This window comes from Telopea speciosissima, chromosome 2 (genome assembly GCF_018873765.1).
Source record: "Telopea speciosissima isolate NSW1024214 ecotype Mountain lineage chromosome 2, Tspe_v1, whole genome shotgun sequence".
Taxonomy (NCBI): Eukaryota; Viridiplantae; Streptophyta; class Magnoliopsida; order Proteales; family Proteaceae; genus Telopea; species Telopea speciosissima.
In genome coordinates, this window is record NC_057917.1 from 70,099,236 (window position 1) to 70,171,324 (window position 72,089).

General features: G+C 40.0%; 3 protein-coding genes across 4 annotated transcripts; 2 read left to right on the forward strand and 1 right to left on the reverse strand.

Annotated features, from left to right (window-relative positions):
- Positions 1 to 2,229: 2,229 nt before the first annotated feature.
- On the forward strand, positions 2,230 to 2,902 carry LOC122651491 (basic leucine zipper 43-like). Of its 2 annotated transcripts, XM_043844887.1 has the most exons (2): positions 2,230 to 2,744; positions 2,775 to 2,902. In XM_043844887.1, the coding sequence occupies exons 1-2, from the start codon at positions 2,271 to 2,273 to the stop codon at positions 2,859 to 2,861; spliced, it is 561 nt and encodes a 186-aa protein (XP_043700822.1). In that variant the 5' UTR covers positions 2,230 to 2,270; the 3' UTR covers positions 2,862 to 2,902. The 2 variants fall into 2 exon arrangements, with proteins under 2 accessions (XP_043700822.1, XP_043700821.1); XM_043844886.1 differs by having other exon boundaries at positions 2,230 to 2,902.
- A 100-nt stretch (positions 2,903 to 3,002) lies between these two features.
- LOC122651490 (delta-aminolevulinic acid dehydratase, chloroplastic-like) lies at positions 3,003 to 25,569 on the reverse strand. Its single transcript, XM_043844885.1, has 13 exons — positions 25,454 to 25,569; positions 24,748 to 25,085; positions 24,350 to 24,461; positions 24,138 to 24,211; positions 23,542 to 23,610; positions 23,342 to 23,425; positions 23,180 to 23,249; positions 17,135 to 17,190; positions 16,911 to 17,032; positions 13,381 to 13,452; positions 13,195 to 13,276; positions 13,031 to 13,108; positions 3,003 to 3,291 (listed from the first exon to the last, which is right to left on the reverse strand). The coding sequence occupies exons 2-13, from the start codon at positions 25,051 to 25,053 to the stop codon at positions 3,127 to 3,129; spliced, it is 1,290 nt and encodes a 429-aa protein (XP_043700820.1). The 5' UTR covers positions 25,054 to 25,085; positions 25,454 to 25,569; the 3' UTR covers positions 3,003 to 3,126.
- A 2,617-nt stretch (positions 25,570 to 28,186) lies between these two features.
- LOC122652921 lies at positions 28,187 to 29,884 on the forward strand. The gene has a single exon (XM_043846806.1). The coding sequence runs from the start codon at positions 28,227 to 28,229 to the stop codon at positions 29,688 to 29,690; it is 1,464 nt and encodes a 487-aa protein (XP_043702741.1). The 5' UTR covers positions 28,187 to 28,226; the 3' UTR covers positions 29,691 to 29,884.
- The last annotated feature ends 42,205 nt before the right edge of the window (positions 29,885 to 72,089 follow it).

Here is a 72,089-nt window from a genome sequence, read left to right on the forward strand (position 1 = left end):
GGATAGCCTTGTTAAATCAAAGTCCCCCTCCGTACACAAATCAAGCCGTCAATTTAGGGCACCATGTCCCTCGCCTCCTCTCTTCCTCTCCATCCCTTAGAAAAGCAAGAATCTTCACTTGTTTCATGTACCCAATTTGCCCTTTTCAATTTGTTTCTACTTTATAATGTGTTTTGATCATAATGTAGGGATATTATAGTCATTTTCATCTTCTTCTTCCCTTGAGAGTTTAGATAATGGAAAATGGATAACATACGTTTGCAAAATCTTTTTGCATCATTACTTCCACATATAAAGAAGCTTACATCTTATTAACTCCAAAAATAATTGGGTTTTTGTACTGTAATTTTTTAAGGTAGTAGTACACTATAGTACTTGGGCTTGAAGCCCAACAAACGATATCGGTGATCGATTACATCGATTACATCGTGACGTCCTTTCGTCCACTCTCGATTAATATGATCTCCACAATGAAAACCATTCGGATAAAATCACCAAGTATGTATTAAAGACAAAATTTTCAATATGATTACGTCGCTAATCACTCACGTATTGCATTTAGATATGTAAATAGATGATTGGGTTGTGGGTCAAATGGTTCGACCCAACTAACTGATGAATGGTTCAAATTTTATAGAGAATTTGGACCACCCAAATGGGCTAGCCTGGAACCAGGGCTACATGTTCCAATCCATTTAGTTGTTCCATTAAATGTAAGTGTGGTTTCACTAATGATTATTGGTTTTGACTCTTGAGTCCCCTCATCACCTGAAGGTAGAAGAAGGATGGCCATATATTGGGAGAGTTCTATAAAAAATAAATAAAGAAATTAGTGGAAGAGGCCCCAAATCAAAGTATATATCTAGCCTACCCAAGACAAGATTTACCATATAGCAGTTAGTGGGTTTTCATGATTAACGATAATCACATACAGTTAAATGCTATGTTTTGGTTCTTAATTAATGCTCAGAAATTATCCATTCTTCTGAGGTAACAACTGCAAAGGGCACAAACTGAAGCTTTACATATGGTGGAGAATCAAACTCTTATATTAAAATATAAAGTAATGTAAGAGAACAGTGAGAAGCTTTTAATCTAAGGAAAGTTAAAGGCTAACCCAAAAAAGGGTAGTTTAGTAAATTGAAACCCCAAAAAAGTTTTTATGAAAAATTCCCACATAAATCTCAATTTTATCTTAAAAAGTATGCCATAAAGTAGCTTTAAGAAATAAATAAATAAATAAACTAGATATGGATAAAGTTAAGCTAATCACTTGAGTGTTTGCTCCATAGGATCTGAGTTTTTATTAAGATATGGGTGAAGAACATTGTTGAATTCTGTTCCTTTCTTTCTCAAAATCAGTGTGGAGGACAGTCTTGGAAGTTCAGAATCCACATGAGGTTATTTTAGGTACATGAAACTAATTATTTGATAATTTAATCTTAATGGGTCCCTTCACAGTGGTCGGTGAGTCACCAATACAATTAATAAGGGTTTGCATTTCTTCTCTAATTGTCCAAAAAAAAAAACAGAAGAAATGGAAACCCTCTCTCATATTGCATTACAGTTTTCCAAAAGTAGGAGTAAGCCAAAAATGTGATTAAAATAATAATTAATAATTAATTATGATAATAATAAAAAACTCTCCTGAGATTGACTTCAACCAAACCCATTCATTTGTTTTCATCTCCTGCATTCCATTTTCCATAACATTTGCCTCTTCAAAAAAAATCATATATACTTCTATCTCTATCTATCTAATCAGAAGTGGCCATTATTTGATCTCAATTGATGCCCTTGAGGGAATGGAAAACCAAGTACAGATGTACATGCATGGATATATATATGCATGCAGTCATATATGATATAACAGCAAGAGACCTCTTTATGGCAAAGCATTATATCTATGTTTAAAGTTACCTAAGTGGTTGCTCTTCTTTACATGGTATGTATGGCTTCATACGTACATGAAAACATTAAGCCATATATACGCATGAGATGTAGGGCCTTCTCATTGTCTGCCCTTTAAGAAACTCTGGGTACTGTTAACTCTAGTTGCGCAAAGTGGGGGGGCCACTTCTCTAACTCAACCTTTTTCAAGCTATAAACACCTTCCACTCCTCATGCATCCCTCCCTCCCTACTACTTCAGGCTTTATCATCAATACTCCTTCAAACTCCCTCTAAACCAAAGCAATTCCTCTCCTCTTTCACTCTCCAGTCCAAGAATCAATCCCTTTGGACTTTTAACACATCAAAATTCAGGGATCAATGGAGCTGTGTGAGGTTGCTGGACTCCGGTACCTTGCACCTGGGAACGAGACCCCCTACCCAGCTCATTTCACTACTATGCAGAACATACCTGCATTCCATTTCAGCAGATTCTTAAGACCAACAACACCCAATCCTCAGATCCCCCCTCCGGTCCATGAGTTCAATCCACAGTCATCATGTTTCAGCAATAACTCAACTTCTGATGAAGCAGATGAGCAGCAGTTGAGCATCATAGATGAAAGGAAGCAGAGGAGAATGATATCTAATAGAGAATCTGCTCGCCGGTCACGGATGCGGAAGCAGAAGCACCTGGATGAACTCTGGTCACAAGTTATGCGGCTCCGAAATGAGAACCGTCAACTCATAGACAAGCTGAATCATGTGTCAGAGTGCCATGACCAGGTCCTCCAGGAAAATGGGCGGCTAAGAGAGGAAGTTTCTGACCTTCGCCAAATGCTCAACAACCTGCAACTTGATAGTTCTTATGCCACGTTGAGGGATCTCGAAGAGATACCCTGCAACACAGCTCACCTCAGAGCTGAATCCTCAAACCAATCCATCACTAGTTCCATGGATTTGCTTCATTGAGATGGGAGCCATGTTTTCTTCTCTTCTCTCTCTTTTTCTTTTAAAATTTTCACTTCTTTTTTTTATTACGTATTAGCTCCTATGTTTTTCTTCTGTCCGTCAGTGTATTGGTCTTTTGTCTTCTTACAAGCCAAATCAGATAAAGAAAAGACCATGCATTGGCAGCTTCAGTACATCTTTTTTCAATCTAAGCTTGCTTATTGACACATACATTTAGATAGAGTTCCGGGTGTTTTGAAAAAGTTTACTCTCTGCAAGTCATTTCTCACCTTTCACCACAGAAACATCTAGCTGCTTGAAGAGCAAAATAAGTGAGTATGATGTCTGCACCAGCCCGCCGGAGACACATCAAAGACTCCATCATGACTTTCTCTTCATCAATCATTTTGAGAACAGCACCAGCTTTGATCATGGAGTACTCTCCAGAAACCTGGATCAGATGAGAAAAACCAAGTTTAGTAGAGGGAAAAGATAAAAGTCGGAAAAATGAAATTAAAATATGATGCTAGAAAAGGAGATAATGACTCCATCAGGTGTACCAAAACAGTGAAAGCATTGAAAATATTTGGAGTGAGTGGGTGCATGCTTTTTAAAGGAAACATTCTCAGTAATTCAAAGGGGAGGTCTCATAGCCTGTCCACTGTTGGACAAAACAACAGGAGCAGATGGTACTGAAAGTAGTGCTGGTTGATGATCAGATTACAATTACTGCATGAAGTAGAAAAAGCAAATGGAAAGTTGTATTAAATTCAATGTAATGCTAAAAAAAGTAACCTCTCCATCAGGTGTATCAAACAGAATAAATGCATGAAATTTAGAGTGGATGGCTCAGTGCATCATAATGGAACATGCTCCATAACTCTAAAGGGAGGTCCCATGGCCTGTACAGGGTTGAACACGATAACAAGAGTTGAGAGGTGCTGGTGGTGGTTGTCGATCATAAAGCGATTACCATAAGAAGTAAAAGTATTTGGAAAATCTATCCATGTAATGTTCAAATACCTTTCCTTGCTTTTATTTATTCTCTTATCCTCATTTTTGGGCTGAGTCAAGCGTAGACTCTGCTCTACCAGTGCTGTTGTTTGCATAGTACACCTCCCCCTTTATGATGCTGGATGTTCCACTAAAACCCATTTAAATTGTCCTTTATTTCCCTTCTCCACTTATTACTACTATGTATTATAAAATGGGAGGTGGCAAAACAGTTTAGTGTTTCCTTTCCAGACAAAACTCAGAAAATGCATATGCCACCAAACAAGCTTCGTTGCAACCCTTCCATAGTTCCACGTGAGCACAAAGGCTATATTATCCAGGTTCTGCTGAGCTAAACTGTTTTCTCAGTTATCGAATGGATCTGACATAGCCAGTGCTTTGGGCATCTCTCTTTCATTGCCTTAGTATGACCTTGCAAAGTGTATTCTTTTCATTCCTTTTAGTTAAAGTGTGTCTCGGTTTGTGTTCCATGGATGTCCATGGACCTTCGTACCATGGGATCATGTCTTGTCTAATAGCTTAGTTAGATGTTATTTCTGTTTTCTATTGTAATTAGAATTATTAGGATTAGATAGTGTTTTAACTTCAACTCTGTAATAGTCTTTTGACCATTAGTAGGCTGCCAACTAAGAATCGGTTAACCTTCTATAAATAAGATGTGGTTGCTTGCGATAGATCAGTTCAATCTATTGCATGGTCTTCTCTCCAGTTCCTCACTTCTTCTCTTCTTCTTCTCCTTGTCTCCTTTGCTGATCATCTAAGCTTGTAATATTATTCCATGCTATCAGATCATAGTTGATCAGTTATTCCTTGATTACCTGGTTTGATTGGCTACCCAAGAATTTCCCTATCTTTTCTATGAAACACTAGTTATGAAGATATAAAACAAACTAGGGTTTCCTTTGAATATGCTATCTACATGAAGGGAGTGCCTGTTATGGAGATATTATGAAGAATTTTTATGCTGGAAATTAATCTACATCAGATTGGTTCTTCTTCTTCAAGTGGCGGTACCCTGTTTTAGGGATCTATTTGATTCCTCCAATCTCTCAGTTGAAGATTCTTTTTTTGCCGTATGTATTAGGGGTTGATATGCCCCATTAGTAAGACATGTCGACCCTCTAATGAGACTGACCAAAGTCTCTAATATTCTGGTTTTTATCTCAGCAGAAGTCCCATGCGACCCTGTTTTTTAAGGGTTTTTTGTGAAGGTCGAATTTGAAATTAATCTGAATCTGTTTGCTAGATTTCAGTAAGATTCTAGGGATTTATTGGCACTCCTGTGAAGGTTATTCGACCTCAATTTGGGGCTGACGCAAGCCTCTGATTTGGAGTAATTGCAATTCTTCCAAAATCAGGGTTGGAATTTCCAGATTCTGGTTTTTTGTTCCTTGGTTCTAATCTAGCCATTGAATCATCATCAATTTGTGGGGCTTTGGTAGTCCACTAATCTACAATCTCCACTTAAAAATTTAGCTCAATCCAAGGAGTTGTTCTCTGTGTTCGATTTGGTTCTATTTGTTTCTGAATTGAAGTATTTGCAATTGAGGCAGCTGCTTATTTTGTCTTTTCATATCGGTTATATTTGATCTCATCATGGGTGACTCAAAACCCCAGCGGACCCCGTTACTGTCCAAATTACTGTTATCAAGCTTAATGGTGCATCCAACTATCTTCTTTGGGCACAGGCAGTTTGGGTTTGTATCATTGCCAAGCGGAAAATGGATTTTCTGGCTAAACCACCACCTGCTACGACTGCCTCTGAGTATCCTGAATGGATAGCTGACAATGCCACTGCATTTTGCTGGCTGTTGAATAATATGGAGCCCTCTGTGGCTGCCAATGTTATGTTTCATACCACAAGCAAAGGTGTTTGAGACAAACTCAAAGAGAGTTTCTTGCAAGACAAAAACATTTCCACGGTATTTGATTAATATGAGAAGTTTTTCTCCTTAAGGTCGGACCTCAGTGCAATCCTAAGGTTGCTCCATTGTAACCTAGTGGTTGCAGGTTAGAGTAGGGAAACAGATTCTCCGCGAGGCGGGGGTAAGGCTGCTTATATTATGACCCTCCCCAGACCCTGTAGTGGTGGGAGCTTCATGCATTGGGTACGCCCTTAGGCATAATGGCAAATCCGTTAGTGATTACCACAGTTCTTTAAAGGGCATGTGGGAGGAACTCAATGAGTATCAACCTTTGTCTACTAATACTGAAAACTTGAAATTTCAACGTGTTCAATTCCTAGTGGATAAATTTGTCTAGTTTGGACTTCGAACTTTAGTTTGTCAAAAGCCAGATACTTGCAGGCGAGAAGATTCCATCCATGAATGAGGCTTTTTTTCAGATTCAGCATAATGTGTCTCCCTCCTTTACCAAATCTGACTCTACTTCCACCAAGGATAATTCTGCTCTTGTTTAAGATAGTGGTGGTCATGGTTGTGGTATAGGTTTTCCTGGTAGAGGTCGTGGTGGTGGTCGAGGCAGAGAACACCCACCAAACCAAGTCACGCGTTAGTGTACACATTGTGGTAAGCAGAATCATACTATTGATACATGTTAGGAAAAGCATGGTAGGCTGGAATAGGCTCCACAGCTCTCTGCCATCACTGCCACCTCTGCTACCCTTTGAGGCTTTGATGCCAATCTTACTTCTATATCTAGTGGTAGTTAGCTTGCCTTAAGAGATGAATTAAATCAGCTACGAGAACGGATTCAGAAACTGAGACATATGCATCTACATTTACTGCAACTATTGCTTACTCAGGTACTAGCACATTCCTTGCCACCTCTTCCTCCACAGCATGGGTCACTGACTCTAGTGCCACTTCTCATATAACTGGCAAATCCTAGGTCCTTTCTTCTCTTCAGAGAATTATAGAATCATGGTCGCTGATGGCTCCTCTACTTAGGTGTCGGCATTTGGTTATGTCTCCTTACCTTCCTTTCATATGTTAAATTCGGTTGTTCCTGTTCCTAATTTTACTTTAAATCTTCTTTCTCTTAGTCAACTGACAAAATCATTGAATTGCTCAATCACCTTTTACCCTACTTGTGTTTTTTGAAGACCTACAGACAAGGAAGACAATTGGTGGATGGCGTGAGAAGGTGGTCTCTATTATTTTGATGACTCCACTCCTACAATTGCTTCTGCTTCGTCTAGTGTGTCTTCTCCTCTTCAGTGGCATTACTGGTTGGGATATCTCTTTTTCCACACTTCAACAAATGGTTCCTAGTTGCAAGAACATCTCTCGTCTCAAGTGTGAACCATATGAGCTTAGAAAGCATCATCGTACACTCGTACCTCATTTCCATCTTATGATGCTCCTCGTAGTTCTTTTTTTTCCTTAGTTCATTCAAATGTATGGGGTGAGGATGTTGAGATGGATGAGTGACAAAACTAGGAAGGATAAAGTAAGGAATGATCATATTAAAGCTGATTTGGGAGTAGCTCCAACACAAGATAAGCTATGAGAAATTTGTTTGAGGTAGTATGGTCATGTTCAATCGAGGCCTTCGGATGCTCCAGTACAGAGGAGTGTTTTGATTCAGGTTGAAGGAACTAAAAGAGCCAAGGAAAGACCTAAAATGACCTTAGGAGAAGTGGTAGAAAAGACATGCATAGCTTAGGCCTTGTATCAAGTATGACCTCAAATAGAGCTGATTGGAGGGTAAGGATCCATGTAGCCGACCCCATTTAGTTGGGGATCAGGCTGAGTTGTTGATTCAGATGTGTGGGGTCTGTGTCGTGTCAAGATTCAATTAGGTTTTCTTTATTTTGTTACCTTCGTTGATGATCATTCTCGGATGACGTGATTATATCTGTCAAAGGATCGTTCTGAATTTTTATCTATCTTTAAATAGTTTTATTTTGAAATATACCCAATGTGAAATATCTAATTTTTGGTGTGTCAATTAAAGTTTTTCATTCAAATAATGCTCTCGAATATACCCAACGTGAAATATCTAAGTTTTGTTTTAATCATGGCATAATACATCAAACTAGTTGCATTTATACTCCCCAACAAAATAGTGTTGTTGAACAGAAAAACCAACACTTGCTAAAGGTCGCCCATTTCTTAATGTTTCATATGCATGTTCCCAAATATTTTTGGAGTGATTCAGTCTTTTTGCTTTCTATTTAATAAATCATATGCCTTCTGTTGTTCTTAATAACCAATCTCCATTTTCTGTGGTTTTTCCAGAAGCTTCTCTGTTTAGTTTGCCTCCACTGGTGTTTGGTTTTATATGTTTTGTTCACAACCTTCGCCTTGGTATTGATAAATTATCTCCGCATGCTACCAAGTGTGTGTTTCTTGAATATGCTCGCACTTAGAAGGGATATAAGTGTTATGATCCTATTACGCATCAACACTTTGTCAGTGTTGATGTCACATCTTTGAAAACGTACCATACTTTCTGTTGAGTCTTCAGATGGATGCTAATGTGCTAGTTTCTCCATCGACACCTGTTTTTATTCCCCTTACTGACTTTCCCGTTACTAGTTCTCCACCTAAGTAATTGCAGGTCTACAAGCGTCGTCCTAAGTCAACTTCAATGGACCAAGCTGATCCTTCGCTACCGCCCTCTACTTCATCAAACCCTTTACCTGGGGATCCCCCTTCTCCTTACTTATTGGTTGCTCTTCATAAAGGTACTCGCAGCGGTACTAAACAATCTCATATTGCTTAACCCTTTTCTTAATTTGTTACTGTGCCTCATCTTCCTCCTTTACTTCGCAACTTCACCTTGTCTTTATCTATTGTGTCTGTACCTACCAAGTATCAGGAGGCTGTGTTACATCCTTGTTAGAAACATGCTATGGATGTTGAGATGGATGCCTAGTTGGATCGTTGGACATGATCTCTTACTGAATTACCCCCAGCAAAGGAGCTTGTGAGGTGTCATTGGGTATATACAGTTAAGTACCTGCTAGATGATTCAGTTGAGTGGCTAAAAGCTCGCTTGGTTGCCAAAGGATTTACTCAGACACATGTGATTTACTATTCTGAGTCCTTCTCTCCAGTGGTGCATCTTAATTTTGTTTGTGTTCTTATCACCTTGGCTATGAATCTTGATTGGCCACTATTTCAGCTAGATAACAAAATTGCATTTTTTATGGTCATTTTGAGGAAGAAGTGTATATGGAGCAACCTCCTAAGTATGTTGCTCAAGGGAAAAATGCATCCAAGGTATGTGGTCTTCACAAGGCTATTTATGGGCTGAAACAGTCTCCTCATACTTGGCTTGATAAGTTCAGTAACGTTATCAGTGGTAGTGGGTTCACCTAGTACTTCTCAGATCACTCTGTATTTGTTCAACATCGTGGAGACAAGGTCGTCATTCTTATTGTGTATGTTGATGACATTCTAATTTCTGGCAATGATTCTTCGTGCATTGAAGATGTACAGGCATATCTCCATCAGTATTTTCAGATGAAGGACTTAAGGATGCTCACGTACTTTTTGGGAGTTGAAGTCATTCATTGCAAGAAGGATTTCAATTTGCCTCGGAGGAAATATGTTCTTTATCTTTTATCTAAAACTAGCATGTTAGGCTGTAAGCCTGTTGATACACCTATGGATCCTAATTTGAAACCTGGGGTATATTATGACAAAGAGTTTGTGGATAAACATCGATACAGAAGATTGGTTGGGAAACTTATTTATTTGACTGTTACTCGTCCCGATATTTCCTTTGCCGTTGGAATTATTAGTCAATTTATGGAGAATCCTAAATGGGCTCATTGGGATGCCGCGTCTCGCATTCTGAGATATCTTAAAGGTGCACTTGGCAAAGGCCTTGTTTATCGTTGTCAGGTTCACATAGATGTTGTGGGTTACTCTGACGCTGATTAGGCTGGTGCTGCCACCGATCACAGATCAACTACTGGATATTGCACATTGTTGGTGGTAATCTTGTGTCTTGGAGAAGAATGAAGCAGAATATTGTGGCTTGGTCGAGTGCAGAGGCTGGGTATAGAGCTACGGACATATCGCAACCATAGTTGTCACGGCGATCCAAGTCGGTGGAAGGGTGTCACGCCGATATATCGACATGTCGCCCGCCATGGCGCTGCCATGGCGAGCATGTCGACCATGTTTAATTTTTTATTTTCTCGTATTTTTAATGTCATTTAGTATGCTATAATATATGTCCTATAACATCAAAAATCAACATGAAAGTGTACTACACTACTACTAATATACTATGCCACTATGGTTTAATTCATGAAAGTGTAACTAATATCCATTAGTGTATATGAAAGTATGAAAATTGAAAATATAGATTAACCTATCAAATAATTGAAAGCAATAGTAAAAATCAAATGATAGGCTAACCTATTTATCAAGCTTGATAGCAATAGTCTTTCTTTAGTGTATGTGATTTGGAGCAAAGCATCTAAGCTATTAAATGGTTTAAAAAAAAAATTTTAATCTAACTTTTATATGTACAAATATCGACCGATATGCCAACATATCGTGGTATGGCGTCCATGGCGACGCCATGGCGCGCCATGGAAGCCATATCGAACGATATATTGACATCCACCATGGCGTAGCTCGATATGCCCCCTCTCCCAACGCCAAGACGCCATGACAACTATGACTGCAACAGTGTTGATGTGGTTAAACTCACTTACACAAGAATTCGCTACACCTATGAAGATGTATTATGACAATTAAACTAGAATTTATATTGCCAATAATCCGGTCTTTCATGAGAGGACTACGCATATCGAGGTCGATTGTCATTTTGTGAGAAATGCAGTCATGCAAAAGCTGATTTCGACTCCATTTGTCAACTTCGACAATCTACTTGGTGATATGTTCACAAAGGCACTGTTCCGACCTGCTTTTTTTAGTGGTTGTTCCAAGCTGGGTATGGGAGATATCTATACTCCAGCTTGAGGGGGAGTGTTAAAGTGTGTCTTGGTTTGTGTTCTATGGGTGTCCATGGACCTTTGTACCATGAGATCGTGTCTTGTCTAATAGCTTAGTTAGATGTTGTTTCAGTTTTCTATTGTAATTAGAATAATTAGGATTGGATAATGTTTTATACTTACTTTAACTCTTATCTACAATAGTCTGACTCTCAGTAGGCTGCCTACTAAGAGTTGGTTGGCCTTTTATAAATAAGATCTGGCTGCTTGCGATAGAACAGTTCAATCTATTGCACAGCCTTCTCTCCTCACTTCTTTTCCTTCTCTTCTTCTTCACCTTGTCTCTTGTGCTGATCATCTAAGCTTGTGAAATTATTACACTTTTCTTGATTTTATTCTGAAATTTGTTATTTTATGGACATTATTCATATATATATATATATATATATATATGGAGCCAGTATAGGAAGGAGGTAACAACATGGCAGTTCCTTCCAGATATAATTCTCTGAAGACAAATATACCATTATTTAAGAGACAAATATCACATTCATTATGGAAAGGACAAGCAAACACATTTACATTGAGACTTGGGGTCATGAATTGTTTCTTTATGGAAAAATTACCAAAACACAATATGCACTTCCATAGCAGTGACACAAATGAATGCATTTGTATGGATGTGTATGTATAGGCATAGTAAGGTAGGCAACTAAACACACATTCATACCTAAGTTCAATCCGATTTTACGTTTCAGAACAAGAAGCTTTGAATGCCAAGTTGCATTCATAATTTTTCAGAGATTTTCAAAATTAATAACTTTAAGAAGCATCACTATGCCTAGTGAAGTATAACGCTTCACTATTTGCCACTTGGTAGTACATGGGTTAGTGGACCCTACATACATCTCAATGGTCAAATTTTAGACCAAATAAGTATAGCAAAGTGGCTTAAACTCTGATATAAAGTTTTAGTAAAATTACAAAAATGCCCTCAGATGGAAATGAATATAAAATACAAAATGAGATCTTTTGTAATTTTAGCTACTTCCCCGACTCATTTTAAGCTGAAATTGTACCAATGAAATGCTTGCCTGGTCCTCACTCCTAAAGATGTACCCATGTACTGCCATGTGGCAAATAGTGAAGCGTTATACTTCACTAACCATAGTGATGAATAGATATTACCTTTTATGGTCCCTTAATTAACTGGGAAAGCCAGACTAGATGAAACACAATGCAAGGAAATAAGATGCGGAAAATAAGAATATATCATTAGAAAACAAAGTGGTAAACAAGACTTCAGTTCAAGTTCAACAAAGCGATTTTAAACAATTAGCCAACAAAGCTTTCAAACAAATCCAAGGTTGCTTAAATCGGATTTATATTGATGGAGTTATGTTCGGACAAACCTTATTTGGTGTATGCGAATGCTCTTTAAAATCGTTCTAAATGAACATATTTTTTTAAATATCAAAACAAATGAATATTTTACCGAACTTTTAGTTTTTAGCAATGTTTTAAATCATATTAAGATTTATGGAGTTTTTAGATCTGAGAAAAACCCCAGCATTCAAAAATTGAAAAATTGCACCTAGCGCCGAATATCCAGTTTTTGTTCTTGAACTTGGGGGGTTCAGTTTTTATCCTTTTGGAATTTTATTTTTTAACTATTTTTATTGGATTCAAATAAGGGGGGGTATTTGCTTTTATGCATAATATCTTAAGTAATAAATATTACTTAAATGATGTTTGGCATAAATAACTGTCACCCTTGACAACTATGATTCTTAACTTGGGTCAATAACCACAAGTACCATTTTGACCCCTTTTTTTTTTTTTTTTTTTTGGGAAAATAGTTCATGCATTGTGTTTAGAATGTAAAAACTTGGCTGTATAGAAAAAACCAAAGCACAAAAAAATATTTCCAGGCCTCGAAACTACCAACTCGAGTTAGCTGGGAAAAAATCCCTGGTTTCGACTACCATATCGCGGTTTCTGGCTGGTCAAACCAGTGTCGAAACCAAGTTTTAGAACTTGATCACAGCTGCACTGGTTTTATTTATATGTTGGACAAATTATGGACAAAAGGGTTACTGAAAATGGATTGCAAATTCAAATGCCTATGTAAATATCATACCCGAGGTACTTTGAAACATATACTATATATCTTTCGAAACTATATTATTTGGCAGAGGAAAACAATGTCAAGAATGAATAATGGAATTCAGAACCTGAGGTAGGAGATGCTTCTCAGAAGATGAATGTGAGAGTTTGTGAGAGTAATGGAGTTTACCTGATAAGCAGCAATTGGCAGAGGGGAGTTGTCTCGAAGAAGTCGTATAATATCCAAGTATGGGAGTCCAGGTTTCACCTGTCAAACCAATAAAATTATCTGTTATAAAGGGTGCTTCAACAAATAAGTTAGGTCGAGTAAAGCTCCCAAAAGCCAATACTTACTAGAAGTATATCAGCTCCCTCTTCAGCATCAGCACAGGCTTCGACCAGAGCTTCTCTGTAGTTTGCGGGGTTCATCTGGTAACTTTTGTTTCCCAATCCAAATTTATATGCAGTAGTAGGTATTAGAAACAAAAGAGTACACATATTCAACAGTGCAAGGAATTTCAGTTCAGTTCAGCTTCATACGTCTTTTTGTCTCCAAAACGGGGATTCGAATCTAAAGCTTCTCGGAATGGACCATAGAATGAACTTGCATACCTGTTCAGAATATAAATTACATTAACATACTGAGAATAGCAAATAGTGTTAAAATACTGTTAAAAGGCTAGAAATAAGGATAAAGAAGATCTAGGCATTGGGTCACATATTTTTCTTCTCTTTTTTTTTTTGGGTGAATGGAAAATAAATTAAAAGAAAATAGCAAAATACAACGCAAAAGGCTAGAAGGCTAACCACTGGGGAATCCCCAACTAACTAAAAGAATACAGGGCAGGGAAAAACAAGAATCAAAAGGATGATACATAAAAAAACAGGGTGGGGAAGAAACAAATATCAGAATGATGATACATCAAAAGCTAGGGATGGGAGAAACAATTTATCAAAAGGATGATACATTAAAAACCCGGGAGAGGGGGAGAAATAAGTGGGAGATCCCAAGAAGAGGCGAGATGCCTGTTTCTAGGAATATCTGGACTCGCAGAACGAATGAGAAGAAGTCTGTTTGTGATCTCAAAAGAAATGGCTTCCCAGATGTGCTCAATAGTATGCGTCAAGGAGGTCCATCGTCTTTTATTTCTTTCCCACCAAACATGATGAATCACAACACCAAAGGCAAGTTTACCTATGGAATCACAGGTAGTTTTGCCACTAAAATTTTTCAAGATCCACTTCCATTCTCTTTGATAGAGAAGGATATTTCTATGATGGGGCCAACACTTATTGAGAACACCTTTCCAAACAGATCTAGAGAAGGAACAAGACAAGAAGAGGTGCTCCACATTTTCTAAGGAACTCCAGCAGAGACAAGAAGTCAACAATTGGATATTGATATGTTTCTTTTGAGAAGAAAATCTTGGGCTGAAAGGGAAGAAGTCATAGCTCTCCAAACAGTAAAACTGTGCCTAGGAATATTAGAGATAAACCAGACTAACTTGCACCAAGAAACTTTTGGAGCTTTGAATATAATCCGATTCCAGGCAGAAGCAAAGGTCGGTGAATTTCATAGAAGAGTTGGGAAGCCATTGGACTAAACCATCTCTACCAGTGGGTCTCAAAGGGGAAGAAGAGAGATGAGACCGGACCTCTATGAGTTGAGAGGAGAAAGGAGATATTTAGACCAAGAGTCCACATACCATCTCGGATAATGGTAGAGACCTTAACCATTCTATCAGAGCCAGAGTCACATCTTATACGATCCCTATATCTGGAAAGGACTCCCTTAGATGCCAATTGTCAAGTCAGAGAAAAGTATCACAATTAATACTTGAATGAATGGCATCAGCGGCAAGATATCTATATTTAAGGATCTTCCTCCAAGCCCAAGAGGAGTCCGTAGGGCATAAGGTAGTCCAAATGGAGTCCGACTTAACATATCTAGAATAGACTCAAACCATCCAAATACTTTCATTTTTAGATGCAATTTTCCAGATAAGCTTAATAATGCCAACATGATTGGAATCCTTTACTCTCCGAACCCTAAGACCACCCTCAGCCTTCGGAAGGAAAACTTTTTACCAATTCATAGAGTGAAGAAAATTTGGGCTTTTCTGTCTTCCAAAGAAAAGAGGACATGATGAATTCAACATTGGAGATGGTAATGTTGGGAGACCAAAATTGCTAGACCAGTAGATATAGGAATTCTGCATAACTGATCTAACGAGTTTGAGACAACCAGCAAAAGAGAAGTTTGCTTTTCTATAATTGCAGCTCCATACGAAGCCTGTCCAAAATAGGGGAACAATGACGGGCAGAGAGCTTAGAAAAGATCAGAGGGAGACCCAAATAAGTAAAAGGTAAATGACACTTATAATAACCCAAAAAATCACCAAGTTGAGCTTTAATATAATCAGAAATGCCTGCATAGAAGGCCAAGGATTTGTGCAGATTAATGGAAAGACCTGACATATCCAAGAAGATACCTAACACTTCCTTAATTGCTGGCACAGAAGGGATAGAAGCTTGGCAAAGATCATTATGTCATTAGCGAAAGCTAGGTGAGTGATCCTCAAAGCCTTGAATTTTGGAATTGGCTGAATTTTATTTTGCAAGGTACGAAGGTGTACACATTGAAAGAGGCCCTCCATTGCAATAGAGAACGGGGAAATTAGACAGCCTTGACAGATACCTACTTTAGACTCAAAAAATCCCTGAGGAGACCCATTTACAAGAACCGAGAAATGGGCAGATGACATGCAAGTATGCAACAATGAATCCAATGCATGAAATTTGGAGGGAAATCCATTTTGTATAGAATTTGATTGATGTATTCCCATCTGAGAGAGTCGAAAGCTTTATGAATATCCAATTTGAGAAGGATAGCAGGAGAATGGTTTTGTTTCCCAAAACCCCAAATGACTTCATGACAAAGAAGAATATTGTCAGCAATATTCCGAGTAGGGATAAAAGCCGCTTGTTTATGGCTCACCAAAGCATCAATGACCAACTTAAGTCTATTAACAATAATTTTTGCTATAAACTTATAAAGAAAGTTCGCAAGAGAGGTAGGGCGAAAAGATGTGACATTTTCAGTGTCCTCATGTTTAGGAACCAAGCAAACAAAGTTTGATTTATGCTTTTAATCTTTAATGGCTGATAGAAGAAACTACGCACTGCTTGGACAAGATCATCTTTTATAATTTCCCACACAGCAATAAAAAAAAGCCATAACTGAAGCCATCCGAGCCAGGGGCTTTCTGAGCCTTATAGATTTGATTGCACTCAGCATCTCCTCCTCAGACAGAAAAGAGGCAAGAATCCTTTGAAGGTCAAGTGGGACCTTTTTAAAGGAAAGCTCCTCAGGGATTTCCGTAACATGGTTAAGGACAGAAGGACAAAACTGCTTTGAAAAGTGAGTACAAAAGCAGCTTTGATCCCCTCAGGGTCAGAGATGATAGAATCATCAGACTTTTTTAGTCTAAATATGGAGTCATCCTCAGGATCACTTCTGTTTACAAATATTATGATGGTCAAACTGTTCCATTGAAAGAGGAACGATAGACATGTGATTTTGAAGAAAGTAATTCCATGAGTAGATGTACGATAACTTTTTTCTCTGTATCAACATCAATTTAAGATATTGTGTCATATGAAATAGTTTACAAGAAAATATTTGAGGGAATTGAAGCCCATTAACTTTACTTAGAGGGACAAGAAACTGAAAATACTTTTAGAAAAAAGTAACCAATTAATTTCAATAATCTTGGAGTGATAAAAGCCTGTTAGTCTATAGAAATTTAAACGTGATAAGTGACTGAAATGGTTTTAGAAAACAGTAAGCCATTGGTTTCATTTGGGACTGAACAAAGATATAGCAGAAACCATAAAAGATGAAACACTGTTTTTTAACCTTTTCAGAATTGCTTTCAGTTAGTCCTTATACTATACCTGACTGGCTGACTCTATCTATAAGTTATATTAAATCTTTTGTTAAAATCCAGAGTGTCAACATAAAACACAAGGAGATGTATGAGGACAGTGGTAAAAGAGAAGCAAATTACTTTGCTGTATATGACATGATAGACACATTTTGAAAACCCTCAGCATCCAGAGCTGCCCGAATGGCTCCTACACGACCATCCATCATGTCACTTGGACTGACAACGTCAGCTCCTGCTCGGGCCTATTCACAAAACAAGATGACTCAATTAATAACAAATTTGAAGAAAAAACTCAAAAGCATGTAGATTCACCTGCGATTTTATATAGAATTTTCTGAGGTTACCTGTGCAACAGCCTGTTTACATAACTGATGAACTGTTTCATCATTCATTATAACTCCTGCAAGATATTGAGAACATAGCATCTGTCGGTAACTCTACCCATTAATGCACGACAAACAAAATTTTAGATTAAAAAAAAACTTGAAATATTGGTTGTCCTGCTTTGGCAGCCTAGCACACCATCCAACCTCTGCATCTGCCAGCTCTCAACAAAATCTGGAGTCCTAACAAAATCCAGAGTGGAAGAAGGAGACATACTCACCTATAATATCAGTTCATACTTCGTAGGCAATAGGGAAAACAGGCGGGGTAATCTGTCACATATAGGTTTCTTAAGCAACTAAACATCATCCAGAACCAAATTCTGTTTGTATTGCCAATGCTCAACGTTCTTTAATGTCTGTCAACTAAGAGGATCATGATCTAAACCCAATCAAAATTGGATTTAGTTATAGCAGACCTGGATATATGTAAATTTGATCTGATCTAACCTTTGAATTGAGATAGATCTGCTCCTTACTAGATCTATTACAAATATACCGAGTTCAGTCTGATTAGTAATATTGATGTTGTTGTGTAATTATTGGCTGATGAATTATATTATACTGTTATCATTGTAAACATTATTTTTAAGTTACTATTTCATAATTATTGTTATTGTTATTTGATTGACCTTCTTGTGCTACAACTTTCCTTTAATACATCTTTTATCAATGTAAATAGTAACAGTTCACATGTTCTCATCATCTGGTGAGAACATCTTTTAATGTTATTCCTTTACTATCTTAAAGTTTTGGACTACCAAATTAGGGAATTAAAGTTTGGATGTGAAGAACTAGGTAAAGGGAGGAAAGAGTTTTAATCATAAGGCAAAGGAAAAGATTGATAAGGGGAAAAAGAGGTTTTGTAGTGAAAAAGAGCAGAATTGAAAACCCAGAAAAACATTTGGGAGTAATAAAGAGCAAAAACGAGAGTTCAGGAAGAATTTAACTAAATGGGCAACAAGGATTATAGAAATATTTAATTAAAAACAGTGCTAGGAAGATGATTCCATTCTCTTCAACTCTTGAGTGCCAAGTTCAATTACACCTGGTCATAAGGTCAAGATTTGGTTATAGTGGATATGGTCTTTTTAAGGATTCTGATCCAGGGCTTGAAAAAACATCATTGCTTCAAGGTTTTGAAATGTTTTAATATAAAACAGTAGAAAAGGGGGCGAGAGAGAGAGAAAGAGACCTAAGAGAATACATATCATACTTACTGCGATTCCTTGCACCTGTTCAAATGTGAAAAAGCTTATTTTATTGGTATATCTAACCTCTATTGAAGTCTCATAGTGTGCAGAATGGTTTGTGTTGCATTGGTTCCTTGGTCAAGTCTCTAATGAGTTTGGCCCATAGTTCGAGAACTCGCGAGATCTCGCCGAGTTTCTCGGTATTTCGAAAAGCCGAGAAGAGACCATAGGCGATATTAAAAAGTCCAATATCTCGTCGAGATCTCGGCGAGATATCGGATGTACGTTCGGATCTCGGTTTCGGTTCACTTTTTTACTCACCTAACAGTTAAAAAGCCCACCTAATTCAACAGAACTCGCTATATCTCGGCGAGTTCTGTCCAAAACCCCCCAAAATCCTCTCTTCTTCCCAACTGGAGTACATTCGCATCCGGAAGCATGAGTATAGATACTAGAAGTGAGCATCAATCATGGCATTCATCTCAGCCTCATCATGACTATGATTATGGCCAAGAGAGCACCGGTTCTGAATATAGTGTCTATGGTCAGTTTGGCCAGTCAACACATGAGTTTGACAATCAAAGCACTGGGTCTAGTTTTAGACCCATATTCCCAGTCCCATACATGCCTCAATATGACAGTAGCAGTGGATCTCACGCTTCATGGCAACCGTCTCACGCCTCATGGCAACAACTATACCCTAGGATAGGGGACTTGGCATATGCTGATGACAACTCTTATATGAATGTTGTGGAGCACTATATGCAACAGTGCATCAACATTATGTCATGGGAAGACTATGTGGCACGAGTGGAGACTGAATACGTGATTCAATCTCAGTTTATGTGATGATAGTTGTAACATTGTTAAACAATTTGATGTATTATTTTAACATTTCTAATGCTTATCAAGTTGTTTTACTATTAATTGAATGTTTTGCTAGCTTTCTATTACTAAATTATGTCATTTATGTGTAGAGTAGGGTATCTTAGTACGTCGTCGCCTACCAACTTAGGGTCTGATGTAAAAGTCCTATTTGGACTTTGTTTTTGCAAAATCTGATAATGTCATTGTGTTTAAATGGCCTAAAATAGGCTGAATACCAAGTTTCAGACCCAAAATAGGTCTAAAACCCACCGAGTTGAGGCTTTGAGTCGGAAAAAAAAAAATGCACCAACTCGCCAAGATCTCGACTTAACTCGGTTTTTTGAGGGACCGAGATGGCACCCAGACCCGAGTTTTAGTACCTTGGTTTGGCCTTCCTATGTGCGGTGGCAAGTGACATCTTCAGAGGATATCATGAGCCTTGCCTAAGTCCAGCCTAGTGGCATGACGATGGAGTTTTTCTGAAGTCTTTGGGCACTTATTGGAACACCCTTTGGGTGATATTTTGGAAGACAATGAAGGTCAAGCTTTGAGGATCTCAAGAACACATATGAGCCTATCTTGGAGAAATCATACAAGGGAGCTTGAGGAGAAGAACCAACTCATGTGAGCTTCAATGGAAGATACACCTTCAAGAGGTAAATTGTTTGTGCTTAATTTGTTCATCTCCCTACAAAGAGGGATTGTCATAAGACTGTATTTGTATATTTGCCTACTAGAGGCTTTGTATGGTTGAGTTGAAAACTAATTAATGAAGTTTGTTAAGGTTAGGAGTGAAATTTAAAACAACCATGTTTGGTGTGAACGTGAAATAGCACGGGTTTGATGGTGAAACCAAAAAACCATTGGTTAGTTGTGAGCCTGAAAAACAACAAGTGGTTGCATAGTAAGCCAAATAAAACTACCTAGTAAGGGTTTGATTGCTACCCATTGAAACAACTGAGTAAGTGGAAAGCAAGGAGTGAGGAAGGAGCTTCTTGGACTGGATGGAGGCAAGGTTATTGAACCACTATAAATGCTTGTGTCTCTCTTTCTCTCCAGCTCTTATTTATTCCCTTACATTGTATTAAATGGGTGTTGAGTTCTAACTAGTTATATAGCTTTCATTAGGAAGTTTATCTTTATTAAAACTCAAAATTAATTGGGCCGATTATTCTTAAATGGTCAATATGTTCTGTAATACCCAATTCACCCCCTCTTGGGTTGCCACCCGGTCCTACAGATCACACCTCGTTTTCTGAAGTGATCACACTTCAGGGGAATATGGGATGAGAGAAATCTAATGGTTACTGAAAAAAATTATTTCATTAGCTTTGAAGGGAGAAAATTACCAGCGTATATAGATTAAGGGGGTAAATTGGTTCGGTTCAAGGTATAAATGAACGTAAACTGAAACCGAACCAATTATTAATCTGTAAATTGGTTCCAATTTTCCAAATCAAAACTGATTAGTAATTGATTCCTAATCAGTTTCCCTTTTACAGCCCCTATCCACCGCAATTGCAGAATAACTCCACGATAGCCCCCCACATACAAAGGAATCGGTGCTGAAAAATCTGCAAATTCTGACATTGAAAGAGTGTGGAAGTCCATTAAATTCAACAGAAACAAAATGGTGACAAAAGATGAGAGAGTGAGAACAAGAGATAGAAAGAGAGAGATTCCAAATTCTCCCTCTCTCTCTCACTCTCAGTCACTCCCTATCAATTTCCCTCTCCATGTCTTGAAGCTTCTTTCTTGATAAGGAATATTATAATATTTAATAGGTTTACAGGTTTAATTGTTTTGCAACCGATGGTTTCTCGGTTAAAATTGATTATTACACTTTACAAACCAAAACCAAACCAATTATTAATCGATTGGTTCGATTCAGTTATAAACGGCCAGTTTTTGTTCGGTCTATTGTTTCTGGTTTATATTGGACACTCTTAACATAGACAACCCTTCTTGGATGACTGAATTAAACAAACTGACTAATGCAGTGCTAATCTCAAACCAGTGAGATCCAGTGGGAGATTAGCTTGCAACAGGATCACAGGTAAGGAATGAAAACAGATTTCCAAAGAATTTTGAAAACAGGGAATCAAGGGGTCAGATTCAGCCAAAATTCTAGTCAAAGGCTCTAATTGGATGGAAGAATATAATATCAGAAAATCAAGCTTGATCCAATGGTCAGATTCTTAAAATCTAAAGATTTCTTCATGAAGAAGGAATTCCCAAATCTGAGAATTGGGGGAGATTACAGAAAATCCAATTTAGAAATCAGTTTCAGCACAACATAACAGTTCTAGTGATAACCAGAAATATGAAAGCAGAGTTTTCAAAATCAAGTTGACAAAGTCAAACTTGAAATAGGAAAACCAAGAGTCTGTCAAAAGATGGAATTTTGAAACCATAGAAAAGCAAGAGTCTGTCAACAGAACTGATTACCTTGTGTCAAATCTACTGGGAATTACCAGAACCACTTGGTCAAAAGCATACTATTCCTCTCTTTCAGACACAGTACATAAAGCCCTGTCCTTCCTAGCTCTACAAATTGGTTTCCAACCAATCAAATGGTCTCGGCCTAAGTGCCATGTCATTGAAACATACCATGACAATTGACAGGGAAATCTATAAGATGGCAGCAACAAAAACGATGCTATATGAATCATAGAATGAGTAAAGGCAAAAATCATGAATGAAATGGAATGTAGGAATAGAATCGGTAGAATCAACTGGTGAGAAGGTGAGGCAAAGTCAATTGAGATGCTACAATCATGTGCAAGGAGCCTATCACCGCACAATTGAGAACAAATGATATGGTTCAACTTGAAAGCAGCAAAGAGTAAGGGTAAGGCCGACAGAATTTAGGTCGAGATAGTGATTACGTTATCAAGGTTTATGATTAAACATAAAACATGGCCCTCAACAAAGTAGAATAGAAACATAGGATTTGTGTAGCTGAACCAAAGTAACTGGGATAAGACTTTGTTGATACGAGGTAAATTTAAATACGATAACTGTTCAATCAAGAGTCTCACATTTTAATTCCTTCACACTGTTTAAAATGTATATTGGAGTCATTTGTATATGAGAATGAGATGGACCCCAAATAAAAGGTGTGTGTCTATAAAATGGAATCGTATAACAAAGACCAAAAACACAATCAGATTAAACTGACACTTGGATGTCTAAAGAATGATGACTTCTTCCAGGGAAAGAAAGATATATCTAATACTGATCTTAAAGTACCTAAGCATTTTCTGCATAGACTATTTTTGTTTCCTTGTCCATACCTAAGAAAATCTAATGGTTTACACTTGTAAGAAAATGAATCAAATAACACAAGTCCCTAAAAACGTTTGCATCTAAGACAATGACACTAATTTGGAAACTACTTTTGTCTCCAGAATACGAGCATGGCAACAAAATGCAAAGTTTTATGCTTAACCGTAGCGATGGTTAGTGGCTGGGGTGAATGCATGACGCATCCAGCGTTGCACCACTCCTGATGGGGCATGTTTGGCGAGGGTTACACAATTTTTCGGTGAGGCTCCAATTTCATCATTTGGTAGGCCCATTTTGCATTCATGATCCAATTTCTCTGCATCTTCTACCATGCCCCAACCTGGTTTGTTTCTTACCTGGCCCATCATATTTGCAGTTCTGGTCAGGTTAGGGTTGAGGCTAGGTCAATCAGGTCGTATTCAGGATAGTCTTGAATCATACCAGATCCGCCCAAGTACAACGAGTAGAAACTAATTTTGTTTACTAATAAATAGGTTCAAGGTACTCATGCAATATTGTGGTTATTCATTATAAAAAAAAAAAAAGAGTACTCTCTTAATACTCAATGGTATACATCAAATTAAGTTCAGAGGCTAAAACTCAATAACTAAGATGCATGAAGAAATTCAGATGGGTGAAATTTGAGAATCCATCTTACCATCTTCTCGAACAATCCCATCATGTCCATCAGAGGAATAAGGATCCAATGCAACATCAGTGTAGATGACCTAAAGAGAGACATTGAAACACCTACTACATAACTGTCAAAATTCCACACCAAGAGTAAAACATAAAAGATGGGGCATAAATATTTACTTACAATGTCAGGGTACTTGTCTTTGAGAAGCCTTATTGCTCGAGGCACTAGACCATTGTCATTGTATGCTTCATCTCCAGTGGGAGACTTTGTGACAAAGAGAAAAATATCCATACATCATTCTATGTCATTGGGAAGATATATAGAGAGAGAGAGAGAGATTTTTTTTGTGTGGTAAATATAGATAGATAGATAATAGAAACCTTCAGAGCTTCTGGGACTTTGGGGAAAAGCACAATACTATTAATACCAACATCCCTGGCCTTGTAAACCTGCAACAAGCAAATTCTTACTTATTCATGGTTATGCGGCCCCAGAGCATGGGCAAAGGGGAAGAGGGAGAATTAGGAATAGTGTCACAACCATCATGCTGTATAAAAACAATACTACAATTTGTAGGCAAACTTCTGTTTACCTGTGGTATAATAAATTTAACAAATGCAATAGACATAATAACAAAAACAGTAGATATCTCCATGTTCAAAGTGAACAAAGGTTGACAATGCTTCCACCCATTCCACCCATAGGGTCCCAATGATTCCACACAGCTATTCTAAGCTCAAGCGCTTGTTCATAGAAACTAACATGGTACAACCCACAGGAACAGAACTATTTCACTGGCTTTGCTCAGATATGATAATGTACAGTGCTTCTGTATAGTGGTACACTTTGAGTTTTTCTTTATTTCCCCCTTTTGTGTGTGTGTGGGGGGGGGGGGGGAGGGGGAGAAAAGAAAGGGGAAAAAAAAGAGAGTACTGGTTACTTATTGCAGCATTAGAACTAGCATAAGTTTCGTCACCTCTTCTACAAGTCCATGTCTCCATCCCAGCCTATAACATCCAGGCATAGCTCCAATTGGGTTGTCCTCTTCGCCTGAAATTTTTGCAGGATTAGACAGGCAAATATATGCATACCCAAATATACAAGTATAATGTCAAACAAATTACAAACAAACTTCTGAATCTGAGAAGAAAAGTGGAATGAAGATATAAAACATCTGTCACTACGAACCTTCATGAATAAAAAGTGGATAAACAAAATTTGCAGGAGATATAGATGTCTCCTGGAAAGCTGATCTCAGTGCAGGTGACTTCCGATTACGACGAGGACGCCTACTGAGTGGCTGAAACAAAATAGCACTTCTTTCTCTAAAATGGTAGTATTAACATATAATTTTACATATAAAAGTAAATCCTTCCATCAAATCAGAAGGAAAAAATACCAGAAACTTATTTAAATCAAAGTCATTTACCAAGGAGCTGTTGTTTGAAGGTTTGATAAGTCCTTCTAACCTATTAACTCCATTAAATTCACAAACGGGGCTCCCTTTGGAAACTATCAGAGTAATATAATTTATGAAATCCAAACAACATAACTAGCAGTCAATGTAAGGAATGAGAAATTCATACAAGTGGAGAGATAACAGGAGTTCCAGCTGGTGCAGTAGCTTTAGGAGGAACTGGTGGTGCTTCAGGAACATTTCCAGCCACAACAGTAGCTTCACATTCCTCATCACTTAATCCCAACTTCTCCGGTGACCGTTCCCGCTCTTCGCTTGCTCTGATTACCAGCAGAGGTCGGTTTCGTGTCTTAATTGCTCGCCCAGCATTAATAAACTTGGCATTGTTTGAGGGTCTCAAGCCAACGTGGTTTCGACCATCCAAAGGTCTAATTATTCCAACATTAGTTGTAGAAATGGAGAAAGCGGAAGCCATGCCTTCAATCTGACACCTTATTCAATCGGTGTCTGCAATGGAGCATTTTCAGTGTCAGCAATCCCGCACCAAAGAAAACTAAAATTTCATGGTCTGATAACAAAAACTTTCATCAAACTACAGGGGAAAAAATCAATTTGAAGCTAATAATCAGAAAGGAGCAAGAGACCCAATTTAGATGAGATGGGCAGGCAAGAAAAAAACTGAAAACTCCAAGAAGAAATGGAATCTCAGAAACCAAGCTCATTTGAAGTTGAAGAAATTGACCTCTTCAAGGCAATTAGATAGGGTACCCAGTTGAGGTGAGCAAGAGATTATATCATCCAAACGCAATAAAATCATACATTGAATCGGGAATTCAAGGTGAAGCAGTAAAGGCTGATTGAGTCATGAATCTTACCTGGTGAGCCCAGAGACGAAGATGGGAGTTAAGCTGAAAGCGAGGCGGGAGGCCTTATCTCCTCAGATAATCAAAGTTTTTTGGACAATTGGATCAATTAGCATAGGAAGAGGGACATCTATGATCGTCTCTACCAAACCACCACAGTTTCGGTTTGACCGTTTGATTTGCTGATGATTCCGTTGGCACCAAGTAAAGACTCATCATAATGTGTGACAGTACAGATATTTACCTTTTTGACCATTTTTCCCCGCATCACTGTCGTCAACCTAACTCAACTAAAAGCCCGTGGTATCAGAAAATGGGTCGGATCGGTAGAATAATTCCACCGATTTGAAACAGAAATCGGCGATTCTGATTAATGCTAATTTTTGCAATTTATTTTGGAATCTGCAATTCTCTTGATCTTATTTTTTGTCTTTTTTTTTTTTCGTTCATTAATTCCAGTGGTTTCCTCATTACCTGAATCCGAAATTAAGTCTATTCCTTGAAAATTTCAACAGCAATAGTTCTATATAATCAATATTTATCATCAATTGTTTGGAAGATCTCTCATTGCTTCAAGGAAATAAATACATCGGTTTATTTAATTGCATAAAAAATATTGCTTCAAGAGTTTCTAAGTCTTGGCCATTGTATTATACATTTTCTGAAGTGATAAAATTTGGGATTATTAGACCCATATTTCGGTTTGAATCTTGTTAAAGATGAACCCTTAATTCAAAGTTGATGCGGTTTTGCTTTTTATTGATGGTAATATCGGAGGTAGGACAGTTTGACTTATTCCAGTACAACCAATAATTCTGATAATTTTAATTGTATCATTACAATGCTTTTATCTTTTATGAAACTAGATAAAAGCCATGAATGAGGCACATGATACCAGGTAGTTGGGTATTGTTTTTTATTACAGAGAAATAAAGAATCAATTTAAGTTGCACTGTTACATAGACTTCCCATAATTCAAATACTTAGCTTAAAAAAACATTAACAACCCTCTAAATCTAACCATCTTGCATGTAAATGAAGATGCAAACAAGTCATAGGGCAATAGAAGTTAATGTTGTAGTATAAATTAGTAAGCTCAAAAGTATTCAAGATGATATAAGGAACACATGAGTATTTCAGTAATAATAGCAATTAACTAAGACATTTTAGCTCAAAAGGAGATAAAATCAATGGGTGAAAACGTGATAGTGAACAGTCTTGGGGAGAAGGGAGGGGGGGGGGGGGGGAGAAGCAATGAAACTCGATGGTTTCTTGGCTTCCAAAGATCACCCTTAACTTGATGGGAAAATTATCTCCTCCAGTTTTCTGTCCGGCCCAGTTTTCCAGTGTTCCTCTAATAGGGGGTGGTGGACCCCACTCGAGTAGAGTGTTTGGGCAGGGGTAGGGTGGTCATTTCTAATCCCCTCTTGTTAGAGGAACTAGGGAACTGGACCGGGCAAGGAACTGGAGGTGATAAAGATCCAACCTGATGTGGGGGTAGAATTTAGATTCCAAAATTTTGAAAAACCCCAAAATTTGACATCGAATGGACTCTATTCGACAACAAAAGCATCCTCAGTCCTCACCTTGATGTCCAACCGCGTCAAAGAAGACAAACTCGACGTCAACTCGTGGTCATTGGCGTCGAACAAGGTGAGGTATGTAGACACCAGACCTTGAGAAACTCAACTTGGATCGAGTTCTACTCGATGAGTGATAAAGCTCTTTTGATGTCGAGCATGCATACATGTCTAGTGTCGACTCAAGCTTATTCCAAGTGAATTTGCCCACTTTGTGTTGAATCTCAACAGCTGTTGTGAGGCACTTAATCGAATTAGACTTTGAATTTTGACACGTGACTAATTTAGATCATGTTCTCTCTAACCAATCATCAAAATGAATGTATGTATCATCTGTGCACATAGCCCTTTTTTGACAATAAATAATTAATTTTGACTAATGACTCATGAGTAAGAAAGTTGTTTGCATGGTTTTAGTGCACAATATTGGAACCGGTATCAATCAACTTGGAAATTGATACGGTACCAGCATTGATCGGCTGATCAGACAAATTTGCCCATGATTTTCCTTTAAAAATAGATTTTTGATCATTTTACCCCTTGTCCATACCATATCACCGAACAATATCGGCATGATGTCGAAATCAGTCACTTGCAAAACCTGAATGTATTGCCTGACACCGGTGATACGATATCAATACATCAAACCATGGTTGTTTGTCCTCCCAATTTAGCATGGTTATAGGGATCAGTAGCGGATTGGTAGAATCGCCTGATGTGGATCGATTTCGGCAATCCCCAATCCTCTACTCTTGGTCGACCTCGTATTGGTGGATTGTATGGATGAAGGGTAAAAATGTTTAAAAAAAAACCATTTTTTAAATAGAAGACAGGGATAAATCTGTCCGATCCAAACTTAATATAGGGCGATCCGGATCGATATTAGATCAAATATCGGCTAAAACCGTTCTCCCATGGATTGGCTTATTTTTATTTTATTTTTGGTAAATGTTTAAAAAAAAAACTAATAATAATAATAATAATACTAATAGTAAGCGCCACAAAAGTTGCAACGTGGTAGATATATTGTCTCTTCATCCATGTGGCAGCCCATGATTGGCATTTATGGCGTATCAGTACTCAAAGAACTATGGGTATTTTTGTAACTTCCTTACATTTTCCAACCGACATATGAAACGTCAAAGACACCCTAGTCTGAACGGGAAAGAAAGTCATTCTCAAAGCTTTTCCAATTTTGCTCTCCCATGGCGGAGGTTTCAAACATTCGCCTCCCCCAGGAAGAAGACGATGGAGAAGTAGTAGAGGAAGTAGAAATCTCAGAATCCTCTTCCGTTCCTTTCTGGTTGAACAGAAATTTCGATGATGAAGACTTCTACCCCTCTGATTCATTCTCTCCACAGCTCTCTGATTTCATATCCTCAGATCACTCCCTCCGTTCTCACATTTTCTCCGATGATCGAGACATCGACGAGATTCATGACCACGAACCCTGCCTTTATTTTGCAGATGTTGATGGTTCCTACACTGATTCCGTCACCGACGTCAATTACTTCAACAACGAAGATCAGGTGAATTTCATCATGGATTTGTGTCAACGACGCGTAGAGCAATCGCATGTTGCTGATAATAACAATAGTTATGCAACTAATTCGTTCTCTGAAAATCTAGTAATCGAATCGGGTTTTGGGGTTGTTGAGGCTGGGAATCGTGAATTGAACACCGATTACGTGGAGCTAGGATTAGGTTGGGGTTTCACTGCACATGGCGAGGGGGAGGATGAAAATGAAGGCTTTATGATTGACGAGTGCGGGGGCGAGTTCTTTGTGAGCAATCGGGGTTCTGTCTCTGAATCGGGCGAGTCTTCCACTCCTCATGCTGCGGAACCGTTTGTGGAAGGTCTCCGACCGATTGAGATTGAATCCGATTCGGATGAGGAGGAGGGAGGAGGTTTGGAGGTTGATGTGCATTCCGGTGATGACGACGAGCTCGATCGGGTACCGGACGATCTGGGTCTTCCTCTTTGCTGGGATTGTCTCCGTTTGGAGGATCGGAGGGAGGCAAACGAGGATTTTGAGTGGGAGGAAGTCGACGAGGGGGTCGATGAGAGGGAGGTTCTGAGCATGGTTATTGATGTCGATGAGGAGCGATCGGTTTTGACGGATGTCCGAACCAGAGAAGAAGAATTAAGAGAAGGCAGGGAAGAAAACATTAGAAATCTGGAGTGGGAAGTTCTTTTGGCCGTCAACAATCTGGAGAGGAACACAGAATTGGATCATGAGATTGAATCCTATCATGATACTGAATCCTTTCTTGCTGATGATTATATTTACCCTGCTGAGTATGAGATGCTTTTTGGGCAGTTCACAGGGACCGAAAGTGCACTGAGAGGGAGTCCTCCAGCTGCCAAATCAGTTGTTGAGAATCTACCATCCATATTCTTAACCCAAGATGATGTAAAGAACAACAATGTCCTATGTGCTGTTTGTAAGGACGATATCTCCACAGAGGAAGAAGCCAAACGGCTTCCTTGTTCCCACCATTACCATGGGGATTGCATTATTCCATGGCTCAACATCCGGAACACGTGCCCTGTTTGCCGGTTTGAGTTACCTACGGATGATCCTGACCATGAACGGAGGAGAACCCGAAGGGCTGGTCTGGTGGATTCTCAGGTCAGGCGTGGTATTGAAAATTTTTCTGAGCAGTAGGATGTGCGAATGTTGATACAGTTTTTCTCTTTTCATTGCTGTTGTTTATGTTTGTTCTGAGTGAAGTGATATAACTGTGCTGTTTTAGCTTGTTATTTTAGGGTTTTTTTTTAATTATCTGTATTGTCCTCTTATACATGGCTAGTTGTACACCAAGATCCCTTTCAAATCAAAGTATAGATTTTGAAGCTGTTTTAATATTGAATTTTAGTTGCCAGTGGTTGGTATAATACATATTTTATCTGATGTGCCTTTTCATTCAAGTGTTTTTGTTGTCTGGAAAAAATGTGGCAATGTTTCAGTTGAACTTGGTAGTTGCTGGACGATGCAACTATTTGCAAGAAAATTAAAATTTATTCAAAGCCTTAGAAGTGATATACTTCATTGTGTGTAGAAAAGAAAATTGCGGATGAAAATGGTTTTCTACTTTGGAAAGTTTGTCCTCACTCAGTCCCAGCAAACTGTGTCCAACTTGTAACCTTATGATGTATTGAGCTTATAGGATAACTATCTTCAAGTGCATGTTTTGAAATACTATCTCAATAAATCAGAGGTCTAAAATCCTACTACTTATGGTTGTCAATAAATAATTTTATGGAAGTAGTTTAGCTGTTGTCTTTTAATTGAATTGGACTATGAAGCATGTCCCTATCATGGAGAAATAGGTATCCAAATTATTGCCCAATAGAAGGGACTAAAAGAACAAGAAAAGGGATGTATAGGGTATTACTAGATTTTAGATAATCATATCCACAATGTTTGATACATTTTATTATATCCCAAGGTGTTTGAAAGTAGACTGGACTGCATGGTCCAAATGTTAGGACTGTGAACCAGTCCTTTTTATGGCTGTATCAAACCGTATAGCCATTAGTTATAGTTTACCCCTAAGGTCCACTAATACACCTCTGACATGATATGAGAATGGCAACAGCTAGATGAATGGTTTACCGTCTGGTTCCGTCATGAAACACTATCCTATATAGTACATCTAACAATATTAACAGTATATAACTATGGGGTTGATTTACCATACTACTTACTAGGTGATTTTAGATAAGAATTATAACCCTTATTATAGCAATGCAAGTGAATGTCCTACAGAGTAACGATGTATATTAGTCTACTTCTTGGTTCCATTCATCACGCAACAGAAGGAGCTTTAACTTAAATTTTGGTTTTTGTATGGAAGTTTCTCAGTGAGACCGTGGCTTAAATTCATGTTTAAGTGATTGTTCAATCGAACTGTGTAATGTGGTAGATTAGAAATGGTTGGTGGGAAAACCTGAGACTTTTCATTCTAAACAATTTAAATGACCACTGAAACTGCAACTCTGTCTCAAGAAATTTTCCCTCTCCATTTTCAAGGCACAATTCCTTAGGTTGAATTCTTCTTTGAATCACTAAATTTGTGTTTAAAATCCAGTTTTAGTGGAAGTAAAATAGAATTATCTTTTCTGTGTGGTGAGAAAGCAGCGTCCCTCTATACAAGGAAAATAGGTTCGTTGCAACTTTGGTTCTTCTTGTGCCTAAGTCATCAATTATGGAAGAGTTGTCCCTGCTAGCGATCAGACATCTATAGGCCAAGGTGTTGTGTGTGCTGATGCTGGATGCTCTAGTGCTCAAGTACCTCAACCACCCCCTATAGATGCCTCATCCCACAATTTTTTCTGGCTATTCAACCAAAAGGTTGTGGTTGGCAATGAAGATAGAGACTTAAGCAATGGGTAGAAGGATTTAATTGGATTATTATGTGGTGGTTGTGTATCATATATTGCAAATGATGAATCTTAGTGGTGGTGTGATGACGGTATATGATTTGGTGGTAGACAGTTTGTTGGGAGTCGAGAGTCACAGTAAGAGTCTGGTTGTTTTTGTGGTAGATTCTGTGGGTTAGGGGTTTTCCTCTTTTCCATCTTATCAATCTTGTTCTATGCTGTCATCTGGGATTCTGCTGTTGCATTCTCAATAACAATTTGATATATTATTTGTTCTTAATCCCAGCTCAATCTCCCCCCTCACCCCACCCTACCCCATCCCCAAGAAGAAAACAGAAGCTGTTTGTCAACTTTCTGTTTCTTTGCAATGATGTCCCACCCAGCAGGGTTTAAAAACTTGGAATCGTCCTGGATCGGTTTGAATCGACCGGCCTGTAGATCCATTAGGGCAGTTTCTTTACAATGATCAGTCTGATCCGGATCTGCCAGAATCGGGACAGTCTCTACTGATTACAATCTGGATCAGCAGCCCAAATCCCAAATCGGCTGATCAGATCTGACTTTTTAATCATTGTCTACCATCTTAACCCGAATCAGCCGATCATCCCTGCCCACCATCTTAGCATCAGTTACTTTTAAAGTCAATGCTATGGACAAAATGCCTTCACAACTGCAAAAATCCCAGGAAAAGTGATGTTGGCCATGAAATTTGAAATTTGAAATTTGAAATGGCCAAAGCATGAAGATACCTATTTATCAGTGGTTGGATTGGCAAATCAACTTGGCAAGTGGTTCAAATTAGATAGACCGTCAAGGAAAAGTTTCCTGGAAAGGCCATTAAACACTTTTCATTATTTATTGGACTGTGCAAACAACTGTTTGAATATGTTAGCCATTCAGATACATGATTGGATTAAGTTTCTCTTTATAGTGGTCCATAGACAGGTGATCCTCTTGAAGTCAAGAACTCAAAATTGACTATGGTCCCTTTGCTTGAAAGGGAAGTTAGTGATAGGTGAATTAAAATCAACCAACTACTTTGATTTTTTCATAAGAGGATTTATATTACGATCCCAACCAACGGGGAGAACAAGTATTACAGCTATCATATAACTAGATATTAGATACAAAAGGGGGTTGGGGGTGGGGATTAGACTCCTTAATTCAAAAATAAGGTGTGAAGATGCAAGAGAAGCAAGAGCATCTGCCACAGCATTATCCTGCCTAGGCGCTATGCCTATGTACAAAACTGATAGAATAAAAAAGAGAGTTAAGTCTTCTGCCATCTTCCAGGGAGAATCAGAGATAGGACCAACCAGTAAGTATGTTACAAGCTGAGAATCCCCTTCCAACATAATATTCCTCTGATGATGATTGAGAGCCAGTTGAAGAGCTTTATGAGCTGCTAAGGCTTCAGCCACAAAGGCATAAGAAAAGCCAACTGTTAACAAAATAGGAATTTCGTGAATGGCTTGAATGATCAATAAGATCAGTCAAGCTCTCTATTTATAATAATAATAATAATAAAAGAGATTACAAAGGGAAACACTGTTTACGACACTGTTCACGATACAGTTCACGTGAACAGTATCACAGTCCAAATTACAATTCTACCTTTGTTCAAAAGTACATAAATAAAATACCAAAAATACCCTTATAATATCGAGTAACACATCTCAACACTCCCCCTCAAGTTGGGGCATAGATATCACATATGCCCAACTTGACTAGACTATGATAAAACCACTTCCCACTCAACCCTTTGGTGAAGACATCAGCCAATTGATCTCCAGACTTCACAAAAGGGATACAAATCTGCCCACTCTCTAACTTCTCCTTGATGAAGTGTCTGTTAATCTCCACATGTTTGGTACGGTCATGCTGCACTGGATTGTGGGCAATGCAAATTGCTGCTTTGTTGTCACAGTACAGCATCATTGGAAGATGAATAGAATCACGGATATCAAGGAGTAAACTCTGAAGCCACAGTAACTCACATATGCCCTGGGTCATAGCACGTAATTCAGCTTCAACACTAGATCTTGCCACAACATTTTGCTTTTTACTCCGCCATGTGGCCAGATTTCCTCCAACAAAAGTACAATAGCCGGAGGTAGATTTCTGTTAGGGTTACCACCCGTCGAAAGATCTGTGTAAGCCTCAATGCGAAGATGGTCATGAGGAGACAAAAGGATCCCCTTTCCTGGAGCTGACTTCAAGTAATGGAGAATACGAAGAACAATAGCCATGTGAGTGGAATAAGGATCATGCATGAACTGGCTCACAAGACTCACAACAATGGCAATATCTGGTCTGGTGTGGGAGAGATAAATCAGCTTGCCCACCAATCGTTGATATCTGCCCTTATCAACAGGTTCACCATCCTTCTCTTGCAGACGGGTAGTAGCTTCCAAGGGAGTGTCACAAGGATGATAACCAAGCAAACCAGTCTCTGATAGTAAATCTAGAACATACTTTCTCTGGGAGAGAAAGATGCCTTTTGGAGAACGGGCAACTTCAATCCCAAGAAAATATCTTAGCTGTCCTAGATCTTTTATGTCAAATTCCTGTCCCAAGAAAGCCTTCAGGTGAGAAACTTCATCTGTATCATTACCAGTCACAACTATGCCATCAACATAAACTATGAGAAGAGTGACCTTTTCTCCCTTTCGCTTGATGAACAGAGTGTGATCAGCATTACTCTGTTTGTATCCACAGGAGACCATGGCTTTATGAAACCTACCAAACCATGCCCGTGGAGATTGCTTCAACCCATAGAGTGCCCTTTTGAGCCTACAAACTTTCCCATGGGTCTTGTCAGAGGAAAAACCCGGAGGAACATCCATATAAACGTCCTTTTCCAACTCCCCATGAAGAAATGCATTTTTTACATCCAACTGCTGTAGGTCCCAGCCAAAGTTGATAGCACAAGACAGTAAGACCCGGACAGTGTTCAATTTCGCAATAGGGGCAAATGTCTCCTGGTAGTCGATCCATAAGTCTGAGTGAAGCCTCTGGCCACAAGCATGGCTTTATATCTATCCACTGTTCCATTTGGCTTCTGCTTGACAACAAATACCCATTTGCACCCGATTGGTTTCTTACCCGAAGGAAGAACAACTAGCTCCCATGTCTCATTTTTAAGTAAGGCTATCATTTCTTCCATCATGGCTGCTTTCCACTTTGGATCTGCAATCGCCTCCTGCCATTTCTGAGGAATAGAAACAGAGGAAAGAGAATAAACAAATGCATGATAGGAAGGAGATAAAGCATCATAGGAAACAACATTGGAGATGGGGTGTTGGGTGCATGACCTAACGCCTTTACGAACAGCGATAGGTAAGTCAAGGGAAGGATCCTTACCAGATGATGTAGCAGGGTCTGGATCTAGATCAAGTGCAGACGATTGTAGAGGTGGTATGGTGGTGGTGGTAGTCTCAACTTGTCCTGTGCGCTCCCAGGTATATACCTTATCAACAGGGATTTAACTGACTGGTCTACGCTCCCCCTGAATAGGAGCCACTGTAGGAGCTGAAGTTACAGAAGGCTCCCCCTGAATAGAAGCCGGAAGAATAGCAGACACATCTTCAAAACCCTGATCCTGCTCCCCCTGAAGAGGTGTCTGGGAATAATGTGACAAGGACTCATGGAAGACAATATCCATGGAGACAAAAGTACGACGAGAAGGTGGATGGTAACACTTGTATCCTTTCTGGGTCGCAGAATAGCCCAGAAAAATACACCGAATGCTCCATGGATCAAATTTCCCATGAGGATGATGATTGCGGACATAGCAAACACAACCAAAAACTTTGGGGGGAACCACAAAAGAGGAGGAACCCTGGAGGAGATCAACGGGGGAACGACCATCAAGGACATAGGTAGGCACACAGTTGATGAGATAAGCAGCGGTAAGAATGGCATCACCCCAGTAGTAAGAAGGAACCTGCCGTGCAAACATAATGGCCTAGGCTACCTCAAGGAGATTTCTATTTTTCCTTTCAGCAACCCCATTCTGGGCAGGTGTGTCAACACAGCTGGTCTGATGGACAATACCATGTGCAGCCAAATAAAGTTGGAACTGACCCTCCATGTACTCTCTGCCATTATCACTGCGTAAAATGCGCAAGGTGGCATTGAATTGGGTCTGAACCATACGATGAAATAATCGAAAACAGGAAGACCTCACTTTTATGGCTCATCATGTACACCCAAGTGGCACGAGTATAACAATCAATAAACGAGACAAACCATCGATGACCAGAAAGGGAAGTACAACGGGCAGGGCCCCACACATCAGAATGAACCAAAGCAAAAGGAGACTCACTTCTTTTATTTAATGAAGAATAACTGGAACGAATCTGTTTGGCCAAAACATAAGCCTCACATAAAAACTCATTCCTATTATAATGCTTAATCAAGCGCGGAAACAAAAGAGACAAAGTACTAAGGGATGGATGACCAAGTCGACAGTGCCAGAGATGAAGGTCAGGGGATGAGGTGGATTGTAAATGATGAGCTGTAGAGGAAGCCGAATGCAAAGTAGAAGGCTGACCTGGGTCAAGTAAGTAGAGACCACCCTGCATCTTACCACCCCCAATCGTGTGCCCTGTCTCCAGATCCTGTATGATACAATGAGAAGGAAAAAAAGTCAGTTGGCAGTTCAGATCTCTAGTTAGACTACTAATAGAGAGAAGGTTCATAGAAAAGGACAGAATATACAAAACAGATTTTAATGAAAGGGTAGAGGAGCAGTGTATGGAACCCTTCCCATTAATAGGAGAAAGGGAACCATTAGCTACTCGAACACTGTCTTTGCCAGAAGATGGAGAATAAAGATGAAATACATGGGAGGAGCCAGTCATGTGGTCAGTGGCACCGAAATCTATAATCCAAGGATTGGATACAGCCGATGCACACAGACTCATCGATGGAGTACCGAGGCAAAATTAGAACCGGGAGGGGCAGAAGTGCGATGCGTAGTGGAGGGCAAGAGCTGTAGCATGCAATGAAAGCTAGGAGCTCATCCCGAGTAAGCCCAATGTCGATGAAGGGCAAAGCAGCAGCAGTAGTAGGAGAATCAGCTATATGAGCCTTGAGCTTAAACTTCCCACGGGCTTTCTTTTCCTCAAAATCAGCAGGCTTCCCATGGAGCTTCCAGCATTGAGCCTTAGTATGATAGAGCCTGTTGCAGTGTTTACACTTGACAGGACCTTTAGGGACAGCAGTACCACCATCAGTAGTGGTAAGAGAAGGAGTACTGGAAGCAACTTGCAAGGCGGATCGATCAACAGTAGAGGAATGCAACATAGCAGCCCGACGAAATTCCTCATTATGAACTAAGGCAAAGGCCTGCTCTAGGGATGGAAAAGGGGACTGCCCAAGTACTTGCACCCGAATAGGATCAAACTCCATATTTAGTCCAGCCAAAAAATCATAGACACGTATTTTGTCAACGTGTTTGCGATAGGCGACGGATCGATGTGAGAGGGCCGATAGTCGAATAATGATCCAATTGCCGCCACATGGTCTTGAGGGCAGCATAGTATTTAGAGACAGAGAGCTCCTGTTGGGTAGTGGCATTAGCCTTCTTTCTAATCTCAATGACCTGTGCATCATTCTCCGTGCGACCATAAGTCTCTTTGGCACCATTCCAGATAGTATGGGCTGTGTCCAGTAGAAGAAAATTGTCTGAGATATCCCCTTGCATAGAATGGATCAAGTAGGACATCACCATCGCATCATTAGATAACCACTTGTTGAGCTGAGAACCCTCTTCCACTGGTTTAGTCGTTGTCCCAAGAAGATGGCCAGTGAGGCCACGGCCAGCTACTGTCAAATAGGTAGACCGAGACCACTTTAGGTAGTTAGAGCCATCAAGTTTGATTGGGGTAGCAAGGGGAAGAAAATCAGTCCGGGGCTGGCCATCAATGCCAGAAGAGGCCGAAGAAGAATCTGAACCAGTCATTGCAGCAGGTAACCAATCTTCAATGAAGCAACAAACAGCCAAAAAATATCCCAAAAAATTTCTGGAATCGACCCCCAGTAGAAGAGGGCTGTATTGGAGCAAAAAATCTCAGATATGTAGGTCGGGAATGATGTCGAATGAAGGCAGAAGGGTGCCAATCGGATGCAACAGAACCAAGTGCCCAACCCCAAGATCGATTAATGTCAGGGTTTTGAAAAAAACCCTGAGAAGAGAGATCGATAAGGGGCTGGGGTCTTCAACCAATCTGATGAAGTGAATAGGGGCTGAGAACAATATCAAATAAAGATCCCACAATAGAAGATGCAACCGAAACAGATGTAGAGGCCTGATCTCCAAAAAAAAAAAGGAATCTTCAAATCGCGGATAGTTCTTCAGCTCCACTCGATCCAAAAAAGAGGCATAAAAAGGAGGTATGTTGGGGCAGCAGCTAGATCATTACGATCACCTCAGTAGTGCTGCCCTGATGGGAGAAGAAGAACCAAAAGAAAGGAAGAAAGAAAAAGGGAAGAAGCTCGATGGAGGGAAGGAGAAAAAAAATCGAAGGGAGGGAGGTGGGTTTTGAAAACCTAGATCAGAGTGTATTTGGCTCTGATACCATGTTAACAAAACAAGAATTTCGTGAATGGCTTGAATGATCAATAAGATCAGTCAAGCTCTCTATTTATAATAATAATAAGGGAAATTTACGAAACACCCCCTGAAAATGGGTCGAAACTCGGATTACCCCCTGAAATTTGAAAATACTCAGATCACCCCCTCTACACTAATGGTGTTAGTCTGCTGTTAGTTATTGGTGTAAAAGGACTAATTTACCCTTGTAATAAATCATTAGAATTAAATTTACAATACTACCCTTTTCTATTCTTCTCATCTTGTGTTTCTTCGAACCCTAACCGACGCCCGACAGTGATACCCCTGCCCCGTTGCTCAACAGGAAAAAGCCATGAAGATTGTCTTCAACCTTCAGCCAGGAACAAAGCCAGCGGAAGGAGAAGAACTCCAATCGCATAAAACTCCTTCAGCAAGGCACAGTTGGATTTGAGATTTTGAGACAATTGTCGAAATTTCAAGCTCTCTTGAATGCAACCATCAATCAACTCAATTAATATGTGAAAAGGGACATTCAACTCCTGCAACCCTAACCTGATGGTGAATACAATTTCAAGCTTGGTTATGGTGCAAAATCTCACAGCAGAGAATGATTCTGGGGAAAAAAACTCCTAGGGCTTGGGTCTCCGTCTCCGTTCATGGTGGCGGCCACCGGGTGGCCAGGGGGTGATTGTAGGTCCAAACCTTCACCCTTCACAGCTTCACCCCTACCCTAACTGCTGCGTTTGCCGCCCCTTCTTCTTCTCGGCTGTAGATTTTTGTTTGTTTTTGGGTAGATGGATTGGAAGAGAAGAAATTGATAAGACGTCAAATAAGGCAACAAATTGCTGTAAGAAATATCTTCGTTTGCAAAAGAGAGAAGCTCTTCGAGTCCTTTTAGTGGAATCGAACCCAACCCCTGAAGCGAACTTTTAGAAACTCTTTGAGTACTGTTCCGATTGCAAGAAAAACACAGAGGTGGTCGTCGACCACTCTGTCGGCGACTCTCTCTAGCCCTAAATCGACCAATTTGAAAATACTGCATGTTGGGTTTTAAGATTTGAAAATACTTAATGGGTCGTCGACCAATTTGAAAATACTAAGATTTCTCACCGTCTCTGATTTTTCTCACTCTCTTTCCCTGATTTTTTTTTCTTCTGAAATCCCTCCCCCGAAATCTCTCTTTCTGTTTGGGGTTCTCGGTTAGTGGAATCGAACCCAACCCCTGAAATGAACTTTTAGAAACTCTTCGAGTACTGTTTCGGTTGCAAGAAAAACACAGAGGTGGTCGTCGACCACTCTGCCGACGACTCTAACTCCATTCGGTTTAGCAATTTGGGGAAGAAGGAGAGGGAATATTCCCTCTCCGATTCCTTAGACCCATTAAGAAAAAAAAAAAGACTACATGTTGGGTTTTAAGATTTAAGGGTAAAATAGTAATTATATTCTTCTCAAGGGTAGTTTAGGGTTTTCAAAAAATTTAACCAGCTGACTTTCATCAATTAACTAACGGTAGGGTCTAATTTGAGTATAGGGTTCTAATGCAGGGGGTGATCTGAGTATTTTCAAATTTGAGGGGGTGATCCGAGTTTCGACCCATTTTCAGGGGGTGTTTCGTAAATTTCCCTAATAATAATAATAAAAGAAATTACAAAGGGAAACACTGTTCATGACACTGTTCATGTGAACAGTGTCACAACCCAAATTACAATTCTACCCTTGTTCAAAAGTACATAAAGAAGCATAAATAAAATACCAAATATACCCTTATAATATCGGGTAACACATCTCAACACCAACATAAGAGGCGAACCCAAAAATAAAATTACCAGAGCTGTCTCAACAAAAACCACCAGTCATGACTAGGGGAACCCTAGCATGAACCTTCAAAATTAAGCTTGAAAATAGTACTGGAAGGGGGAAGGGGGTGGAGAATCCAAGCAATACGAATGCATATCTTAAGAGGAAATTTTGAAGTTGGAATCAGAGAAGTATTTAGTAGCTAATTTTGTGCTCCTAAAAATAACTTCAGCAGAGGTGGGATGCTCATCATTATATAATGCAATGTTAAAAGAGAACCAGATGTTCCAAATAATAGAGGTTGAGCATGCGTATATCCAATCCCTCTCTCTATTGTCAATTCTTAGACTATTTAAGCCAGTGAACCAATTCTTAGTCTATAGATGGGAAACATTTTGATTTCATTAACCTCTCCCACAATGATTGCTAAGGAAAAAGAAGAGACCACACAAGTTTTGCCGGAAGAGCTAAATTCATATTATTAGCTAACTTCAAATTGAGGCCTCTAGATTTCTTAGATTTGCAAATAGTTCTCCATCTAATAATAGTGGGAATGTGAGACCTATCTCCATTTGACCAAAAGAAATTAACACTAGAAAAGTCCAATTTTTTTAGGGTATCTGCCATAGAGAAAAACATGGCATATAATGTTTGGGAAGAGCCGAGAGAGTTGATTGAATGAACACTTGTTTCCTTGCTTGACTTAATAATTTAGATTTTTAAGTATTGAGTATGAGATTAACTCCAGACAGCAAATCAGAGCACTTAGATTTGCGAAGTTTTCCGTGGAAATAAGGAATGCCCAGATAGATAGATGTAGCTGATGTTTTGATTGAATATTAAAGGTCTCATAGAAAAGCATCTTCATTGAAGTTGAGACATTGTGGCTGAAGTGAGCTTTAGTCTTGAGGAGATTGAAAGATTGACCAGATTTATACAGAAGTCCTCCAAGGTAGATTGCAATGTTCGAGCCTCTTGAGGAGTTGCATGACCAAATAAAATAAACTCATCCATAGAAAAAATTTTAGTGGTGAAACCATTAAGAAGAATGGCAACTTGGATAGTTTGGATACAAAACATAACCATATCAACCCAAGATGGATGGCAACTTGGGTAGTTTGGACACAAAACATAACCATATCAACCAATTTCTTTAGAACTATTCAGCTTGAAGTACACTGACGGCCCCCACTTACTACCTCTAATGTTATGGATCCAACCGAGCCTTAGTATGCTGAATCACTCTTTTTGTAGTTTCCTTCGGTTAAGGAAAGCAACTGTAGAACATGTTTTCGCTTTCCAAATGTTGAAAATTTTCAAAATATTGATGTGGACTTTTAGTCCCACATCGGCTATGAAAGGAAAGCTCTTTGGGTTTATATGTGTTAGTAGTTAGTAGTTATTATTATCACATGTAATGCTAGAAGAGATTGTACGGTGCACTTGCGAGCAAGGACGGTAACCGTCCGAGCGCGTATGCACAATGTGGCTCTTTGATGGCGCACTTTGCACTTCGCACGTCACAATATGGGCCTATAAATGAGTCACGAATTCTCTCAGTCCAGATATCAAAAAATCTCTGATAGCTTCACCATGTTACTGTCTCTGCAACCAGTAACAGTCTGCCTGATTTATCTTGGGAGGCAGGTTTGCTGCAACCCTTTGCAGGATTTGGAGGGTGCAAATACTGTCTTAAGGACAGAACGATTTCGTTCGACTCAGGCCATCTTTCTGTCCTCTCCTTTTTGTTCAGATTTCTTACACCAAATCACAACAGAGAAAAACTCACATGCAAAAGAACCAGTAGTCCATCGATTCTCTTCTCCCAACAGCTAAGAAACACACATTGCTTGCTTTAATGAATCAAACCCCTGGAGCCACTCCCTTTTCTTGAGCCTTTCCATACGAAAGAAAGAAAAAGTATTTAAATAAAAGGCGAGTGGATGTACATTCATACAAACCTCATACCTCCAATTAACCCATGCTTCCTTAGCAGTAGCCCCTACCACACCTACAATAAAATTAGGGCGAGATAATGCTGCCTGGGCTGGGCCTCTAGAGTCTACATGTGTATGTTGACCAATGGGAGCATACAGTCAAGTATCGATCTGGGCGGGATTTCCGTCTTTTAATGGGCAAGGCGTTACTTTCTTTAGGGATAAGGCAGTACTGTGTCAAGACGCAGGAGCCACACTGGCCACGCGATCAGATAGCTATTTTTTTTTCCATAAAATTATTACAATGCCTCAAAGTAAAATTCTCCAATCTAGTACAACCCAAATGGATATCAAGGTCACCTAACATTCTTCTCTGTCGGACATAACAGCAGCGGCTTCTCTGAGGTAGTCAGTCCATGCTTCTATTGAGCTGAATACTAACTTGCCTCGATCCCTTGAAGTAAGTCTTCGGCACTTGCTTGGACCTCATCTCCTGCCACACCAAAATCAATCTCCAAAAACGTAAACTTGTTTTTATACACAATAATAGAGGCTCATCCAACCATTTTACTCGAACCATCAAAGCTACCGGTGGAAATAACCACCGGAGAATCCCTGGATGGAATGTTGTGTGTCTAGTACTTCAATAGAGAAACTGGGACTAGACGCATACTTCTAGGATTGACAAGAGAAAGGAGATATGTTCAGAAATCCATTTAGAAACATTTTGTAAAATAGCAGCAGAGGGTGGACTCAGCGCGACAGTAAGATTGTTCCATTGTGATCATTTGAAATGACTCCCTTACCCTTCAAGGGAGGAAGAGAGAGAGACACACACACATAGGGTGCTAGTATAATATATACCACTAGTATACCCAGACTTTTCCCTTTATTCTTTACTGATTTATAACCCATAAAAAAAAAAAAAAAGAAAAAAAAAAAGAAAAAAAAAAGAAGTAAAAAGTAAAAAAGGGTCAATCATAAGATGATTTTCCATGTTTACTTGTAAGATTGAGCAGACTTGGAGGAGAGGAGAGGGGAAAGGGGGAGTGAGTACAAAAAATGAAACATCAGGGGACAGCTATGAAGCTAGGGTGAGTACCCAGTTGAAACCCGCAAGTGCAGCCACCCACAACAGAATTGCAGCAGACACTGATATGGAGAAAACAGCAAACCGCCGGCAGAAAGTCAGAGTCTTTGGGTAATCATCTCCGATAATGGCAGAAGTCGCAGCAGAGAAAGCAAACATTAAGGATATAAGGAAAGCGTGGTAGATAGAAGGTTGGCCATTGAACAAGATTGTAGGGACTCGGCTCCCATGGATTTCCTCAGAGGGCAACTGAATCAGAGTTACTATCGTCATGTAACACACAGCGAATATCAGGTCTTCGGGCAGCTCTCGAATCGCTAGTGGACTCGTTCTGTGCTTCGTTACGGGTAGGAGACACTTCACCTGCACCCTCCTCCATAGCTTTATCTTCATCTTTATCTACTCTCCAAACTCACTGATGAGACTGATCAGAATCCTTCACGGTGGATGCTTAAAGACCTCTTCCAACTGCTATTTATTATATGTATCGAATTTTCTTTCGCGAGGATTCAAAGAAAACAGAGGTTTAATAGGAGAACTTACGAACTGGGAAGGAAGTCAGTTAGTAGTTTCCACGAAGGTCTCTTGCAGTTTCTTAGAATTGTAAACAAACCAAAAATGAATAAAATGTAAAGCAGGGCCACTATCGTAATAAATTTCGGTTGTTTTTGACCACCACTGCAAAGTTTCCACGAAAGGGGCTTAGCATTTAGCAACTTTGTACTTTGGTTTAACCCCCATGGTTAATTGAAATGTTAACATGGACATTTCTGGGTTCCAGGGATCGTCGTGGTCATTTTGTATGCCCTTGTGTCAGGAGTCAAGATGCAGGGGTGGCATGCTTAGTGCAACCAGTTGGCATTCTTTCTCAAAAAAAAAAAAAAAAAATTGTTCTGAAGAGTGTGTTTGAAATGGTTTAAAAACTTAACGAGACCATAAAGAAATGCAATCAAACTTTTTTAGAACGGCAACAAAATGAGCGCGACAGTCATTTTGTATGCCCTTGTATTAGGAGTCAAGACGCATGGGTGATGTGTTTGGCGCAACCAATTGGCATTCTTTCTCCCCTCCCCCCAAAAGAAAAAAATTTGTTTTGAACAATGTGATTGAAATGGTTTAAAAACTTTACGAGACCATAAAGAAATGCAGTCCAACTTTTTTAGAACGGCAACAAAATGAGCGCGACAGTCATTTTGTACGCCCTTGTGTTAGGAGTCAAGACGCATGGACGACGTTTTTGGCGCAACTAATTGGCATTCTTTCTCTCCCTACCTCCCCCCAAAAATAAAAAGAAGGGTTTTTTACAATTACCATCCCAAAATCTTTACTATCTATGATTAATTATCCCTTCCAAAAAAAAACTTTTAAACAACTGTTACCCCCCTCTGATGCATACTAACCACTAACTAACCCCCATTGTTACATTTCCGTAACGGTGGGGGTTAGTCACGAATTTTCTAGGATCAAAATGCCCTTTGGGGTGGTAATTGTAAAAAAAAAAAAAAAAAAAAACCATCACCAAAATATGGCTGCCATCAAACCAAAATCAAAAACTAGCTGCCATCAAACCAAAATCAAAAACCAGATCTAGATCCGAGTACATCACGTACAGTCAATAAGAACAGTCTCCCTGTCACAAAAAGAGACAAGGCAAAAGGTACTACTGCCTAGACTAGGATGAGTTCAAAGTTCAAACAAAAAGAAAAAAGTTTGTGGAAACAAATAGAAAGATACCATGTCTTCCGTCTTACGACTTCCGATATAACTTCAATTTGGGACACCAAGCTCACTAACCGAGTCCTTTACAGAACCAGAAGAAGAAACAGAGACAGAAGATGATAACTATACCCTAGATCAACCGCAGAATTCCTTCTCCCAAGCTCTCAAAGGTACCAAACTCTATTTTCAGGTAATCAGCTTCCATTATTTCAAGTCCGAACTCTAAAACAGTTTCTTCACAGAATGTCAGAACAGGCGACTCAAATCTGATGCTACTACAGCTGTCAAAAGGTCAGGTAGGCGAAGACTCTCTGTTTCACTTGATTTGAAAAATGGGGCAAGCGATGTCACCAGCTCTTCGCCGCGATTGGAAGGCATGAAGAAGAGCACTGTTTCTTCTCGCAAAACTGGTATCTTCCCCAGTCCAGGAACACCGAATTACCGGCACGGAAGTATAGGGATGCAGAAGGGATGGAGCTCAGAACGGGTTCCATTGCCAGTGAACGGCAGCCGGAGGTACGCTACTGCTGCCCTCTTGCCTTTTAACAGTGGAAGGACTTTACCCTCCAAATGGGAGGATGCAGGAAGGTGGATTTGCAGCCCGGTTTTTTATTATGGTTTGATGGCAGCACATTTTGGGGTTGCAGAGGAGGAAGAAAAAGGAGGAGGAGGAGAAGGAAGGTGACGGGTTTTTTTTTTTTTTTTAACAATTACCACCCCAAAAGGGCATTTTGGTCATAGAAAATTCATGATAATGGCACACTGTCACGACTATTTCCTCACCGTTACGGAAATGTAATGGTGGGGGTCGGTTAGTGGTTAGTATGCATCAGAAGGGATAACAATTGTTTGAAAATTTTTGAGGGGTAATAATAGATAGTAAAAATTTTGGGATGGTAATTATAAAAAACCCAAAAAAAAATTGTTTCGAACAATGTGTTCAAAAATTTAACGAGGCCATAAAGAAATGCAGTCAAACTTTTTTAGAATGGCAACAAAATGAAAACATGGTCATGTCCAGGGTTCTGGGGCTGCAGTAGTCATTTTGTACGCCCTTGTATCAAGAGTCAGGACTCGGGCGGTGTGCCTATCGCAGCCAATTGGTGTTCTTTCTCCCCAAATTTTTTTTTTTTGGCCATCAAGATGGAATCCACCTCCATGTGGGTCCACATGGACGTGGATTCCATCTTGATGGTTGTCAGCCGTTCTTGTACGCTCATGTACGTGAACGTGAGCCCAACTCTTCCCCCTTCCCCCCCTCTCTCACTCTGCATCATCGGCTCCCCTTGCCCTCCATCTCCAATTCTCCCTTGAATTCTTCAAGAAAGAATGTTGAGAACCGGGTTGAATTAGAATTGGTATCAGCCGATTTATATTGTGAGCATCTCTAATCCCCATTACCCCCCCCCCTGAATTTTTATCACCTCTAATTTGCTGTCTGCTCCAATTCCCTCCAATCCCTCACATAGGAACAGAAATGACCACCCTACCCCACCTTGGACAGTGTGTTCGACAGAGGATAAGGTGGTCCTTTCCCCTCCTATGTGAGGAATTGGAGGTGATAACGATTCATCCCCCCCCCCTCCCCCTCCCCCTCCCCTCCCCCTCCAAAACCCTCCCTTCTGTCACCCCTTCACATGTGAATAAGTTTATATATATTCGGAAAATCTAGAAATAAGAATGAAACAAACATTCCGATCAGGAAGAGAGAAGTAATGACTAATTCTCGAATTATTCTTTTCGAATTCAAAACAAGGACCATCATCACAAACAGGAAAAAGAAAAGGGGGTTTCAAATTTTATTCTACAATGTTTGAACAGTTAATCCAACTTCAACCAAGCAAGCAAGCCCCCTATTCAATTGTGGACGATGATGGCTTCGGTTGCTGCTTCTTTATCATCGCACACCCAAACGCACTTTCGATCAAAACAACCTGCCAAGCGGCACCCAGGAGGAGGAGGACCTGGGCAGTCCTTATCGCTTTGGCAATTCACTCCTCCATCTGCTTCCACTACGGACTCTACCTTGTCAAACACACCCACCCACCAATGTAACCATTTCGTATTACCACCATATAATTGAGAGAGAAGAGAGAGAGAGAGAGAGAGTACTAACCGGATGCCATCACCAAGAGTAGGACCAAGAAAATCACCATCTTCATGACTGTCTTGAGGGGGAAAACTGCAAGAGGTTCTGGTCTTAAAAACGTGAGATTTGTGAGTGTGGGCTGGCCTCATTTAATGAGATGCCTCATGCCTAGTGAGTGAAGGAAAGTAAATTTCCATTGACACTTGCCAAAATTCATCCAGAATTGAAAAAAAATTAGGATAAGCATGAAACAGGGGTAGTCTCTGTACTAACATGGACAGAGATCCTTTACAGTGCGCCAACCCCTCCGGCGCACATCGCTGGGCACCCCGGCACACTCCAATTGAGTGCCGTCGGATGCGCGCTGGAGCTTGGATTTTACCCTTCGATTATTTTCTACGGAAGGGTGGAATTATAAAAAATAAAAAATCAAATTATTCCTAAAATTTAAATAATTTTATTATTATGATTTTGATATATTACCATTTTTTTATTTTTATGAATTATTTTTAATTATTAATTATTATTTTTTTAAATATCCTTTTAAAAATTTTATTTATTTAATTACCATTTTTTTTTTTTTAATTTTCCATTTTTTTTTTTTAAATTTTATTTTATATTAAAATTAAAAAATTTAAAATCTCCCCCCCCCCCCCCTTTTTTTTTTTCTTTTTTTTTTTTTTTTTTTTTTTTTTTTTTTTTTTTTTATTTTAAAATAAAAAAAAAAAAAAAAAAAAAAAAAAAAAAAAACCAATTATAACTTATAAAAATAAAAAAAAAAAAAAAAAAAAAAAAAACCATTTTTTTTATTTATATTCCTCAACAACCCATGATTATGAGAAAATTTGTCACTCCCCTGAACAAAATACTCTATTTACTCAAACCCCTTATCAGAAGTTTCATCTCTGATTCCCTCAAACAAGTGAACTTTTACCTCTTCCTCTCGACTGCTATTTTAAAATGTCCAAATTAGGCTTTCTATTAACCTATTAACTGTTAACTATGCTTCCATCCATCGTTTATTGACTGTAAGGACAGAGCAGAACTGTGTATAGGCACAGGAGCCATGCTAGTTGCGCAATCAGGGTTGTGACATTTTTGCAGGGGAGAAGTCTAATTCCTTAATTTGTTGTCAACATAGATCAGGAAAACAATCAAAAACCTCCATATAAATTATTTATTCATTGATTGGAAATAGAAGAAAAGATGGATGCATGAGAAGCAAGGTTTTTTATTGAGAAAAGAAAAGCTCCATTTCACATTTTGGGAATTCAGTGATGGAGTTTTATTATTAAGTAGTTGGTTGTTAAGTAATTTTGGTGATCACTCAAACACCTGAGGGCGCACTTTCCTTTAATACAGTCTCTTCTTCATCTATAGACTTTCCCGTGGGAGGACCCGGACACACCTCACTACATTGCCCCTCCAAACATATAAAGAAGCATCTTGGATTGCGAGTGGTTCCACAGTCCTGAACGATCTTACAGCTACCTGCAGCTTCCACTATGGACCCTGCCCTTGTCAATCATCACACACATGCATCAGCACTGGTATAAACACTGAGAGAGAGAGAGAGAGAGAGAGAAAACTAACCAGTTGCAATAACCAAGATCAGTAGGACCAAGAAAACCACCACCTTCTTCATGTTTCTCTGTTGAATGGAACAGAGGAGAACTTTGGATCTGGTGATGACTTTGAGAGAATTATAGTAGAAGTAGTTTGGAAGCTTTGCATTGTGGGCTAGCCATATTTATAGGATGACTTGTGCCAAATGAGGAAAAGAATTTTTTATTAACAATTATGGGTTTTCCCTTTTTATGAAGATATATATATATATATATATATATATATATTCTAAACATTGTTTTCCAATTGGTAATTGGAGTAGTTTTTCTCCTTTTAATGCATGGTTATTAGGAAAACCTACATAATTATTTTTCATAACTACCTGAAATCTCTCCCACAATTTCTATTTGTATCATACTCACCAAACATCTCTATATTTTATTCTCAAATTTCTCTATAGACATTTTCCATTTTAAAAGCTTCTATGAGTTTTAGAATTCTCAGAATTCAATCTCTCTCTCTCTCTCTCTCTCTCTCTCCACCATTAATCAACCTTTCCATCTTAATTCTTTCTATTTTCTCATTAAATCTCTCAGTGACTCCATTAAAGCTGGCCTTCTCAGTTTATGTGTTCTCCATATTTCCTTCTAACTCTCTCTCTCACAACCATTAATCAACCTTTTCCTCTTAATTCTTTCTATTTTTTTCATCAAATCTCTCAGTGACTCCTCTATCGTTGGCCTTCTTACTTTATATGTTTTCAATATTTGTTTTTAAAAATTACCATTAGATTATTCTATTCCACATTTTCCTTTTATTTGTTTAAGATTCCTTATGATTTTTCAAAATGCCTACATTCATACTCCACCAGCTCAAAATGTCTCTATTTTCTCCTCAAATCTCTCAATGTTTCTTTTTGTATAGTTGGCATTTTCTAACTTTAAACCATTCAACTCCTTTCTTGAATTTGCCATTTGATGACAATAATCATGTTTTTTTTCTTTATTAGACTTTTTCTGATTTATAGAATGCTTCATTTCTTTGGAACTAAGGGTGTTAATCAATTCAGTTCAGGATACAATTTGTACCAACAGAAACTGAACAAAAATTTAATAATTTTCATAATCTTAATACCGAAATCGAACCGAGACGATTTGGTTTTATTCAGTTCCTATTCGATTTCTGTATTTGATTTCATTCGGTTCGTGCATGGTCATGGTAATTCAGTTTAAGTGCAGAAGGGAAGTAAATTACAATCTTATGCCGAATTGCATCTCTCAATGTCAAATCTGGTATCTTTCAAAACTTTTTGTATAATTCAATAGAGAAACCAATAGTAGATAATTTCACTCCCAACTCAACCGAGTATCCCTCCTTTATTTTTTTCCATTTCTTTGATTTTTTATAGGATTTTAGAGAATTCTCAGAAGTTAGAACCCTGAATTCTGAATCACTTTTTTTCCCCCTCCCCCCTTTTCCCTCTCTAATTGGTAAGCTATTTATATCCCTTTTTTTTTTTTGGAATTTTTGTAGTCGAATATCAACATATTTCCCTCTCAAAAATTATTTATTTTTGCCGGAGCATTTTAACATATTTTGTTGGTCCAATGTAGCATATTTCACCGGCGCGTTTTAGCCTTACAAGCAACATAGTTAGGCCTTCTATAGGCAAATAAACAAAACCCTAAAAATTATTGTAATATTTTAAACCTTCATATTAATGATGTAACAATGGTTGCGATTAAAAGAAAAAACAAAAAAAAACTCAAATAGGGTTCTGTACATGTCATAAATGCTTATAACCTCTTTGTAGTTGAAAGATCTTGGACCAATAGATTCTTTGGGAGAAGGTTTGTCACATTATCAAACACTATGGAGACGACTCTTCTAGTTATTTTTAGGGATGTAAATGGATAATCGAAAATCCGAATCCGATCCGCATCCGTATCCATTTAGGGACATCCGTATTCATTTAGAGATATCTGAAAAACAATCTGAATACTTCGATAAAAATCCATTCGAGACAAATTCAAATACGTAATAATAAAAAATTAAGTAAAGTAATAATGATCTTGAGGGTTTTTGAAGATTCAATAGGTTCTTGAATACAAGGAAAAGAGATTCATGTTCTAAGAGATATGGATTGAGAGTGAATTGTATTTGCTAGGGGAAGGAAGGTCCAGGTTACAAAAGGCAGAGATGTAAACGGATGGTCGAAAAGCCGAATTGGATCCACATCCGAATCTGTTTAGAGGTATTTGTATTCGGCCAAGGAATATCTGGATCCGTATCCGAGCTGAATATGATCGGTTTACATCCCTAGTTATTTTGAGCTAGATTTTTAACTCATCTATTATACTGCCCCATTATTGTGTAGAGGGTATAAAAGTCTGGCCGAACTAGAAATTTCATCCAATCAGAGTCAAATAATTTCTCAACATATTCATCCTATTTGGTAAGTAGTTTCCTTGTTGAGAATTTTTTTTCTATTCATAGATAAACTAATATTTTGATCTAGCACATTGATATATAATTAGTGTAGGAATCAACCATTGGTTAACCAAAACACACAGTCCAATTACAATGATAATAACCTCTCAGGTGTTGGGGACCAAAATAACTATTGAAGACAATCTTGTTGCCTAAATAACTGATGGAAGTCCATGCAAGATTCTCAAGACGATCTAGTTCGTTACATATACAATATGGGTGCTTACATTTATATTGCGAAATCAAATTGCAAAGATATACAATGTGTTAACCAACCCTATGAACAAAATGCCCAATTTATTCCTTAGTTATGAACAATTTATGTAGAACCTTGCAACAACATATCGCACAAATTTGATCGCTCAAATTAATTAAATTTAAGCATTTTTAGTTGGGTTTCATGGAAACATATATTGTCCAATTTGTGTTAAATAATTTTAATTTTCCTCACAAGTCAATCTGAACATCTCACATGGGATGATGGGGGGATTGGAATCCCCATAAGATCGATAAGACCATAGGGAAAAAAAAAACACAATTAGGATTTTACTGACATTTCATCAGATTGTATCATCACATACACAATATTTGTTGTCAGCATGTTTCAGAGCATCATCGATCATTGGAAAGATCAGGAAAACAAACAAAAACTCCATAGAAAAAAAAAAAAAAAAAACATATTATTTATTCATTAATTTTTAAATTCCAAATAATGACCTTCGGATCATTGATTGGAAATAAAACAAAAAACTCCATTTCACATTTAGCAATTCAGTCATGGAGTTGAGTTGCAGACTTTTCCTCACTAGAACACAACTTATTGCACTTTCCTTTAACACAGCCCAAATAGTGACAATTAGGGGGGAGAGGATTATCAAGGCTATAGCAGTCCTTAAGGGTCTCACACACAATTTCTTCATTTGCAGACTTTCCCTTACACATCGGACGACATTTCCCATTCAAACATTCATAGAAGCAAAATGGAGGAAGACTTCCATGACAGTCCTTAACAGATGTACAATCAGCATATTCTGCTTCCACACTGGACCCTGTGATTTGTCAATGCATCATGTCATATATATATACCTCAATTCATACTTATTTATTTTTTTAAGGTGGAAGTAAAGAGAAGTGAAACAAAATAAGAATAAAAAATTACTTTAAAGAGAGAGAGAGAGAGAAAGAACTAACCAGTTGCAATAACCAAGAATAGGACAAAGAAAACCAACTTCTTCATGTTTCTCTTGAATGGAAGGAGAGATCTGGAACAGATTTTTCTCTAACAACTTTGGATCTGGTCACTTTGGGAGAATATGACCTTTGCATTGTGGGCTACCCATATTTATAGAATGAATTGGCAGCCAATTGAAGAAAAGAAATATTTATTAACAGTTATGGGTTTTCCCTTCTCATGAAATATATATATTTTAAACATTGTTTGCCAATTAGGAAGATCTACATAATTATTTTTCGTAATTACCTGAAATCTCTCCCACAATTTCTATTTGTATCATACTCACCAATCCGAACCTAACATCTCTATATTTTATTCTCAAATTTCTCTATAGCTCCTCCCTTTTTCCATTTTTAAAGCTTTTATGAGTTTTAGAATTCCCAGAATTCAATCTCTCACTCTCTCCACCATTAATCAACCTTAATTTCCATCTTAATTCTTTCTATTTTCTCATTAAATCTTCCAGTGACTCCATTACAGTTGGTCTTACTCAGTTTATATGTTCTCCACATTTCCTTTTGTATCTCTCTCTCTCTCTCTCTCTCTCTCACTCTCTCTTCCACACCATTAATTAACCTCTCCATCTTAAATCTTTCTCAGTTCTCATCAAATCTCTCATTGACTCCTCTACAGTTGGACTTCGCATTTTATATATTTTCAACATCTCTCTCTCTCTCTCTCCACACCATTAATTAACCTTTCCATCTTAATTCTTTCTATTTTATCATCACATCTCTCTTGACTCCTCAACGGTTTGCCTTCGCATTTTATATGTTTTCCATATTTCTCTCTCTCTCTCTCTCCGCACACCATTAATTAATCAACCTTTTCATCTTAATTCTTTCTAGTTGAGCTCACTCCCAGACTTAAGAGTTATGACCATTTTTCAGAGCTATAGCATGTCCTATTCTGTAGCTGCCTGCAACTCATCTTTCCCAATCGATTTGAGAAAGATGAGTTGCAGGTTTTTTTTTCTCCTTGCAAGGGCAATTTTATCATTTCATCCCATGTTCTTAACATTGTTAGTCATGAACTAACGGAATGGGTGTATTTGTTAACGTTTGTAAACCTCAGGGGGTATGCAGAATTATCCAAAACTGGGGGGGGGGGATAAAATTATACTTTCGTTAAACCTTAAGGGTGATATGTGTAAATTACCAAAAAAAAAAAGACTAGCTGTTATCACTCGGTGGTCCGCGAATGCCAGCACACATATCTTTTATTCAAATTTGAGGACGTTACAATACATATATCGATTCGTTAATTGGTATTGTATCACTATAGACATAATACTGAAACATACATCATATTGTACCAATATCGTATCAAATACCTATATTACTTTGTACCGAATAATATCAAATCGATTTGGTATGGTATCAGTATGAGATACCTGTATCTAATAGGTATTTGATATAGTATCGATATGGGGTATATGTGCGGTGTGCCGTACCATTTTTTTTTTTTTTGGTAATGAGTATACCAAACCAATTGACGGATGAAATTTTGTTGCTACACTAGTAGCAGGAATGTTCCTACTACAAGGCTGGCAGCCAAGGAAATGGGATCTAAAAGGGTATTTTAAAAAATACTAAAACCTAGGAGGGTATTTATGAACCCAAAGGAGAAGTGAATTATTCCATTTCCATGGTTGCTAACCTTGTAGCAGGAACATTCCTGCTAAAAGTGTAGCAGCAAGAATTTTTCCCCAATTGACATCCTTACTTGGTGGACAATTCTATGTGTTTTGGAAATTACACACCTCTCCTCTGAACTCCCCTAAACTATGGCCTAATTACACCCTTCTCCTGTGTTTTAAAAAATTACACAAATCTCCCCTACAGTTTAAAATGTTTTACAAATACGCCAGTCCTATAGTGTGTCTCTGTAAGTGGTGACGTCAACAAGGACTAATATTCATTTAATGGCCAAAATACCTTCAATAGTGGAAGATTACCTCTATTCTTTTTTTTGGTAAGATTACCTCTATTCATTTTTCACTCTCCTTTGTTCGACATCCTTCTTTAGTAAGTCTCTGCCTTATGCATGCTACAGTCCGCCTTGTGCGTGTTTGAAGCAGCGTTTCTCCCTGTTGAGAGTGAAAGACCTCTGACCTTACAGTCATGGCGTCGTTTAATGAAGAGTTTCTGGAAGCATTTGTGGACCCTTTGATATGCCATCTCTTCATTATAGCCCTCCTATTTGCCTACTTTTGCCTTGAGATGTTTGGAGCACTCGTCTTCCTTCTCGAGTTTCTTCTGTGAGTTTGTACCTCGCTCTACTACTTTGTTCTTTCCCTTTCTCCCCCTCGGCCGCTTGTAATCCCTTCCTTGATTGAGTCTGTGCTGGGTCCTTTCATTCTGCTAGTCCCTGGCTCTTCTCCCCTGTACCCGGAGCTGGTAGCAACACTTTGAGCGTGCTCTGCTCGTGTCCTTCACTTTTTCTCACTCCCTGACCTGCTTTGTCCGGTGTTTGTGACCTTCGTTTTCCTGGGTCCTCTCCCCCTCTAATGGAGTCCAACCCTGAAACCCCTCCTGCAAACCTCACACACTCTCTCCCTCCACCATCCCACCTCACCCCACCCCACCTGTTTCTCCGGCCCAATAGAACTCTCGCCCAGCCACACATGAAGACACTGCTTCAGATTCCGATGATGAAGTTTTTATTGATGCAGCGACTGAAGTGAAAGCCTCTCACCAATGGAAGAACTCGTTAGTCGGTTATGTTCTTGCAGGGAAACCATATCGGAAACAGGCCATTTATGAGGGCTTATTAACTTCCTGGAATGCCAGACATCGGGTGGAGGTCTCCCCCCTACAAGACAGGCTCTTCTTGTTCCAGTTCCAACACGCAATGGACAAAGCGAATGTTCTTCGGGAAAGCCCCTGGTCGGTCTCACGGAACCTCTTGGTTCTGGAGGAATAGAACCCAGAACAGATATGGGCCTTCTAATAATGTGATTTCTAGGTACAACTTTTTGTGGTGCCGCTGGATCTCTGTGAAGCTGAAGTGATGCTAAAGCTTGCAAGTAAGATTGGCACTCCTCGCACCATTATGCTAATAGAGGGTCAAAGATTTGGGGAACGAGTGAGCTTCGTGCGGGCAAGAATTTCAGTGGATATTCACAAACCCTTAAGGAGCACCATCTCAATCAGGCGTAACCACAGTGGGAAATTGAGCATTGAGGTAAGGTTCGAGAAACTACCTCTTTTCGGTTACTTCTGTGGTGTACTGGGGCACGATGACATGAGGTGTACTACCATGTTTGAGGAATTGGAGTTACATAGAAGTATCCATGGCTGCAAGCCCAAAACAGATTGTGACGCCCTTCCCAAGGCTAGGTGTGGTACTAACATCAGAGGCACAGTACCTGACGATAGGCTCATCCAGAAAGCTATTGTAATATTCCAGAGCAGTGACTCCCCAGAGTAATCCGACTACCGGTGTGATGGAAGATGACTGGAATCCTAATCCCTCAGCCAAGCTGGCCAGTGTCAGTACGACTGCCAATTCACATGCCACAAGTCATTCTACCGAGGAGACACCCCAAGTGGGCAATATGGTAGGGACCACACAAACAGCTGCCCAATCTCAGCATCATAATACTCATTTAGTCCCTGCGACGCCAGCCAATTCCCTACCCGATAACTCAGCCATAGCCCCTTTCCTCCCTTCATCCAGCCCCACTTCTAATCATCAGTAGGCCCATGATCCGATACTTGTCACCCAGACCCCCATACCCTCCTCCCTCCATGCATATCTTCAACAATGGCTTGACCATCAAGAGCCAATACTGTCATTATTGAACCACATGTCGATGGTCTCCTTATCCGGGGCCCACTCCATCACTACTCCCCAAGCCAACCCAATCACTCTTGCACTACAGTTAGCCCAAGTCTTGCCCACCTACCTAGAGACCCCATTTGATCGAACCTCCCTCAACCTTCTCCCTACCAATCCGCTGGGTCCCGGCAACATCCACCCTCTCCCACCAATTCAACCCCAGAACCAGATATCTCCCACTGGTAACCAGTACATCTCTGCTGCTATCCCTCACTCCAGTGGCATGCTGACCCATGCTTCGTATCAGCGCACCCACAGCCTCGCCCCTTCCAGGCCCAGATCCGAGATTCCCAACAACCACCAATCCCAGCTGGGTCGCCTAAGGGAAGAAGAGTTTGTAATTCGCGTAAAGCAGAGTCGACTAAGCCCACTGGGAAACCTAAACGTGCTAGACATGAAGAAGACAGTGCTGAGGCATCGTCTATGATGCTTCAGATCTTAGAGCAAGACAATGGAAGCCACCACCATCATCCTGAGGGACATTTTTTATCAGCTGAACCCGTGGAGACTGGGGTTTATCAGTCCCACGGGTCAAACTGAGAATTATGAGTTGGAACTGCCGGGGTTTGGGGAGCCCCCGGTCAGTTCGGATTCTTCAAAATCTCTCCAAGGAGGATAAACCTGATATATTATTTTTGATAGAGACGAAATGTGACAAAGTGAAAATGGAGAAGATAAGGCGAAAGTTGAAGTTTCAGCATTGCATGGCGATCGATTCAGTGGGGGCTTCGGGGGGCCTAACTCTCCTGTGGCATCATTATATAACTATTGATCCTCGGATTGTAGATAATAGGATTGTTGATGTTGAGGTATGTGTCACCCAGGACCACAGATTTTGGCTGTCGTGCGTTTACGGTGATCCAGTAAAGGAGAGAAGGCATCTTGTTTGGGATCGTTTAAAGAACATTGGGCAAAATTGCACTGAGCAATGGCTTTGTCTGGGGGATTTCAATTCCCATCTTGTGTGGTTTGAGAAGGAGGGAGGAACTAAGTCCTGCTCTAGGGACTCCATGCAGTTTCAAGACATGTTGAACCACATAAATCTCTTAGATTTGGGTTCCCAAGGGCCACTCTTCACGTGGAATAATAGACGCAAGGGGAAAGAGAACATACGAGTCCGTTTGGATCAGGCCCTTGCTAATTCTACATGGCTGATGAACTATGAAGATTATGCTATCTTTGTTCGCCCAATAATCCGGTCTGATCACAATCCTCTACTTGTGGATACTGAGGGTAGTAAGTTTAGGGGCACCAGGCCCTTCAGATTCAAAAAACTATGGATGCGACACCCGCAATATAAGGCAATGGTTTCTCAAGCTTGGTCTACCACAGACCACGCTGACTCTTCCACAGTGCTAAACACGAAGATGAGCAGATGCAGAGATGCCCTTAAAAAGTGGAACCGGGAGGAGTTTGGTTTAGTCCATGAGAATATCAAAGCTCTTAAACTTCAACTGGAGAATGTGCAGGGGCAGCCAACCTCAAATTTCTCTCAGGATCAGGAAATCGAGCTTACGCAGAGATTGGAAGAAGAATTAGAACGGGAGGAGAGAATGTGGCATCAAAAATCCCGCATAGGTTGGATCGAGCATGGAGATAAGAACTATGCATTTTTTTATGCCTCGACATTGCAACGTAGGCAGAGTAACAGAATCCTTAAACTTAAGTTGGCCTCGGGGGGATTGGTCTAGATTAGAGACTGAAGTGTGTAATGAACTTCTAAATCACTTAATTGGTCTGGTCTACTCTCAGGGAATTGACTCTGATGCCCTGGCTCAAGCGCTGCATAATGTTCATCCAATGGTTTCTGAGGAGCTGAACATTGCTCTGTGCGCCATTCCTACGTTGGAGGAAGTCCATCGTGCTCTCGCGGATATGGGACCCTTAAAGTCACCAGGACCAGAGGGTTTCCCTCCTCTCTTCTTTCAACAGTATTGGTAGATTACGAAGGAGGACCTGTACCGGTGTGTGGTGGATTTCTTCTCGACCGGGCACATGCCAAAGGAGCTCAACAAAACGTTTATATGCCTAGTCCCTAAAGTTCCCTCTCCTGAGTCTGCAGAACACTTCCACCCCATTGGCCTGTGGGGGGTTATTTCTAAGGTAATTTCCAAAATTATGGCCGAGAGACTCAAGGTAATGCTTGAAGGTATCATTTCTCCTAATCAATCAGCCTTTATTCCTGATAGATTGATTTCTAATAACGTTTTCATTGCTCATGAAATGTTTCACTATATTAAACATCAGAAAAAGGGGAAAAAAATTTCTTGGCTATTAAGTTAGATATGAAAAAGGCTTAAGATAGGATGGAATGGGTTTTTATAAGGGACTCCTTTTGTAGGCTGGGCTTTTGTAGTTAGTGGGCTAATATGGTGATGGGTTGCATCTCTTCGGTCTCTTACACTCTTCTTGTCCATGGTTGTATAAAAGTATCTTTCTCCCTCTCCAGGGGTATAAGACAAGGGGATCCTCTTTTCCCCTTCATCTTTATTCTTTGTTCTCAGGTTCTTAGCACCATCATTGAGACAGCTGAATCTGCTCAACTAATAAGAGGAATTAAAGTCAGAAACTGTGCCCCAAGGATATCCCATTTGTTGTTTGTCGACGATGCTCTCCTCTTCTCAGAACTGAAGCTTAATGAGGTGATCCATTTGAAGGGTTGTTTGGACTTATATTGCCAGGCGAGTGGGCAGGAGATAAATTTGAGGCAGTCGAGTCTAACTTTTAGTCCCAACACCCCGCACAGGTTTAAACGTTGGTTCTCAAGGATTCTCAAAATACCCTATGGGGATGGTCCCTCAAAATATCTGGGTTTACCTTCCGAGATTGGGGTCTCAAAATCAGAAGTCTTTAAGGAGATTACGAGTAAGACGTGCAAGAAAATCCAGGGGTGGAAAAATCAATTGCTTTCACAAGCTGGCCGAGAAGTTCTAATTAAGTCGGTTGCCTGCTCCATGTCGAACTATGCAGCTTCACATTTTGCTCTTCCAGCCTCGGTCCATGATATAATCAGGAAAGGTGTTTGCAACTTCTATTGGGGACAAAAGGAGGCTGAAATGAAGGTTTATTGGATCTCCTGGAACCGGCTTTGCAGGTCTAAGGAAAGGGGTGGGCTTGGATTCCATGATCCTATACTTCATAATCGGGCGTTGTTGTCCAAAGTGGCGTGGAGATTATTTCAGGAACCTGATTCGCTATGGGCCAAGTTTATGAAGGCAGTGTATTTTCCCAACTCGGACTTCCTCCATGCGAGGCCGGGCCATAAGCCCTCTTGGGCCTGGAGGAGTGCCTTGGTGGGCCAGAAGGTGTTGCTTAATGGTTTATGTTGGGATGTTGGTGATGGGGAGTGTATAGACATCTGGGAGAGCAATTGGATACCATCCAACCCGGATTTTAGGGTCACATCGTATCGCCCTATCAGCTGTCCTTATGGTATCTGATCTTATCGATGGGCCTAATAGGACTTAGAGACTGGACCTCTTGGACCGCTATTTCAACTCTGCTGATAAAAAGGAAATTCTGAAGATCAAACTAAGCATCATCCCCAGAGCGGATAGGCTTATTTGGGGCACCTCCAGGAATGGTCTCTTCTCAACAAAAGCTGCATACCATTTCTTATCTAATCAAAGAGACCATTTGGCCAAAAATCGCGGGTTGTCTTCTCGAGTGTACAGCTGGGAGAATGTTCCTTCGAAAGTTTGGAAGCTGATCTGAAACTGTAAATGTTACACCCGCACCCGAGTGCCTATTTATTTATTATTTATCCTTGTGGTGAGTAGACTATGCTGCCTTGTTTGTCGGTGTGTCTTTCGCCATGATGGTCAAATGGTAAATTACTAAACCTATTTTTTTTGCTTGTTTCCTTCCCCTTAAAGTCCCTGAGGTGTGGGTCCAAGCCCAGACCTTTTTGATACTTTATCTACCCTTTCTATTGCATAGGATGCAGGGTCCTATGTGCATCCGACCCTGCATCCGATGCTGTTGCTGTGGCTAATTTGAGTGAGACCTTATGTGGGACCCACATGCCCTTTATCGAGGATGCCGTTGGTGCCTTATCGTGGTTGACTACTATCCCAGCCTCCCTTCTATTTTGATGACCTCTTAAGTGGGCCCTTGGGCCTAAGTCATGCTTGAAATAGGTTAATGTACTTTAGACATTAAAAGACCTTAGCCAAACAAGACCCAAGCTTTATTCTAAAATGAAGCCCATTGGGCCCAAGTTGTGTCTTAATGATGTTTAATTGAGTTTAGCTGGGTAATGAGTTTAATTGGATAATATGTTTGTGGTTCATTAAGAGACCCTACCCAAACAACAAAAGTGGGCATTTAAACTACCCTATCCAAACAAGCCCTAGATTTATAGCTAAGAGGCTCTAGCCAAACAGACCTTAGTAAGGCACATCTATAGATATGAGAGCTAGGGCTATTCCTTAGTCTTTCTCATTTTCTTTCCTAACCTAATCGTGAAAGAAGAGGAGAGCTTTGAAGAGAGGAGGCAGCAAGGAGGAGAAGAAGGAGATGAAGGAGGAGAAGAAGGAGAAGAAGGTGGGATCGGCTGCTTGAATTTGGATTTACAAGGAGGACCTCTTGTGTACCTCAAATTAGGTAGGCCAATAACACTCTTGCCTCTCTCCCTTCTCTTTTCTCTTTTTGGTTGAGCTTGGAAGGCCCTCCATGTCCTTTTTTAGCTTAGATGACTCACCTAATTTCAGTCTTGAGTTTGGGTTTCCTCTTGGAACCAAATGGTTTATCCTAAGCTATGTTTTTTGGACTCCATTAATGTATTACAGTCCTATAAAGACCTCTATTTGACCTCTTGCTGAATATATTTGATTCTAAAGCTTCAACCACCAAAGGAAATCCCAAATCTGGATTTTGAGCATTTGATCCTTTAAATCCCTCAATCATTTGATGATGGGTACTTCTAAGACCTTAATAGACCATAGGACACCTAGTCCCTTGGAACTTAAAGAACCAAATGGGGCAAATCTGGGCTGTTAAGGACCTTAAAAATCACACCTGGGTTGCATCGGAGGCAAAGCTCTGCGTGAGTCCGACGTTACCTCCGATCTGGCCTAAGCCTGCAGGGAAGGTTGGACTCAAGGTCAGAGGCAAGCCTGTTGAGTCCGACATTGCCTCTGATGTGGCCAGAGCTTGCAGTGAAGGTCGGACTCAAGGTCGGAGGCAGATCTCTGTTGAGTCTGACGTTGCCTCCGACGCAGTTTTCAAGGCTTGTAACTTATGTAAACTGTGGGATTTCTCTATGAGGCCTCCCCTACACTCTCTCACACTCTTATTCACTTCCATAGGCGCCAACTTATGTGCAATGGAGTAATTTTGAGCGGGAATCGTTGCACTTATACAAATTCTATTTGAAGTAATTGGTGAGTGGGTTTGGGTGACTGTCTGAGCTTGTTTACTATTACTTATTCATGCATTTATGAATTATATTGTGACATTATCATTCAAGCATGATTGCATATTTGCATTTATTCTTATTCGATGATGATGATTAGGATGATATCGATTTGTGTTGGGTTACGGTGCCAGGAAGTACTGGCACCAGAATCTCTAGATTACGTGGAATTGTATATTGCATCTCATTCTTGCCTGTATGCGCCGTGTTGTGCTGGTACCCAGGTATTAGATGGAATGGGACGTCGACACACCCGGATGTACCTCTCAACACGATAGGATTTATGTAGTATATCTGTGGTTAGGCTCAGTTCCCTATGCTACGACCCTTACCAACAGGGGTTTAGGTGTTGGGTAGCCAGAACACTTGCTGCCTGTGGAGAGTTAGAGAGGCCAGGCCAGGGGTAGTAATGGTTATCGGGGTCTGCCTCTGGGTGGTGATGGCTACGACCGGCGCGGGCCTCATAGTAATAATTGAGGTTGCATTATAGTGAGAATGGAAGGATCCACAGTGTCTTCCCGAGTTATTACAGTAGCATATACCCATTGACTTAGCATTGTATTTTAGGTGGTAAATGAATTAATAATGGCATGCACCATGGACTATTTGTGATTGTGTGATTGTGCATCCTCTTTTCTCTCTCACTAGCTCGGTGGAGCTAACCCCCATGTACACATTCTTTTTAGATTTTGATGCAGATGATTACTGTAGAACCAGAGACCGTGACTGAGGATCATGGCGATGGTTGCCCATGATGATTGTGCTTACGGGCTGTACTGTTACTCGGGATCGTTCCCGTTTTGTTATTTTTGAGAGCCTTGTGCTTTTTATAAACTTTAATGTTTTACATTTTTGGTAGCTACTTGATGGTCATAGGAATTTTATAACTATGTTACTTATTATCATTAGCCAATGAACATCTTATAATTATTTTATTTACGCTTCCGTAAACTCTGACCTATCTTGGAATGTAATATTCCTTTGTCTTTCGCACTTTGATATTATTGTATTTTAATATTGGTTTATGACAGTGAGTTGGCCACTGCATCGAGATCCTGGCGGTGAGGTGGGATGACGCGTGTTACCCCAATCATACCCTGATATTATACTTTATCCCTTGTCGGGATAAGGGTGTGACAGTAAATCCCTCCCGAAGATCAAATCATTCCTTTGGAGAGTATGCGCCAACGGGATTGCTTCAGGGGAGAACCTCCACTCTCGTCGCATTGTTCCGGATCCTTCCTGCAGGAGGTGTGGCTGTTTGGTCGAATCTGTAGATCATATACTTCTCAACTGCCCTTTCGCTAGGGCAGTATGGTTCGGTTGCAATCTGTCTTTTGTGGTCCCTAATCACGACAACCCTTCCATAGTCGAATGGCTTTCAAAATGGGACGTGCTTCAATTTTCGACCAAAGCTAAAAGAAGGGAGGTTCTTTCTCTATGCTCTTTCATCTGCTGGCATCTCTGGTCTGCCAGAAATGACCTGGTGTTTGGCGGTCGAGGTGGTCTCCACAGGAGGTGTTCTAAAGCCCAGGTGGCCTTCGAGGAGTTCTGGACTACAACCCAACATCCTAATCCCAATCAGCCGGAGATGTTCCAGCCCTTACCTCCTAGGGGAGGTCAAGAAGGGGAGGATGGCGGGAGTTATCGCACTGTCATTTTCTGTGATGCGGCTCTTCCGATAAATGGCGAAATGGGTGGTATTGGGTTATTTTTCAAGGACCACAAGGGAGCAGCCTTAGAAGCGATCTCGGATCCAGTCCCCTTCTCGGAGGTACTAGTAGGGGAAGCCTACGCCATCAGAGCCGGGCTGCTTCATGCTCAGGATAGGGGCTTCGCTAATTTACACCTCCACTCTTCTGGAGGATGAAGACCATAGGCATCCCCCGTCGTCGATCTTTGGTTTTGTGGCAAATATACGCCACCTTATGTCAACCTTTGACTCGTGTGTATTTTCTTTTATTTCTAGGGACTTTATTGGCATTGCCCATACCCTAGCCCGGAAGGCCCTCTCTTTGGCAAGTAAGACAGAGTGGCCTATTTCCAGTCCTTAGCTCCAGGAAGTTTGTTCCCGAGCCTTGTGTGTTTCTTGCCTTCAATAAACTTAAGTTTTACCAAAAAAAAAGATTACCTCTATTCTAAAACAAGATAAATGAGTTCTCTAACCCTCACCTACATTTTTTTTTACATTTTTACTCTTCTCTCCAATATGGCTATCAACACCTCTTCCCTCTCCCCCCCCCCCCCCTCCCTCAACCCGATCTGTATCCCCTTCAGTTCTCCGCCCGGTTCAGTTCCCCAATATCCCTAACAACGGAGGTCGCAATGACCACCCTACCCCTACTGAGAAGATAATTTTCCCTACAAACCCATCCCACCCTCTCCGTCACCCCAGCCTGCCCGGTTCTTTCTCGAGCTCCATCTCACCCTGTCATCATTTCATGTGCTACAATCTCGTTCCTCCACACCAGCCCTGCAACCATTCATCACCCAACACCTCTGCAACTCCACCCTCCCCAGTGTTCCGCCCGCTAACCCTCATCGGCTCATCCCACCCTGCAACCACACCTGCAGCACCTTACCAAGCAAGCCCACCCCACCGCGCTCCCCTATAACCCTGCCCCACCCCCTTTCCTCCCTCCACTACAAACTCGCAATGGAACCTCGCCCCACCTCCCGGAATCAATGGCCCACCAACCATGTGCCAACTCACCTCACATGTCGCATCCTCAGCACCCTTCACCACCACACTCTGCAACCCACTCCCTTCCAACCCCGCCCCACCCCCTTGCAACTCACTCCCACCCAGCTTAACCCACCTGAAAACCGCCACCACCAGATCACATTCGCCCCTGAGCATCACATACCCCCTTCCCAACTCACTCCAATCTTTCCCCTTGCCCAAACCAACTGCAATGGGTTTGGCACCGTCACTCTCTGAATCTGGTAAATTAAGCAAATAAACACCAATAATGTTATTAGTCATCATCATTCCAATGGAGACCGATTTTCCCTTTCACTTGGAAACTCAGAAAGCGGGACGACTCCCCATTTATTTTCAGGCAAAATACCGGCAATATTGGTGAGTCGAGATTCTAGAAGCTAATGGGTAAACCCATATTCTTAGACGACGAGACGAAGAGTACACCTTGAATAGATGCAGGGCTCTCTGGATCCGCATGTACTCGTCGGATCCTTTGGAGCTCGAAGCCGAAACCACCACCGACATCGATTCCCTTGCCGCTACCATCACGGACGAGGGCATATTCTCCCAAGTTTCTAATTATCAAGTTCTGCCAGCCTTACATGTCCAAAATCGTTTATCTGATCACAGCCAGGCAAAGATACAAGGGGTTGGAAAAAAAGACTGGGCCCGTGGGTTGCAGGGTTGCACCTTTATTTCCGCGGGAGATCCCTTCGTAGTTGATGACTTGATGGGTTTGCCCCAACTCTCTCTCTCACAACGGTTCATATTTGATTTTGGAAATGTTTGGGTTGAATTAAGATGAACAAAAGGGTAAAATGGTTTTTTGATTTGGGATGTTTTGGTTTAAGGGTAAATGGCCTTCTACATTTCACAAAACATTGACTAACACCGTCGGCCTTAAGAGTGTAATTCTTGAAAATGCTGTAGAGGGGCGGTATAATTAGGCCATAGTTCAGGGTAGGGGTGTCAATTCCAGGCTCGGCCAGGCAGAACCGATCGAGCCCTTCCAACTAAAGCCTGGCCGGTCCCAGTGTAGGGTCCTAGTCCATCGGCCTGACGGACCAACCAACTATAGGCCCGACCGGTTACAACCCGACCCTTTAACTTGTAAACTTTGTTATGGGCTTGGGCCCTGTTTGGTTTGTTGGCCCAAATCTGTTTATTACATTAACTTTCTATTGGGCCATACAAAAAAAAAAAACTTTCTGTTGGGCTGGGCCTGATGTATTGGATATTTTTTATAACGTTAATTTTCTGTTGTCTAGACTTGATGCATTGGGTATATTTTTATGATATTTTTTTAGCTTAAATTTATATCATGCATGGGCCAGCACGAGTTGCACAATTTCAGCCTATTTCTAATTAATCGGCCATGTTTGAACAGTTGGAATATTCAATTTTAATGGGTTGCACTATTTCAAGCCCATGTATATTTAAACAGATCCATAGCCCGATTTTGCACCGTTTAAGACCTGGTTAAGGACCAATGATATTACCCGATTATAACCCGAAGCCCGATCCGTATCCGAGCTGAATCTGATCTGTTTACATCCCCAGTTATTTAGAGCTAGATTTTTAACCATCTATTATACTACCCCATTATTGTGTAGAAGGTATAAAAATCTGGTAGAACTAGGAATTTCATCCAATCGTAGTCAAATAATTTCTCAACATATTCATCCTATTTGGTAAGTGGATTCCATGTTGAGAATTTTTTGATCCAGCGCATTTATATATAATAGTGTAGGAATCAAACATTGATAAACCAAAACACACAGTCCAATTACAATGATAAAAACCTCACAGGTATTGGTGACCAAAATAACTATTGAAGACAATCTTGCGGCCTTAACATCTGATGGAAGTCCATGCAAGATTCCCAAGACGATCCAGTTTGATACATATACAATATGGGTGCTTACATTTATATTTCGAAATCAATTGCAAAGATATACAATGTGTTAATCCTATGAACTTTATTTTTTTTTTGTAGAAAAAAATGCCCAATTTATTCCTTAGTTATGAACAATTTAGGTAGAACCTTGCAACAACATATCGCACAAATTTGATCACTCAAATTAATTAAATTTAAACATTTTTAGTTGGGTTTCATGGAAACATATATTATCCAATTTGTGTTAAATAATTTTAATTTTCCTCACAAGTCAATCTGAACATCTCACATGGGATGATGGGGGGATTGGAATCTCCATAAGATCGATAAGACCATAGGGGAAAAAAAAACACAATTAGGATTTTACTGACATTTCATCAGATTGTATCATCACATACACAATATTTGTTGTCAACATGTTTTAGAGCATCATCGATCATTGGAAAGATCAGGAAAACAAACAAAAACTCCATAGAAAAAAAAAAAAACATATTATTTATTCATTAATTTTTAAATTCCAAATAATGACCTTCGGATCATTGATTGGAAATAGAACAAAAAACTCCATTTCACATTTAGCAATTCAGTCATGGAGTTGAGTTGCAGATTTTTCCTCACTAGAACACAACTTATTGCACTTTCCTTTAACACAGCCCAAATAGTGACAATTAGGGGGGAGAGGATTATCAAGGCTATAGCAGTCCTTAAGGGTCTCACACACAATTTCTTCATTTGCAGATTTTCCCTTACACATCGGACGACATTTCCCATTCAAACATTCATAGAAGCAAAATGGAGGAAGACTTCCATGACAGTCCTTAACAGATGTACAATCAGCATATTCTGCTTCCACACTGGACCCTGTGATTTGTCAATGCATCATGTCATATATATATACCTCAATTGATACTTATTAATTTTTGTAAGGTGAAGTAAAGAGAAGTGAAACAAAATAAGAATGAAAAATTACTTTAGAGAGAGAGAGAGAAAGAGAGAGAAAGAAAGAACTAACCAGTTGCAATAACCAAGAATAGGACAAAGAAAATGACCTTCTTCATGTTTCTCTTGAATGGAAGGAGAGATCTGGAACAGATTTTTCTCTAAGAACTTTGGATCTGGTCACTTTGGGAGAATATGACCTTTGCATTGTGGGCTACCCATATTTATAGGATGAATTGGCAGCCAATTGAAGAAAAGAAATATTTATTAACAGTTATGGGTTTTCCTTTCTCATGAAGATATATATATTTTAAACATTGTTTGCCAATTAGGAAGATCTACATAATTATTTTTCGTAATTACCTGAAATCTCTCCCACAATTTCTATTTGTATCATACTCACCAATCCGAACCTAACATCTCTATATTTTATTCTCAAATTTCTCTATAGCTCCTTCTCCCTTTTTCCATTTTTAAAGCTTTTATGAGTTTTAGAATTCCCAGAATTCAATCTCTCACTCTCTCCACCATTAATCAACCTTAATTTCCATCTTAATTCTTTCGATTTTCTCATCAAATCTCTCAATGACTCCTGTATAGTTGGCCGTCTAAGTTTATAAGTTCTCAACATTTCCTCTTAAGTCTCTCTCTCTCTCTCTCTTCCACACCATTAATTAACCTCTCCATCTTAAATCTTTCTCAGTTCTCATCAAACCTCTCATTGACTCCTCTACAGTTGGACTTCGCATTTTATATGTTTTCAACATCTCTCTCTCTCTCTCTCCACACCATTAATCAACCTTTCCATCTTAATTCTTTCTATTTTATCATCACATCTCTCTTGACTCCTCAACGGTTTGCCTTCGCATTTTATATGTTTTCCATATTTCTCTCTCTCTCTCTCCGCACACCATTAATTAATCAACCTTGTCATCTTAATTCTTTCTAGTAGAGCTCACCCCCACGACTTATGAGTATGACCATTTTACAGAGCTAGATCTAGAGCATGTCCTATCCTATGTAGATGTTTTGATGATGTTATTTTGAGAGATACAGTGTATCTTTTTTTTTTTGGAGTTAGAATTTGAATTCACTCAGATTTGATATTGCTGAAATCTCCGATGTCACTTTTGTGATTGGAGTGGTATATTTATGTTGTATTGTGAGGTTACACGTTGTATTTGAATTTCAAAATACAGATAAGAGTTTGAGTTTATCTCAACTCAGATACATAGGAGAAGAAGTAGGATCGTCCTTAGCTATGCTTGGGACTCTTTGAGCTTGATCCACATGTGATAACGGTGAGTTGTTGGATGGAGTTTTAAAATTCAAATTGGTATTTGAATTTTCATTATCCGTTACACTCCCCCTCAAGCGAAGTGGGCGGCTGCACACGGTGAGCTTGGTTCGCAGATTACGATACCTTACCCCTGAGAGGCCCTTTGTAAAAATATCGGCTATCTGATCACAGCTTGGTACAAACCGAATGTATAGTTGATGAGCAGCTACTTGTTCACGCACAAAATGATAGTCAATTTCTATATGTTTTGTGCGTGCATGGAATAATGGGTTTGCCACAAGATAAGTTGTGCCAATATTGTCGTAGTATAGCAGTGGTGCAAGAGTCGTGACTTCAAGATCACTGAGAAGCTGACGTATCCACATGATTTCTGCCGCTGTGTTAGCCAGTCCTTTATATTCTGATTCAGTGGATGACCGTGCAACTGTGTGTTGCTTCTTTGAGCTCCACGATATCAGATTGGCTCCAAGGTAAATGCAATATCCGCTTGTAGAACGCCTATCTTGAGGACATCTAGTCCAATCGACACCGGTGAAGGCATTGAGTTGCATAGATGGTGACTTTTGAATTTGAATTCCAAATTCTATAGTATCTTTGAGATAGCGTAGTATATGCTTTACTGCTACCCAATGATCTAGGGTTGGATTGTGCATGTACTGGCAAACCTTGTTTACCGAGAATGCGATATCGGGCCTTATGAGTGTTAAATACTGCAGTGCTCCTACGACGCTGCGATATTGGGTGACATCTTCAAATGCTGGCCCTTCATCTCTAGTTAAGGATGTGGTTGAGCTTGGAGTCAGCATTGGCTTAGCCGCAATCATATTTGTCCTTCAAAGAATGTCCAAGGTGTACTTGGTTTGAGATAGGTGCAAGCCTGTTGGCGTTTTGTTCACCTCAACACCAAGAAAGAAATTTAAATGTCCAAGGTCCTTCATTGCAAATTCTTCACCTAGTTTAGAGATGAGGTGTTGCACCATTGAAGAGCTTGACCCAGTGACGATGATATCGTCAACATAGACTAGGATGTGTACCAACTGCAGATCCCTATTTTGAACAAATAGTGCAGTGTCAGACTGGCATGACTTGAAGCCAAGAGATATTAAGAAGGAGCCGAGCTTATTGGACCACGCTCTTGGCACTTGTTTCAGGTTGTATAGTGCCAATTTGAGATGGCAGACATAATTTGGATAGGCTGGATCAATGAACCCTTGCGGCTGTGACATAAATACTTGTTCCTCCAAATTGCCATTGAGGAACGCATTTTGGATATCTAATTGACGAAGCACCCATCCACGAGATACAGCTATCGATAGGACAGTCTGGATTGTAGTGGGTTTCACAACAGGACTGAACGTATCAAAATAGTCAATTCCTTCTCGTTGGTGGAACCCTTTGGCGATGAGGCGCGCTTTATATCTAGAGACGGATCCATCCGCGTGTCTCTTTACACGATACACCCATTTATTTCCTACCAAGTTCATAGATGGTTGTGGTGGAACCAATTAACTGCCAAGTTCCATTTTGGAGAAGGGCGTTAAACTCCTCACTCATTGCTGCCCTCCACTTGGGGTCTTTATTTGCTATAGTAAATGAAGTGGGTTCCTCATCAGTGGTTGGTAATATTGATAAATAGGATGTGGGAATTGGGTATTTAGTGGCCATCAGGTTTAATTTGGTGATTGGTTTGGTTGTCCCAATTCATGATCGAGTCACCATAGGATGGGTAGCAACCGTTGGTTGAGGGACTGTGGTTGGGTGATTTGGTGTTGGTAAAGGAACTGTGGGAATGAGAGATTCGGTGGAGGTAGATGGCTCAGTGGGTGTTGGTAAAGGGACTGTGGGAATGAGAGAATCGGTGGAGATTGATGGCTCATTGAGTGTTGGTGATGATGGTGGAAGTAAAGTGGGTATTGTTATTTGATTGTTGGTTGTTGGACTGGCTAGTGGTGGAATGGTAGGAGATACAATATTGTCATTGGTTATGACCACTGGAAATGATGAGGAAGCTAGGGTATTGGAGTGGGAGGATGACTTGGCAGCCTCGATTGCAAATGGAAACTTTTCTTCGTCAAATGTCACATGCCGTGATATATACGTTCTGCCCATCAAAGGATCGAAGCACTTTTATCCCTTATGGGCATTGCTATATCCCAAAAAAATGCATTGCTTTGATCTGAACTCCAGCTTGTTTTTGTTATATGGTCGCAACCAAGGAAAGCACGCACAACCGAAGGTGCGTAGTGCTGTATATTCTGGATCTTTTTGAAACAATAATTTGAATGGGCACTCATTGTTGAGAGTTGGTGTAGGCAGCTTATTGATCAGATATACTGCAGTCTCAAATGCTAGAGACCAAAATGACAATGGGGCTGATGCTCTTGCTAATAGAGTAAGTCCCGTCTCAACTATATGACGATGCTTTCTCTCCACTCTCCCATTTTGTTCAGAGGTGTGAGAGCATGAATATTGATGTGTAATTCCTTGGTCTTTGAAGTAGCTATCAAAGGCTTGATACTCCTTCGCTCCATCAGACTGAATGTAATACTGAAAACCATGTACTGATGGAGAAGGAGATGGGCCCCATATATCTGAGTGCACCAATTGAAAAGGAGACAATGCCCTGGATTTATTTTCAGCAAATGGTAGTTAGTGAGCCTTCCCCATTTGACAGGAAACGCAAACAGTTGGTGAAGAGCTGCCAGTGAATGGTAGAGATGAGTGTTGAAGGAGATGGTCCATACACTTGGATGAAGGATGGCCTAATCGATCATGCCAAATCGATTTGGAAACTTTCTCTCCAATGTGTATGGTTGGCCGTGGCTTGTAAACTCTTGATGGACCTTGAGATAGGCGATACAGACCAGCATCAAGTGTTCCTTGCAGGAGTGTGATCCCCGTTTGTGGATCCTTCACATAACAATGATTTGGATGAAACTCAATAAATACATTGTTATCTGATGTAAATTTGCTAACAGACAATAAGTTCTTTGTAATTTGTAGAACATGCAAAACATCAATGAGTGCTAAATTTTGAGATTGAGATTTTATAGAAGAAGTGCCAATGTGATTGATTGCCAAACTTGCCCCATTACCAACCCTGACTTGATCTGTACCATTGTATGGACTGCTGATGTTCAGATTAGCCATATCGAATGTCATGTGGTGTGAAGCTCCTGAGTCTGGGTACCAGGCTGAATCAAAGGAAGCAGCTGGGGTGGCCAGAAGTGCTTCGGCATTGGGCGGAGCTACTGGCTGGTAGTTCGGATTGAACCTGTTATAGCATATAGCAGTGGTATGATTAGAGCGGTGGCAGATCTGGCAAGAAGATGTTGGTGTGGGCAAAAGGGGAACATTGTGCTGCTGGTTTGTGTTGCCACGGCCACGGTTGTAGGTGTAGGAGCTGCGACCTCGACCACGATAGTTGCTATGACCACGTTGATTTGGGTACGAGCTCTTGGCAGCGATGTTGGCCTCAACAGTTGGAAGATCGATCGGAGAGGCCCTTTGATCTTTGAGGATTTCTTGGCTTAAGAGAAGACCAATCATCCAAAGGTACAGGGTCCAATCGAGATGTAATTGAGGTGGCAAAAGATTCATAATCAGCACTGAGACCTCGAAGAATAGAAAGGATCGTATCAGCTTCGGAGACTGGTTGGGCAGCGGCAGCAAGGTTGTCAACGATGCTCTTGACACGCTGTAGGTATTCAGCCATGGTGAGAGTTCCTTTTTTTATTTGGAACAGCTGGTACTTGAGTTACATGACCCTGGCCTGAGACTGAGACGCATATGTGCGTTCAAGAGTGGTCCAGGCAGCATGAGAGGTGGTTGCACCAACAATTTGAGTAAGTGCTCCCTCAGTTAACGATGAAATAATCCAAGAAAGGATTATTTGATCTTGCTTGTGCCAGAGGAGATATGCTGGGTTGGGAGAGAGAATAGCCGAGGAAGGAGATTCAGATGGAGGAGGTAGAGTTTGAGGTGGAATGGGATGGCTTCCATCTATATAGCCATACAAATCATGCGCATGGAGTAGTGGCAAAAACTGGGATTTCCAGGGAAGATAATTCGTTCTATCGA

What these genes read in the sequence shown, in the direction of transcription:
- LOC122651491 (XM_043844886.1), top strand. Translation starts at nt 2,271, where the DNA reads ATGGAGCTGTGTGAGGTTGCTGGACTCCGGTACCTTGCACCTGGGAAC.
- LOC122651490 (XM_043844885.1), bottom strand. Translation starts at nt 25,053, where the DNA reads ATGGCTTCCGCTTTCTCCATTTCTACAACTAATGTTGGAATAATTAGA. An exon ending in AAGACAAGTACCCTGACATT is followed by an intron (nt 23,250 to 23,341) that starts GTAAGTAAATAT and finishes GTCTCTCTTTAG; the next exon opens with GTCATCTACACTGATGTTGC. An exon ending in GTAAACAGGCTGTTGCACAG is followed by an intron (nt 17,033 to 17,134) that starts GTAACCTCAGAA and finishes TTTTGTGAATAG; the next exon opens with GCCCGAGCAGGAGCTGACGT.
- LOC122652921 (XM_043846806.1), top strand. Translation starts at nt 28,227, where the DNA reads ATGGCGGAGGTTTCAAACATTCGCCTCCCCCAGGAAGAAGACGATGGA.